Below are 61,840 nucleotides of genomic sequence, written 5' to 3'. Positions count from 1 at the left end.
GCAGGTGCTTCCTCTGGAGGGAGGGGTGTCTGAGTGAGGATGACAGCTCACACCTCTGGCTGGGCACCGCCTAAGTGCTGCATATTCTGCATTTGATTTAACTCCCACAAGGTCCCTGGGAAAAAGGAACTATTGCGCTTCCTCTTTCTATAGGTGAGGAGTCTGAGGCTGGGACAAGGACAGTGATGTGCCCACTGGCTACAGCTGGCAGCCAGGATCTGAGTGGAGGTCTGTTAAGAACCTGAGCTCTTAACCGCTGGGACTGACTGCCATGGGGGAGGGAGTGGGGGAGAGTGTGCCAGAGAGCACAAGCTAGACAGAAAGAGAAGCAAACTGAGAGAGAGAGTCTCTCTTCCAGCTCCAAGCTGCCTGTGGGTTTGAGGAGGGAAAACTTACTCTAGCTCTTAGAGGGGAGGTGGCTATGCCACTCCAGGTGGGGGACTTGGCCAGAGAAGGGGCTGAGGATTGACGGCCCTGGAATGGTGTGACGTGGCAGCCCAGGTGGGAGGGACTGCCCCCCAACGCCGGCCACCGTCAGAGCCGAGGGTGCCTGGGCGCCCCTGAGCCCCTGCTCACTGCCACCCCTCCCCCCCCACTGCAGGCTCCGCAGGCTCTCTGGCCTCTGTACGTTCATTTCACCCTACTGCTTCTCCACCTCCTAACTCCTCCTCATTCTTGGACATCCTGGACGCCTACTGGATGCCTTTCCCCGGGCTCCTCTGACACCTGCAGGTCTCCCTCACAGCTCTTGTTTCCCTCTTTGGCTCTTCTGCTCTCTCCCCGCCACGTTCCCCCAACTCCATGCCCAGCACAGGACTTGATGGCACACAGAGATGCTCCATGAATGTCTGATGAGCCCAATTTGCCGTCAGATTTAATGATCACACCAATAACTCACTCCAGGAAGCATCCAGGACTTCGCACAGACACATGTCACACGGCCCTGGGAGCCCCCTGCCTAGGCCAGATGGGCTTATCTGTGGGCTAGAATGGGAACAGGTGGGACATTCCCGTGGCCTCAGTCAAGGATCTTCAGCTAAGAACTGCCTGCGCAGGGAATAGAGGCACACAGGGAGGAACAGCTGTGATCCATTTGCTTCCTCCTGGTCTCCCCGTGAGGAATGGCGGCCAAGCAGGGGTGTCAGGGGTTGGTGGAGGGCCCTGAGGCTCAAGCCTGGCTCTGCTGGGTGACCTTGGGCAGTCCATCACCCTCTCTGGTGACCTCTTAGGAAGGAAGGCAGGAGCCAGGGCAGCTGGAAAGGGGCTGGGCTGGCAGGGGCAGGAGATGGGATGCAAAAAGAGACAGTAATTCAAGGGATGGAGCGGTGGCGGCAGTAGGGTAGACGCGGTGTTTGGACAGCTGCAAGTCCTTAGCGGGGATTTCCCCCCTTTTCAACAAATCCCCGTAAAACAGCATTTTGTCCAAGTCAGCGTTTTGTGGCAGCCTGGGCCTCCTCCAGGGGCGGCCGAGGAGGTTGGCTGGGAGCGGGTAGCGCTCCAGGGTCTTTCAGACCAATGGAGAGGGGAGGGGAATGGACCCCAGCAGGAAGAAGCAGCGCATGAAGACAGACCCCTCTCTCCCTGGACAGGGCTTTGGGAGGGGAAGGGGCATCAGCAGCAGTGACTCCTCCCCACCAGTCCCCTCTCAAAGGGTCCTGTCCCAGGGGGCGGCCAGCAGAGGGGGCCCAGGTGATCCCATGGAACTTAAGGGCCTGCCCACTCCCCATCCCATTTTACACGTGAGCTATCAGAGGTCCAGATAAAAAGGGGAGCCTGAGGGTGGGGCGCAGGCTCCCGACAGACCGTGCAGGGGTGTGGCTAGCGTGGCCCTGGCAGCACCCCCACCTCACCCCACCCCACCCCCGGTGGGTGGATGGAACGCGGCTCTGTGCAGGCTCCCGCTGCTCCAAGCCCCCAACCCCAGAAGGGCGGCTGCAGCTGAGGAAGCCTCGGGGAGCTGAGGCAGCCCGGGGCCTGGCCAAACCACAGGTATGTTATGAGACGCTTCCTGTTGTGGAGACATTTCTGCGGGATCGGCTGCCCCACTTGCTCCCCCGGTGCCTCCTGCCTCCCCACTCATCCAGCCTCGCTCTGTTCTGTCCCTGGGTCTCTGGCCCTGACTCATTTCTCTCTGTCTCTCTCTCTCCAACCCGGTCACTGCCACTTCAACAGGTGAGCAGCATTTCTTGCTCAGGCTCTCCCTATCAGGGATCCAGCCCTGGGGGCCCTAAGGCCCTCTAGGTCCCGGCAGCCCCTGAACTCCCATTTCAGCAAAGCTACCTACCGGCTGGGTGATCTTGGGCAAGTGACTTAACCTCTCTGAACCTCGGTGTCCTCATCTGTGAAAGGGTTAACTGAGATGGTCTAAGCCATCAGCCCCTCCATGCGGCTTTGTCCTGTTACCCCTGTGGCCAGAAAGTCCTCCCTTCAGTCTAACCTCAGTTCCTCCTGCTGCAAAGCAACATCTCCTCCAACCCTTGAAAACCTCAGGTGACTTGCTGCCAAAGGCCAGCACCTTGTGAATTTGCCTAAAGTCAAATTTCTGGCCTGCTAGGCCTTTTCCCTAACCAGCCCTGAGATGACACCGAGCAGGGGTCACACAGCCTGCTCAGGACAAGGATGGAGTTATGCATCTTGGAGAGGAGCAGAGGAACTGCCCTCCTCCCTCACTGGGCATGATGCCCACCCCCACTGCTGAGCAGGGTGGCTCCAGACTTCTCCAGGGTTCCTGAGCCTCCCAGCCCCCCCACCTCTCTCCCGGCTTGCAGAGATCAGAGAGCCCTTCCCCGTCCCCCTCTCCTGAGTCTCAGAGGAAGGGGGTCCTGTCTCCCACTCAAGGCCCCGGGCCCCTCCACACCTCTTCCTCTTCCTCGGGGACCTCTCACTCTCTGTGGATGCCTCCCCCAGCCTCCAGTCTCTCCATCCCACAGCTACACAGGCCTCACCCCCGCCCCTGGCCACCCTCATCTCTTTCCAGCCCTTCTCAGCCAAGCTTCTCAAAAGAACTGTCTCTACCCCTCACCCTCTCACCTCGTGTTTCCTTCTCGCCAGCACTGACTCCCGCCTTGTGACCCTGCTTTCCTCCTTCCTGGAAAGGCTCTTCCTCAGATTCTTCTCTGCTCCTTCCCTCTGCCCACTCTGCAGACCCAGGCTTGCCCCAAGGAGCTGGCTCAGGCCTCTTCTCTTCTCTCTGGATGTTTCTCCTGCAGTTTCCAGCTCTCCCCAGCTCCCACAGTTCCAATCCCATCACCAAGGACTCCCACATCTGTTTCCAGCTACCTCTCTCCTGAGCCCCAGACTCCTGGGTTTGACTATGAGCTGAGCATTGTCGCCTGGCTGTCCCTCATACACCTCCACCCAAACTGCTGTCACTACCTTCTCCCCTATTACTTGCTTCTCCCCCACTCCCTGTTGCCCAGGCCAGAAATCTGGACGTCACTTCTGACACTTCTGACCCTTCCTTCCTTACATGGAATCTCTCTAGCCTATACCATGCCTTAGCACAATTAGAAAAGGCTACCCCTCCTTCCAGCCAACTCAGGCCTTACTCATTGCCTTTCCCGAGTGCCCTTGAACAGTAACCAACCTGCACAGCTGTACATGACAGCCCTGTTCCTTTACCCTCAAACCCCCAATCCAGTCTTATGGACTCTGTCTTCTCTACTTCTGGGTATGTGACATGCCCACCTGTGTCCCTTCCTCTGTGTCTCTGTGTCGCTGAATCCAGGTCCTCACCTGCCTGTGTGTCTGAGGCATCTCCTGGTGTGTCTCTCTCCTCCTATCTCTGTGTCGCCATCCCATTTGTCTTCCCACCTCTGTGACCCTGTCTTTCTCTGTTGTCTCTCTCCGTCCTCTCTTGTTCCTTGTACATAGATCCTGTCAGAGTTCCAGGTTCTGAAATCTCTAGCTGTTGGTCACTTGATGGGAGCCTCTAGAAGGCCAGCACTTATGGCTTTAATGTTAATGTCAGGTCTGGGGCTGACCACCGTGGACGATCCACAAGCAGCCCCACAAGGTCTGGGTGGAGACTTGCGGGGCCCAGAGCCCATGAGCTGAGCTCACTGTCCTACAGGCCACTGGGACTCTGAACCCCTCAAATTTAAATGTGCAGGCATGAGGACTGCTCCAAAGCCAAAGGGCTGCCTGGAACCTGGGAGCTGGCGAGGTGGGGGGAGGTGATCGGGCTGGGACAAGGCTGCCTGGAGGACCCCTTATCATCCCGGTTGATGGCAGGACGGGAGTGCTGCCCTCTTCACACCTTGTCTACCCAACCAGGCTTCAAGAGTCCTAACATCCCTCACCTCTGCAGGTGAGGCTCCCAGACCACAGGGGACCTCCATTTGCAAAGCAGCATTGGAAGGAGGTTTGAAGGACAGAGGAGAGTTCAACATACTCATAGGCGCAAGTGATGGTGGAATATTCCAAACTGAGAGCAGAGCAAAAATCTCGTCAAGGAAGACTGAGGGGCTTCTGGGCTGGGCAGTATCTAAGAGGCAGAGAACCTGTGGTTCTGAACCTTGAGGGCGAGAGAGATTGCCTGGAGATAAAAATAGGGCTTCATCGGCAGGGTTGCTGCAGCCTGGGTGAGGGCCATGGACTCACCCTTAGGGAAATCACCCATGTTCAGGGAGTGAGAGGAGCCCACTGTACCCTGAGCCCCAGCGTCCTGAATCCAGACAACCCAAGCTTTTCGATGCTTCCCTGTACCCACCTGCCTGCCTTTGCCTGAATTGCTCTTTCTTTCTCCTCCAGGCAAACATGTTATTCCTCATTTAAGACCCAGCTCAAATGCCGCCTCCTCCAAGCAGCCTTCCGTGCCTCTCTCAGGCAGAACAGCTCCTCCTCCAGGGCATGTCTTCCCCCAACCCCACCCCATCCCCAGCTGGGGCTCAGCACACTGGCACTCGGAACAGTCTGCAGCCTGTGTGCTCCAGCTCCTGGCCTCTGACAACGCCACCTCCCACCTCCAGACAAGCCTGCAAGATGGCTTCTCATAGGGTCCCTTTTCCTTTGTGGCTCTTCCAGGGTCCTTCTCAGCTCTGGGCTGGAGGGGGCTTGTGGTGAACCTCCCTCCCTGCAGGTAACTAGGTTTACCTCCCAGACCCCCAGCCGCTGCCCATCTCTGAGGCTAGCCACCCCACTACCACCCTGGGTGGGAGCTTCTGGCGGGGCAACAAAGCATCCAGGGAGGTAGGGACAGCCAGGCGGGGGGAGATGAACCAGAAGAGGCCCAGCAGTGGACAGGACCCAGGGCAACAGTGTATCCTCAGGCAGGTGGCCAGGAGACCGGCCCTTCCTCGCCGGGGGGCTCAGGCCTCAGCTGGTGCCATTGCTCATTTCCTAGAAGAGGCCTTGAGCTTCTGATCGAGACCGGACACGGGTGGGCCACCGGACCCAGGCACCCCCAGGCTCCAGGCCGAGCCAGGCGGGGCCTTCTCAGCCGCCAGTCCCCCGCCTTCTGTTTCGCATTTGCAGCCTTTTCCGGAGCGCCACCCGCCGCCCGCCGCCCGCTGCCTCCCGACGCCTGCCAAGATTCCTGGGCCTTCGCGGCTTCCCCGCGCAGTGGCGGCAGCTTCGGCATCGGCAGGAGGGGCTGAGCTGGGCAGGGAGCGGGCCCGGCGGGAGCGCGGCCAGGCCACTGCACCCGGGCAGGCCAAGCAAACACGGCCACGCCAAGGAGCCGGGCGAAATAGTTCACAAATGAGAAAAAGCCGCTTCCAAGTTGGGCCGGAGGGAGCTGAGGTCACCTGCCCGCTAGGCCACCCCAAGCCTGGGAGGGGCATCTGCTGCAGCTGGAGGGAGCAAGGGTAGGTAGCGGCAGGCACAGCTCTCATCCAGCTGGGGATGTCAGAGAGCCCCGCCCCCAAATCTAGCTTACCTTTCAGGTCGGAGGGGCCTCTGAAGGTGCCAGCAGAGACAAGGCCTGAGCATGAAAGAGGGAGACGGTGAGGAAGATGCCAGGAGCTGGCGAAGCCTCCTGCGCTAACTCAGCCACCCCAGCGCCTGCCAAGGGTTTTTTACCAGGAGCCCCTGCTGGAACATTGGCCCCCAACCTCAGTCTCCTCTCAGGGAGCCAGGTCCCCCCCTCACCAACTCCATTCATTCCATGCACTTAGCAATGCCCATGGGGGACCTGGCCCTGGTTTGATGGAGTTCCTCCTGTCCTAGGGCCCAGGCTGAGGAAGCCCCTTCTGTGGGCCAGGGTCCATACTGGAGAAGTCCCTACACTCTGTCAGGCCCTAAGCTGGGGTGGCCCCTACTATAGACTAGGGTTCCTGCCTGGGGAAGCTCGTACTAGGTAGGGGACCTGAGGCTAGGCCTTGGGACAAAGAAATGGTTCAGCCCCATGCCCTGCCCTGAATTAGCTGGAGGCATCAGACACGTGGCCATCACACAATTGACTAAGGTCTCCAGGCCGTGGGAGTGCAGAGCAGGAAATACTGCCCTCCCTTGAATTTCCCTGGAAGACTTCATGAAGGAAAGGACATTAAGGCTGGATCCTGAAGGGTGAGTAGGAGTCTGACAGGCAGACACAGTAAGCAAAGGAATTTCAGGCAGTAGGAAGCTGCTTGGCAGATACAGGGACGGTCCAGAAGTGCTATGGGGCTGAGACGACAAGCATGAGCTGAGAAGCCTCGGGCGATTTAGTGGGGAGCCTTAAATGCTATGCTTGTGTATCTCTGGAAGGCAATGGGGAGCCATGGAGGGTTGTTGAGCAGGGGGAGATGATGTGGTCGCAGCCCTCGATGGCCAGGTCCCCATTTCTGGCTCAACCATGATGCCTGGCCATCATAAGCCCTAGTCCCGGTCACACAGCAGAGCTGGGGCCGTAGTCCAAGCCCAGATATGAATCCTGGGTGGATGGGGAGGGGACGCCTAGCCAGCCCACCTGGCAGGGAGGCCTGCCGGCTGCGTCACTCTCTCCCCCAGCTGCTTGCTTGCCTCTGCCCGCTCCCATGGAAACTCTGACATCCCAGCCCTCCCGCTGCACAAGCAGCCAGATGCCGAAGCCAGCGGCTCCTAAGCCTTCTCTCCAGCTCAGCTGAGCCCTGCCTCCGTCCACGCCCCTCTGACACCATGACCCCAGAGAGGGGTCATGAGGCTACTCTCTCTGAGGGCCCAGACTGGCTGATGGAGCTTGGGTGGGAGGTCCTCACTGGCCAACTTGACCCCAGCTTGTCTGGCCCCAGCCCACACCCTCACCATGAGGCTCAGGGAGGGGAACTGACTTATGTTGGATCTGGGCTTTTGAAAGATGAACGTGGATTTAACTGGGTGGTAGTGGGGAGAGGTGATCAGTCCAGGCTAAGGGAATACCATGTGTGAGGGTATGGAGATGTGAATGCCCTGAACATATTTAGAATAAATAAACGAACTAACTAATCATAGCTAACATTTATTGTATACCTACTATGTGCCAGGCACGGTTCTGGGCTCTTCTCATGAATTATTTCATTTAATCCTCATACCAACCCAGTGAAGTAGGTTCTTCGTCTTTCCTTTTTACAGAGTGGGAAACCAAGGGACAGAGAGGTTAAGTAACTGGCCAAAGGTCACACAGCTCACGAGGGGTAGAGCCTAGGCTGTTGGTGCCAAAGCTTGGGCTCTTAACCTCTCCAAACACAGATGGTTTGAGATGAGAAGGGCCAGCTGGGGTCAGCCTGAGAAATGCCTTAAATATCAGAATCAAAGATCTCCAGCACAGGGACTTCCCTGGTGGTGCAGTGGTTAAGAATCGGCCTGCCAGTGCAGGGGACATGGGTTCGATCCCTGGTCCGGGAAGATCCCACGTGCCGCAGAACAACTAAGCCCGTGCGCCACAACTACTGAGCCTGCACTCAAGAGCCCGCGAGCCACAACTACTGAGCCCGCGTGGCACAGCTACTGAAGCCCATGCACCTAGAGCCCATGCTCCGCAACAAGAGAAGCCACCGCAATGAGAAACCCGTGCACCACAACGAAAGTAGCCCCTGCTCGCTACAACTAGAGAAAGCCCGCGCGCAGCAACGAAGACCCAACATAGCCAAAAATAAAAATAAATTAAAAAAAAAAAGACCTCAAGCACAGCTTAAAGCTGGCTCCCCATCCCCTCCACCCGTTAGCCCTTAATAATAATGGTCGCTAAAAATCCCAAGTACATTTTCTGCACCAGACAAAGCACTAGGCATGCTCCAGGCATTATTTTTGATCATGCTCTCCCATAACTCTATAAGGCGGGAATTGCTGTCCCATTTTTCTGAGGAGGAGCATTGAGGCTCAGAGATGTGACATCCATTCTCCAAGGTGACAGGAAGCACTGGGGCTGGGCTCTGAACCTTGGGGCTTGCACAGCCCCTAAATGGCCAAACCCCTGTATACTTGGGCTTCCTGGAGACCGCAGCCACGGTTACTTCTCCCCACTTCTCCTCCACCCCCGCCTGTGCTGCCTCAACCCAGATGCCAGCACAGCTGGCGACAGAGTGAGCAGCTCCTATCACGGGCCTCAGGGGCCCACTCCAGTTGACCAAGGCTCCCACGGTCCTACAAAATAGAAGGTGGGGTGAGTGAGTGTGCCAGGGCAGTGCCTGAGCCGACTTCAATGGGACTCTGTTCTTAACCTCCGCACTCAGCTGCCTTTCCTAATCTCCTCCTGAGCCCCTCCCCTGGCGACATCTCCTCCTTGCACAGAGCCTGCCTCCAGCTAAATCCCAGGCCAGATGTGGGGGGGACAGTCTATACCCCCCTGGCCCCCACCAGCTTCGGCGAGCGCAGGTGCCCAAGGAGATTGGCCAGGACCCCAGGCCTGCTTCCCCATCCCAACTTTCCAACCTGACATGCTGATGGCCATGAGGTGAACAGCTGGCTCCTCCCAGCGGGGGGCTCATGGGAGAAGTCTCCATTTTCTGAGCCCCTACCATGGGCTGGCCCTCGGCTAAGAGTCTTGCCTAAAACATCATGACGGGTTAAGAACCACTCTGGAGCCCAGCCGCTCGCAGTCTTCTCCCAGCCCTGCTTCTTACCAGCAGTGACCTCAGTGGTCTGTGCCTCAGCTTCCTGGTCAATACCATGGGAGCAATTCTTACTTCGCAGAGCGCTGGAGAGGATTAGACGCGTTAATTTCATGTAGCCGACTTCAAGCAGTGCTTGACGTAAAGAACATTCAATATATGTTTCCTATTATCATTATCATCATCATCACCATGACGCCTCCCAAAAGCCCTGAGGTTAAATTACAAACCCTATTTTACAGATGAAGAAACAGAGGCTCAGAAAGAAGTCATTTGCCCAGGTTCACCAGCCAGCCGGTGGCGGACGATGTCAGTTTGGACTGAAGCTGAATGAGTTCCCAGATAATGAGGACAGCCTTGCAGCTCTCTGGAGCTGAGGCACAGAGAGAGAGAGAGAGAGAGAGAGAGAGAGAGAGAGAGAGAGTGTGTGTGAATGTGTGAGTGTGTGTGTGTGAGTGTGTGTGTGTGTGTGTGTGTGTGTGTCGGGTTGGGAGGGGTCCTCCACTCACCCCTGTCCTGCCTGACCTCCAGGGGCTCCCCTGCCCAAGCCCCTGCTGCCGCTGCAGGAGGGGGCTCTGCATTCCTGGCTAAGCAGCCGGATTTGCTGTGCTCCAGGAACTATGAAAAGAATGTTTGCCACGAGCTGAGCCTTGGTTGCCTGTCAGAGGCAGCATGGCCTGGAGGGCCCACACAGAGCTGTTTGGCGGCCAGGAGCCGCCACAGCGGGAGGGAAGGAGGCTAGACACAAGAGAGCTTCTGGTTAGCGAGTGCAGTGGATGCTGCATGGGGGTGGGGACCAGTCAACCTCCTGGGGTCTTCCAGGAGGGAGAAACGACCCCCACACACAATCTACATCGGTCCTCCCCACAGACTCCAAGGAGAGCCGGGCAGGCATTACCGGCCCATATCACGGATGGGACTATGGAGATCCAGGGAAAGCTCACAGCCAGTGGCAGAGTTGGGACCCGTGGCCGGGACCCCTTGCTCCCAGAGGTTGCCAACCCTCACGGGACCCACCAGGACCACAGCGCATTCTGAGATACTAGAAAACACCATGCCAGCCCTCACTGTCCTGGCCCCCCTCCGGGCCTGACCACCTCATGACTGCTACTCCCCATGTTCCCTGTCCCTCAAAAAAGTACCTTATGTATGAAAATTCCTGGCACACTGTGGACAGATGCTCAACTAAGTTTCCATTCCTTTCCCCGCCAAACCAAGCCCTGTAGAGGGCAGTGACCCGGGAGGTCGGTGGGAAGAACATGAGTTGTACATCCTCACAGACCTGGGAGTGAATCCCAGCTTGGCACTCAGCAAGGGGACGCTTGGCCAGTTTATGGGCCTCTCTGAGCCTCCACTTCTCCCTCTGTTAAATGGGCTACCGACCCTTGCCTTGCAGTAGTGTTACAAGGACTAAATGAGATACGCAAACACAGGCCCTGATACACAGTAGGTGCCCAATAAACTCTTATTGTTACCCTCCCCCAGGGGGACAGAAATAATTGAAATTAGAGAACCTCAGATGACAAGGTTCCCTCCGTGCCAGGTTCCTGATGGCCCCTGCTAGGGGAGGGCGGCCTCTGAGAGGAAGGGAAGCCTGAGCCCAGGGTCCTGTCCTCAGGACTCAGTTCTGCCACTGGCTGCTACGTGACCTGAGGCAACTTCGTCTCTGAGTCCCCATAATCCCATCCAGGAGATGAGCCAGCAGTGCTGGCATGGCTCTCTCCAGGAGGCAGTAACCCTCTGCCACCCACTTCTTCTGCCCTCCAAGAGCCAGAAATCTCAGCCTGCATGGGGACAGTCACTTCTCAATTCAGAACTTTCCAAGAATCTGAATAGAAGCAGGGCCAGGCCCTCCCCATTCCCTTCCCAGGATCCAACCAGAGAGGTGTAACAGACTCTGATCAGAAGTCTGGGGGAAAGTTCCTGGCGCTGCACCCTGATCATGTGTGACCTCAGACCACTCCTCACCTCTCTGCAGGCAAAAGGACCCTGGAGACAAGTATTAGCATTCCCATTTTATAGATGAGGACTCTGAGGCACAGAGATGGGAAGTCCCTTACCCAGAGTCACGCAGAAAGTAACCCCAGTCTGTCTGACTCCCAAGGTCAGGATCTGCTGTCTACACCCCGCCACCATAGAACAGAGCAGGCCTGGAATTCCCTTTCTGGGACCATAACTTCCTTAACTGATGTCTGGGCATACGTGTGCACACATATGGCCTCACACACCCTCTTTGGCTTCTAAACATACATACCCAGGTCTCCCAGACACTAAACTAGCCCCAAGACCCATGGCCACACTCGACACTCAGCCCCCTGCACCTAAGCATACCAGACCCTGGTGTTCAAACCGACATCTCCCCTTGACCTGACTTCTCTGGGGTCAGACCACGGTCACCCAGTACAAGGCTCCTGGCCTGCCCTCTCCTAGCCCCACAGCCAAGCATCACTGAGGCCTGTCCAATCTCTCTCCTTACTCCTCTCCATCTATACCTGCCTCCCATCCCCATGGCAACCACCCACCTCAGCCCCCATCACCTTCCTCCTCAAACTCTGCCCAGCCTCCTAAGTGGTGTCCTTGCCTGTAAGATCCCTCTTCATCCTTTCCCCCCAGAGCAACTAGAGTGATTCCCAGTTTGCACCACTCTGCAGCTCACACCCTTTCTCTGACAAGGCCCTAGGAAATCTGACCTCAAAGTAGTTGTCGTCCCTCCCCGTCGGTCTCTCACAGTGTAGTCACCGTCCCCAGAGAGAACTCTGCAGCATCCCACCTCCACACCTTCGCACACGCTGTGTCTTCTGACTGGAATGCCCTCATTCACCTTTACCGCGCCCTGCACCTGTCAAAGTTCTCCTTCTCCCTGAAAATCGCGGCCAGAGTCACCTCTTTGCTGCTTCCCCTGATGGCTCCTCCCACACACACTTTGGCTTGTAAGGTTCCTCCCCTTCATGTAGCTCCACGGGCGCCCTGAGAGACAGCTGCACCCCGTATGAGAGGCCACTGTGCCTCTGGTTCTTCCACCCCGGCTCTGTAAGTGCCTCAGGCCACCGATGGGACTGGCTCATCTGAGGCCCCACTTTCCTACAAGGGGAGCCCCATGTGTACCACTGGGGGGCCTGGAGTGGGCTGGGGTCCTAGCAGGGCAACCAACCTTTGGTCTGGCTCAGACCCGGAGCAGGGGGCGAGTTGGGGTGCTCAGGCTGACAGCCCTGTTTGATACCTTCACCTCTCTTTTTCTTTCCGCTTCCTCTGAGCCGAAGAGCGGAAACTCATTTTCACTGTGGTGGACAGAGTGAAACTGGAGAGAGAGACCCTGGTGTGAGTGTGTGTGTGTTGTCCTGTCTGAGTACGTCTGGCTGGGCCACGTAGGGCCTGCCATGTGTCTGTAGGAGTGTGTGTGTGTGTGTGTGTGTGTGTGTGTGTGTGTGTGTGCGCACGCGCGCACGCGCATGCGCATGCTGTCTGTTGTTTCAGCATCTGTGGTGGTATGTGTTTCAACAGAGCATGTTCTGGTGTATGACTGTGTATGACTGTCAGTGGGAGGGAGTGTAGCTATGCAGCTGTGCGTGACTCTGTGGTGTGTCCTCATTATCGTTTTGGGGTGATTGTGTGTCCAAGCGTCTATTGGTGTTCACCAGCCCAGCGAGAGGCCAGCGGGGACATCTATGCCCTGACTGAGACCACCAACTCCCAGTGCAAGGTTGCTGCCCCCCGCACGTCCTCTTCTGGGCTCTAGAATGGGCTCCCTGAGGGCTCCCCTTCTACTCAGGCCAGTGAGGGTCAGTCCCCAGAGAGGAACCCCAGACTGCCTGACCCTCCAGCCATCCCAGCTCCACAGCCCCCAGATCTTCCAAACACCCAAGGCAGCTCCCTAGGAGGTTGCCTTCGCTAAGGGCACTCCAAGGAGGGGATGGACCCTGCCACCAGACAAGGGCACAGGCCTTAGCAAGAGACGCTGAAGGTAGACAGGAGGAAGGACTTCTGGGTTGCCAGGGTCCCCTGAGGGAGGTCAGTGGTATTTCTGCGTCAAAAGGCTAGCATGTTCTCACACACGCTGAGAACCTCACACGAGCACACAGTGACTGATGCACACATTAATAACATACTGGCAGACACTCACTGTCCCCCCCACACCCCACAAATGCACACATTGACAGGCTCACACATGCATACACACAAGAAGCAAACTCAGAGGGTCTGCCCTTCCCCGGCGCGCAACTCATGGGCTCCTCTGGATGAACAGTGTCTCTCCGCCCGGGGACTAATGTGGCCACTATGCCTCCAGCCCCAGGACAGACACCCGGGGAGGCTGTTCTGGGGCCCTCAGACCCCGGCCCCTCTGAGCCGGGCAACAGTCCCCTCACCCCCGCAGGTCTCAGGCCTGAGCTGAGGCAAGGTGCTGAGCCTCCGGCAGGGACATTCCTCAGAACCCCACTCTCCAGTTTGGGGGTGCCGCCAGGACACCTAGAATAGGAGGAACTTGGGGGCAGAAGCAGAAAAAACGGGAAACCGGGAGGTCAGCAGCAAACTAGAATCGTGAGAGAGATGGCGAGAGGAGAGCTGAGGGGTTTCCCCCGCCTGGGGCTACAGGGGGGTCTAAGGCCGCTGCTCCCTCCTCCCTGCTCCACCATCCTGCGATGGAAGCTTTGTCATCCCCATCGTACAGGTGGGAAGGGAGACTCCCGGAGGTGAAGTGACTGCTCCGAGACACATGGTCAGGGATGCCACCCAGGACTGTCTGAAGCTGGAGCCCCCGCTTCTGGGAAGGAAGGGAGGAAGGCGCTTTATCTGGGATTCTGCCCCGGGAAGCAGGAAACGGGATGGGCGCCCGCATACCAGCGCCGACCCCCGGCCCAGTCCCCCATCCCGTCCTCACCTCGGAGTCCGAGGCGCAGGCCCAGCTGTCCCAGCTGTCCCGGACAGTTTTGGGGGAAGCCCAGGCCGGGTCCTGCCCTCGGAGCCCCCAAGCCCGGCAGCCGTGCCGCCTCCCCCCACCCCCCGCCCCGTTACCTGCAGGGGCGGCCGCCTGGCGCCACTCCCGGCCCTCGAGGGCGGCCCGGGGCGCGCGGGCTCCGGGCAGGGGCGTCGTCGGGGTCCGCGCCGGCGAGGCTCCGCGTCGCTCTGCCGGCCGCCCCTCGCGGCTGCCGGAGTGGGCGGGCGGCGCGGGGGGGCCAGGGAGGCGGGAGGGGCGCGGCGGGGCGGGGCCTCCACCCTCTTCTTTCCACTGGCACCGCCAAGGTCCGCGCCCAGCCCGGCCTCGACAGCCGCCTCCCTCCGGGGACCCACTCAGACAACCCCCACCCCACGCACATCCCGGGCAGCTCGGTCCCCACTCACCCTCACGCGCCCTGTGCCTGCGTCTGGAGCCCCCTGCTCTCTGGGATGACCCGTCTATGGGGACACAGACCCAGACCCTGTCGCCGAGAAGGGGGCCATGGTGTGCTCAGGGCAGGGAAGGGGCAGCACAGGGGTGATGGCCCATAATTGAAAAGTCCGCGAAGGCTTCCTGCCAGTGGTGACCTAGCTGAGAGGGACTGGGCTGGGGGTGGGGTGGGGTAGGGGGGAGACTTAGGGGGAAGCGGGAGGAGGGACGGTGGTGACCCGCACATTCTGGGTTTAGGGAGGTGAGCCTGTGTGCTCACAGGGGCGGGCAGTGGGATCTTGTAGGCCGTGCAGAAGCTGGTTAGACTTCACTTCAGGGAAATGGGGAGCCACCGAAGACTCTGGAGCAGTGCAGTGACGTGGCCAGAGTTGTGCTTTAGAAAGAGCCCTCTCTCCTTCACTTTGCTGTACAGTAGGAAGTAACACAACATTGTAAAACAACTATACGCCAATTAAAAAATAAATAAAAAGAGCCCCCTGACTTATACATGGAGGAAGACAGAGGCAGGGACACCGGAGGAGGCTGCTGGAATAATCCTGGCTGGTCCAGTGAGGCGGACAATGGGTGCTGGAAGGAAAGGTCAAATGTGAGAGTAAAGAAGGTGGGATAGGCAGGATTTGGCTGTGGGGGTGAAGGACCTAGAAAGAGGGAAGTATCGAGGACAGGGCCCAAGTTTCTGATTGGGCAGTGGGGAGGTGGTGATCCAGAAGGAGGATGGTCAGATGCACTGAGTTGCACACTGCTGTGGGCTTCCACATATCCAGCAGGCAAGTGAGAGTTCCGAGCTAGAGATTAGGGGCCCGTGGTGTACAGATGGTGACTGATGCCATGGGAGGGATGCTCAGGGAAGGAGTGCCCCGGCCACAACCGAGGACCGTTAACATTCAAATGCCCTGTAGAGGAAGAGAGGTCAGCAAAGGAGACCTAGAAGGTGGGGCTGGGAGGTGAGGGGAAACCAAGAGAGCAGTAACTCAGAAAAGAAAGACAGGGTGTTTCTAGAAGGCCAGGGAGGCCCCCAGGGTCAAGATGTCTCAGTCCTTTGGGACTGGCAATTAGGGGCTGGTGGTTGGGGTGCAGGGCAGGGGCAGGGGCAGGGGCAGGCTGCAGAGGCCAAAGGAGCAACCACAGGGGAGAGAGTGGAGGCAGCAAGTGCAGTAGGGGAGTTTGGAAGGGGTTTGGGGTGAGGGTGTGAGTGTGTGAGTGTGTGTGTGTGTGTGTGTGTGTGTGTGTGTCAGGTCTAAGTGGGAAAGACCCTCCACAGGCCCAGAAAAGGAGCAGGGAGGGCCCACGGCTGTCTGTCTTTGGGTCTGGGCCCACCTCCATGGCCCCTCACCCTCCTACCGCCTACCCTCCGAAGGCCTCCCACTTTGCTGTCCCCGGCCAAGGTACACACCAGCCCTGCCACTCCTCGATGGGGCCTCCCATCCTCACCCACCTCCAGAGTCTGGGCCCACTCCCACCCTAGCCCTCAGATCGGGGGGACTGCAACGGGTCTTTGGGTCTGGCCTCCTGGCCTGAGCCGCTCAGAGGGACAGCAGGGAAGCCAGGCTGGGGCACTGTCCGAGGAAGGGGAGGGGGCCTGGTTGGTGGGGTACCTAAGAGGACACTGGCTGGGGTGGAGAGCTGTGGCCCTCCCCCAGAGCTGGTGTGAAAACCAGGCCCTTGATGGGGATCAGATGGGGGTGAGTGTTCAGGGAGAGGGTGGGAGCAAAGCAGCAGGGACTCTGGAGTTAGGCTGCCTGGGTTCAAGTCCAAGAGCCACCACTCACCAGCGGCGTGTCTTGAGCAATTACCTAACCTCTGGAGCCTCGGTTTGCTCATCTGAAAAGCTCTCATAGGCCTGTTGTGAGGATTAAATCCATTAATCCACATCGAGCTCTTAGCTCTGAGTGTGAGCTGTTCTTGGGGGGGAGCTCAGTGAAGGGGGCGCTGGTGAAGCAAGCAGGCAAGTGAGGGGGTGCACTGTGCCCAGGAAGGGGCTCCCATGGGCTCCGCGCACACAGTTGCTGCAACACATACTCAGTCCCCGACGTGATCCCACCCCTGATTCTCCTGACTCACCCTTTAAACTTTCCTGAGGCCCCCCCTGCCTGGTTCTATGTGGCACACATGTCCCCAGCCCCTCTCTTCTCCCCCTGCTGAATGCCCTGCAGGGAGGGAGGGCTCCAGCTCCTCCTTTCAACCGGCCCTAGGAGGCCAAGTCTGGCCCTGTCCTGTTGTCCTGTGGCCCCTGGTGTTCACTGGACCCCCAAGGTGAGCCTCAGCTACCCATCCCCCAACAGAGGCTGAAACAGTCTTGCCATGACCTTGCCACAGCTGCCTCCTCTTCTCTTTGCACAGCAAACCTCAAGACAGGAAATGAGTGTCTGGGTGCCAGAGGTTGCAGGCTTTCCAGCCAAAGCTCACCTTTAGGCTAAGCCAGGCCAGACTCCCAGCCCGGTTCCCCATCCCACCTGCCAGGGCTTCCATCCTTGGTCTGTCTCTGGTAGTGCCTAGATATCAGTGGGTCGGCCCTGTCTGTGGTCGCCTGCTGTGCGGCCTTGGACAAGTTGCTGCCCCTCTCTGGGCTTTATTTTCCTCAGCCACAAGAATCAGAAGCTGGCCGGAGAAGATTCAAGGCCTGAGCAGGGGCATGAAATGGGGTGGCTGGTTAAACTGAACCAGACGAGGCATGTAAGCTGCTTAGCACAGCCCCTGGCAGAGGCGATGCTGGCACCTGCCTGGTGGTTCAGAGCACAGGCTGAGGAGTCAAGTCGACCTGGGTTTGGATCGCAGTTCTGCCTCTCTGTGACTGTGGGCAAGTGACCTCATTTCTCCAGACCTCGAATTCTTCCTCTTTAAAAGGGGGATAATGATAGTCCCTAATGGCAACAGCTAACCCTTGCAGGGCTCTTACTCCATGCCAGGCACTATTGTGAGCACTTCTCCTGGATTAGTTCATTTAATCCTCACACCAACCCTTTGAGATTGGTATGAGAATTGTCCCCACTTTGTAGATGGGAAAACTGAGGCACAGATGGGTTAACTGACTCACCCATGGTCACATAGCTAGGAAGTGGATGAGCTGGGAATCGACTCCAAGCAGGCTGGCTCCCCAGTCTTCCCCTTTCCCACCATGCTAGAGAGCCTCTTAGAAACAGTGACTATAAAGGGTTTAATACAAGCCTGGCACATAGTAATGACTCAGTAAATGTTAGCAATTGTTATTACTGTTACCATGATTCTCCCATTCCTTCTAAATTTCTCTCTTGATCTGTCCATGAGAAAACTCTGGGCTCCAACCACCCTAGGTTGGAGCCTGGGGAGGTCCTGGCTGGAACTTTCCTCTTGCCACCTCTTCCATCTGTCTGGCAAGCTGATGGGAGAGAGGGATGTTTGCACAGATGTGTGCCTAGGGTGTGCAAATAGTCTGGGGAGGGGGCATGGTGTTGGTGAACTGCTGCTCCACCAGGGCCTTGATGATTCTGCACACCCCCATGCCCACCCCTGACTTTCCATATCTGCTTGGGGACTATAGACTCTTGGTTCTATAATTCCTGGAAAGTCCTTCCCTCCGTCTAGCCCTCCTTCTTTCTTTTCAGTTGCCACAGGCCTCTCTTACAGAACTAGGGAAATGAAGACTCCTCCCGCAGGCCCCACCGTTCTTCTCACTTCTACCCCAGAGGATCTCTCAGGCCCATCCTCAAAAATCCCAGTAATGCTGTGGAAATTAAAGTTACCTTAAATATTCTAATCTTATAACAATTTTGCTTCAATCAATGTCTAAGTGTGACCACATGTTCCCAGACTACCCAGTGGCCTGCTTGGTGGTTTGCGGGGTGGGGTGGGGGGTGAGCTCCTAGAGGGATGGAGGGCAGAGGACTGCTTTCAGGCCTGGCCTGGCTCAGGAGGGGCTTCTTGGAGGAAAGGTCTGCAGGTCACTGAGTCCCTCCCTGGCCTGCTCACACTGAGCAATCCTTCGCCTTCCTCACCTTCCCTCAGACAGCCTGGGAAGCACGGCAGGCCTGGGTGGAGCCTCCTTAGACTCCCTCCCGAACAGCTGGGCTGGGGGAAGCTGGGGGCTGGTGATGCTCAAAGGCAAGGGGAGGCCGGGGCTGGCTTCATGGGCCTGTAGCTCGGAAGGGCTTCGTTTTATGCTCTCGTGGGTCAGCTTGAAATTCATAATAATTTTCAAATCAGGGGCTCTGCATTTTCATTTTGCACTGAGCCCGATAAAATATGTAGCTGGGGGAATTCCCTGGTGGCGCAGTGAATAAGACTCCATGCTCCCAATGCAGGGGGCCTAGGTTCGATCCCTGGTCAGGGAACTAGATCCCACGTGCATGCCGCAACTAAGAGTTCGTATGCCACAACTAAGGAGCCCTGGAGCCACAACTAAGGAGCCCGCCTTTCGCAACTAAGATCTGGTGCAACCAAATAAATAAATAAATACATATTAAAAAATATATATGTAGCTGGTCCCAGTGGAAGCCCACACTGCTCACTCAACCCTCTCTCTATGGGCGCGTCTCACTCCATTCTTACACTCAGCCAATAGTGAATAAAAATTTATTGAGCACCTGCTTTATGCTGAAAGTAGTACTAGACGCTTGGGGATATAGCAATGAACAATAGAGGCACGACCCTGATTTCGCAAAATTTCCATCTGCACACACTCAGACACTGACATATCCACGCACAGCAATTTTGCAAGACAATTCCCCTAATGTTCATCGTAATTGCCAGTTCATCGTAACTGCCAGTTAGGGAACACTCAGCCTATGACAGGAAATATACATGCTTCATTTTGTTTTATCTTCAAAACAGTCAGCAAAGTAGGCATTATTATCCCCATTTTCCAGATGAAAAAACTGAGGCTCAGAGTTCAAATTCTTTGCCCAGAGTCACGTAACTAATAAGTTATGTGCAGAGCTGGGACTTGCCCTTGACTCTTACTTTCAACCTCTCCTCTCCTCCCCACCACCACACATGGCTTCAGCTGCTTCCCCATAGATAGAAGCTCCCAGCGTCTCCATGTCCCCAGCCCCCAGCTCAGGGCTACATTTCCATTAACTGAAAGAATTCACATACAGACACACTCCCCAAGGAATACAAGGAAACAGTCACCCACTGAAATACACACACATACATATGCAACACAGAATGTACTGGATAAGAGCTTGGTGTCCAATACTGGACTATTTTGGTTCAAGTCCTACGTCTATTGATACTATGCATTAGCTGCGTATCTCAGTTTTCTTATCTGCAAAATAGGAACAGTGATAGGGTTGTTGTGAGTGCTAAACGAGAAATCCAGGTGAAGTGCTTAGATTCGCACTGGCAAATAGTCACTCTGCAATAAAGATTAGCTGTTGCTATGAATAACATTTGTCCGCACTCACTCACACATGCTGTCACGCTCATCACACCATCTTCCCAGCCCTCCTCTAGCCTGGCTCAGTCCTTGATGCCCTCATGGCTGACAGTCCAGGCCCTCAGAGCCCGGAGGGTGGGGGGGGTGAGGGTGCTGCCCCTTACCAGCTCTGGGTCCACCAGAGAATGCTTCCTGGAGGAGGTCTCTAGCCAAGCAGGTTAGGTGAGCCAGACTGAGTTAGGAGGGTGCTGCCCTGTGCCTCGGCTCCCTCCATTATTCGTACTACACCCAAGCCCTCAACTCTACTGCAGCGCCCTCCCCCCACCCCCTTCCCCACAGTAGAAACTTTCCTCTCCTGCCGCCAGAAGCGTAAATTGCCCCCAGGAATGCGCTGCATCCCACAGCTCCCCTGGCAGTGGCCAGCGGCCGTCCTGGGGTCAGGCCTGGCCCTACATCAAAGGCTGGGGATTGGTTAACAGCGAGGCTCCTCGCCTGCCGCCACCCTCCCCTCCCCTCCCACCGGCCCTCTGGCTTCCAGGGAACAGCACATGGTAGCAGTTAAGCTCCGGGAGGGAGAACGGGAGGATGCTTTTCCTGCACCCACCACCCCCAGCCATTCACAATGAACTGCTTGTTAGGAGACTGTTTTAACTTTACTTAGCGCAATTTCTGCTCCCGGGCCTCTCTTGCCACCTCCTTCTCAGACCTGGATGCCCAGTACAGACGTAGGGGCAGCCAATCCACCAGAGAAAGGTGTAACCTGAATATGGAAATGTCACTGGTGCGAGTCTGGGGCAGGAACAGGACTCTCTTACATCAGGGGAACAGGGCTGGTGCTCTGGTCTCGACTCAGGAAGTAAGTGGGGGTTGGTTAGGCGAGGGCTCAGAGCTAGCTCGTCCAACTCAGGAGGCCAGCATGAGAGTTTGGGGTGTGAATGGAAGCCAGTGATTTCTTAGCCAACGTGTTCTTTCCCGCGCCCTGGGTTCAGTAGGCAGGCCCTTAGCCAGGCAGCCATGTGAGCTTTGTTCTCAGGTCCCATGGTTGTGACTAAAGAAAAGGGGCACTTTCAGGCTCTGACCAGCCTCTGAGATTTACTCCATCAGGTGCATCTTCTGGCAAACTCTGAAAACCAGGGATCCAATTGTAACTCTCTGGGACAGTACAGTGGGGGTCTGGAGACCCCTGGTGGCCAAAGGCTGCAGAGCAAGGTCTTTCCTTATTGCTCTGCCCAAGCAGCGCCAAGTCCAAAGGCCACCAGCATGGACTACTCCAGCCACCCAAGCTCTTTGGGAAACCCCCGCCGCCCCCCGCCCCCCCCGGCTAATCAGGTCCTCCCATACAACCAGGCAAACCTGCCCCATCCTGCTGGCTGTGCCAGTATATCATGAATGCGGAATGGCCTAGCCTGGGGGTTGCGGGGTGTGGTGTCCCAGCCTCAGTCATAGTAAAGCAAAGGGATACGTAATCTACAGCTAATTAACTTCAGGGGTGGGGGACCAGCTGTTGGGTAGCTGGGCCTTGTATGTTTGGCTTATCTGGGGAGAGGATGAGGTGATGTTCCCAATAGCTCACAGCCCTCAGCCCTTTCCCTTCCCTTAGCCCCTGGGTGCACATCACACAATTGTGGGGTTGTAACCGCGAGAACTCACTAAGGGGGCTTTGTTTCCACAGCTTGCCGACCCTGTAACGTTGCCCAAGTTAAATTCTGGGAAAGGAAATATCCAAAACCTCACGCCATACAAACAGCTGCTGGGAAGTTGGTTGTGGTCTGGGAGGAGAGGAAGGGCAAGGGCCCCCCTAGAGAAGGAAAGGGTGGTGCAGCTCACTTTTCTTGGCAGGGTCCAGGCACCACTCAAACGTTTTCCACATCTGGGGCCCAGCCTTCGTTCCCTTAATCTCTCCTTCATTCATTCAAACTCTGGTGTGACTGGATCCAGCATTGATGGGCGCTGAGGATACAGCTGACCAAAATGGGGTGCATGCCCTGGGGCCCCCAATTGTACTTGGAGGGGGAGGTAAAGAGGCTCAGAGAAGGATGGGATCCCTATACTCAGGGACACAAAAGTGATCTTTCCTCTCCTCAGCGGCTCAACCCAGCTGGAGGAGGCAGGCCGTGTGCTCTGGTGCCCCAGGACCCTTGTCCTAACCTTTATGACCAAGACACACTTCAAGCACAATGCTCCCCTCATCTCAGGCCTGCCTACTAACCTCAGGGAAGGCCTGGGGCTCTGTTTCACCCCAACAGCCTGAGACCTCAAGGCCCTAGGCCATCCCCAAGAACAGTGCTACCAAATATGGCCTGACGACCTCTGATCGCTCCCTTCAAAAGCCATCCTAAGCTCTGTGACACTGAGAGGGAGCCGCAGGCCTGCTCCCCCACCCTCCCACCGTGTGAGCCAGGCATCGCGGTTAAGAACACGGGCTTTGGAGTCTGGCTGGGGCTTTGAACCCTAGCTTTTCCACTTACTAGCTGTATGACCTTGGGCAACCTGGGCCCTCCTCCTAAAAATGGAATTATTGTGAATTAGATGATACGTACAAAGTGCTCGGTACAGTGATGACACATGGTAAGCACTCAGTCAATGGCACCCCAATACCAAGGTTTACATGGTCTTTCTAGCCAAATCCTCCAACTTGGTGGCCAAGGGCCCAGGACAGTCCATTTTAGGCACGTCTGGGATAATGGTCTGCTTCTAGATTTTGCTACAGACAGTAGACTCAAAAATGACTCTGAAGGGCCTCATTTGCTCCCAGGTTTCCCAGACTCTCTGGTCCATGGGAAGAAGCCATTCCTAGACCAGATGAAATCAAGGTAGGGCACAGGAACTTTTAGCAGGTCTCCTCACCCCACTGTACCCAGGGCTGAGCAGAGAAAAAACATGACATGATTGGGATTTCACTCAAGAATGTGTCTTTATTGAAGAACTTGTAAGAAAAAGAGATGGACCCTCTGTAAAAAGAGGAGATCTTGCCTCCAAACAGCAGGAAGGAAAGAGAGGCCTGGGTGGCCTCCCAGAAGTCAACGTTTCTGGCATGACTGGTTCCCCTTTCCTGGCAAGCACTACAGTGTGTCACACTACAGCTAGCAAATCCGACCCACCCCTCCCAGCTTCTCCTCCTCTGTCCCAGTGAATCCTGGATTCCCTACGGCCATTCACCAATGACTTTCTGAAGACCCAGGGACAAATGTGCTAGGCTTGCCTCTTAATGGGGTCAAAGTGGGTCCTACTTTGGAAAATTCAAACAGGAATGTAAACTGGTTTGAGCTCTTTCTAGTCCAACCAAGGATGACTACATCCAGCCCCTCTGAAGGGAAAGGGAGCAAAGAATTTCCCTCCTGAATGTGCACACTTGTAGGGTAGATGGACTATATCACAGTCTGCTCTTTATTAACATGGAGAAGGGAAACAAGGTTAGAAGAATATATAACATCCGTGTTAAACAGTCACTGAGTTAATTCTAGAGGGCAGAGGGAGCACTGAGGCTTCCTGACTCCAACAAGGCTCCTGCCAGCTACGCTGAAGTCCTGGGGACGGTCATTCCTCTCCAGCTGGGAGGTTGTCCTCAATCCGCCTGATGAACCTCATCCGGATTTCTGTCACACCGTCTCCTTTCAGGGTGTCCTGGACAAATTTGGCCTCCACAGCCATCTGGACCTGGGGGACAGTGCAGAAATGAAGGGGCGGCTGCCTAGCCGCAGCCTCTGGGAAACCACCAGGGATGGGGCTATAACTGACTCATCCACAGTAGCCTAAACAAGGAAGCTGGTTTCCACATGGACAAGATTGCCAGTTCCTGTGCAGAAGGCAGTGGTCCCCACCCAATAAGGGAGACTTAGCAAAGAACACTCACAAATCAAACTGTCACCAAATAAGCCAATCTGGGAACAGATGTTCCTGGGCTCTGAGGGCTGAGCACACCACCTCCCAGCCTAGCAGGGAGCACCAACACCATGTGGAGATTTCCAGCTTGGATCCTACACTTGGCAGCATCACCACCTCAGGCAGCGAAGCACTGGGGTGAGCTAAAAGCCCTTCTTTTCACTCTCCCATTCATTCGTTCAAACATTTATTAAGACCTTACTACATTTCAGGTGTCTCAGAAGGTAAAGAGCTGCACTCACCATCTCCAAGGCTCCTCGCAACACCCCACACAAGAGATTGGAATAAATAAGGGACGAGTGGTTATCAGGAAGTTCCACAAAGTCCACCAAGGGATTATTTTCCAAAATGAGGGAGAATTCGTCACCAGCTGGGCTCCAATTGGTGATGCTTGGAGTGATGCCCAAGTACATCTTGAACGCCACCTGTCAAAAAACACACAATGGCACTATGAGGAAGAGTAGTAGGGGCTGTACGACAGGGAAGGTGATGTGATGGGACCAGCAAGGGGAACTAAATGGTTCAGGAAAAAAATTGTGGCCTCTGCAAGACACTGAAGCTTCAGGTATTCAAGGCAAAAAGGAAAAGCAACTGTGCACAATTCCACACCCTTCTCCTTCAAGGCATCATACAATTAGGTGACAACTTGCTGATTACCTGCACTTCTCAGTGGAAAGGAGCACTGATCTTCTGACAGGGGTGGCTGCCCTGAACCAGCATCTAACCACAGAGCAGTCCCAACACACTTTCCTGTCCTCTCTCTCTGCTATCTGAACCCTTCTTCTAACACCACAAAGCTATAGGTGTTGTATCATTTATTATTAACCCTATAATATGTAACACTAATATTATTAATAGCAAACACTTTCTATATACATGCTGCAGTAAGGGCATTCATTTTACCTGAACGCTCATGTTCATTTTTTCATTTACTCCTTACAGAAACCCTATGAGGTAGCTCTTATTTTCTTCATTTTAAAGACGAGGTAACTGGTAATTAAAGAAGTTAAAAATAACTTACCTAAGAACTACTAAGTATTGGAGCCAGAATTTGAAGCCAGGTTTGTCTGTATTCTTTTTTTTTTTTTCCCTAAGATTTTTTTTTTTTTTTTGGATGTGGACCATACTTCCCCGGCAGTCCAGTGGTTAAGACTTCACCTTCCAACGAAGGGGGCACAGGTTTGATCCCTGGTCAGGGAGCTAAGATCCCACATGCCTCACGGCCAGGTTTGTCTATATTCTTAACCCCCATGCTACTCTGCTACATCTGCACAGTTGAAGAGATCTGGCTTTGATTTTAGTGGGTCTTTAATCCACAAGGATGATCCCAACCATTCTTCCCTTTCTCATAATCTGTGTTATTCCTAAACCACCAGGAAGGCTTCTTTGGTCCAAACAGCTGCCTAGCTATTCTTCTGGAATAATAAGGGCCTTTCTAAGGGAGCGAGTGGTAAGCAGTGCCTTCCAATGACAATCCTTCGGTATGGCCAGGTGGCCCAGGATAATGACCTTGGCAATGACATCTGCAGTTTCCCGGAAGTCATGGCACCTCCCGACATTTGACCGTGCCAAGAAATCTTCAATCAGTCGGACTCCAATGTTATAGCCCCTGGGAAAGAAATGAGAGAACAGACTATATTATGCGGTCTGAATGTCTTATGTCTGAACATAAGGCTGTTGGTGGTAAAGGGAAAACTAGGACAATCCCAAAACACCCCAATAAATAAGCAGTGGAAACTGTACCCAAAGTGTTGGTAACGAGAGTGAACCCTGTTCTGGGCCCTAAGGGACCACGTAGATTCGGTGTACTCAGGAGTCCCGTTACTGACTCTCCCACAGAGGAGCTCACTCACATTTTGTCCAGCTGTTTATTCACATCTTCATCATTTTCATAGTCCTTGCACAGCTGGGTGACTAGAGCCCCATAGGTCAGGGTGAAGAGCTCAGAGCTCTAAAAGAGATTCAAAAGGCAGTCAGGACCAAGCCACACAAAAAAGCAAGTTTGGTGAGAGTCTGGATGGGCCTCAATGCAACTGTCAGAATTCAAAGGAAGGTTACTCGTGTCTGGTGGGAAAGACCATCACCCCCTGTGGAGTAGCCAAAGAATTTAGCTCCCTAGGGTCAACGTGTCAGGGCTGAAACTAGACCCACTAAAAAACAGGCTGTGAAAGGTACCTCACGCACTGAGCAGTCACCCTTCCAACGCACCAAGGTGGACTTCTGCTGACCCAGGGTCCCACCACAGCTGCCAAGCCTGACTGCACTCCCAAGGCCCCATCCAGGAGCAGCAGGGGTCCCAGGGGGAAGGAAGGAAGTACCAGATGAAGTCCGCTGCACTAATGATAACCCTCTAAGTCACCAACATGGGAAAACCTAATGTTTCTCTTGACACATAGCTAAAGTGTTTGCGGGAAAGGGATAACTCTGAAAGGAACACAATCTTTTGTGTACCTGGAACACAATACTGACCTGGACTGGTTTCTATTACAACCACAGTTGAAAGCACAGAAACCTCCCAGATAAAGAATCCTGTCACCTACTTACCAAAAAACAGAGACATGTGGAAGGTGAAAGGAACAGCAAATACCAAGACTACAGAATAAAAGCAGCAGGTTGGGGGAAAGGTATTATCGGAGTTAAAGTGAGAAACGTGTTAGCAGCACATTTGGATCAATGTACTCATACAGAAACATGGCTGAAAAATCAAGATTGCTACCCAACCAGTCCTTTCTTTTTTTTTTTTTTTTTTTTTTGCGGTACGCGGGCCTCTCACTGTTGTGGCCTCTCCCATTGCGGAGCACAGGCTCCGGACGCGCAGGCTCAGTGGCCATGGCTCACAGGTTCAGCCGCTCCGTGGCATGTGGGATCTTCCCGGATTGGGGCACGAACCCGTTTCCCCTGCATCGGCAGGCGGACTCTCAACCACTGCGCCACCAGGGAAGCCCCAACCAGTCCTTTCTGAATGGAGGCTTGTCAGACTTGGAGCAGAGCACCTCTCTGTCTGCAAGTCTTCGGGGGAAGAAAGTACAACTAACATTAAGGCTCAGGCTCCCACGGCCCAATGCTCCTCACCTCATCCCCATGGCCTGGTGATGAGGTCACTGCAAGAATAATAATGTGAGGGACTTCCCTGGTGGCACAGTGGTTAAGAATCCGCTTGCCAATGCAGGGGTCACAGGTTTGAGCCTGGTCTGGGGAAGATCCCACATGCCGCGGAGCAACTAAGCCCATACACCGTAACTACCGAGCCTGTGCTCTAGAGCCCACAAGCCACAACTACTGAACCCACATGCCACAACTACTGAAGCCTGTGCACCTAGAGCCTGTGCTCCACAACAAGAGAAGCCACTGCAATGAGAAGCCCACGCGCCACAATGAAGAGTAGCCCCCGCTCGCCACAACTAGAGAAAGCCCGCGTGCAGCAATGAAGCCCCAACGCAGCCAAAAATAAATAAAATTTTTTAAAAAAGAATAATAATGTGAATGCCTTTTGCTTACATACATTCTATTTTTCATTATCTCATTTTTCACCCCACAATAATTCTGTAAAGCAGAAAGAGCAGAAACTAATCTCATTTTAGAGATGAGGAAACTGAGCCTCAGAATGGTTCAGTAATTTGACCAAGGACAGATAATTATTATTTTTATTTTTTAAATATTTATTTATTTATTTTTGGCTGCGTCACGTGGGATGTTTCATTGTGGCAGACAGGCTTCTCTCTACTTGTGGTGCTCAGGCTCAGTAGTTGCAGCATGTGGGCTTAGCTGTCCCACAGCGTGTAGGATCGTAATTCCCCAACCAGGGATTGAACCCATGTTCCCTGCATTGGAAGGCGGATTCTTAACCACTGGGAAGGCGGATTCAGACCACCAGGGAAGTCCCCAAGAGACAGCTAACTATTGACAAAAGTAACTTGCGGGGATAAAAACCAGGAGTTTCTAAGCCAAAGTTCATTCTGTCCACTGTTCCCCACAACTGCAATATTAATAACCTTCCCTAAAAAACAAACAAATAAAAGGTACTGTACCAGGGAGTCAAAGAGAATCAGTTTCAGAATAAGTAAGCTCTTTGAATTCAACTAAAACAGATCAGGATGTCTCCAAGAGACCATATACCAAATATGGCAATTAAAGGGAAGCTATGAAGGAGGAGAATAATTTTTAGTAAAGTTAAGGGTTTGGCACTAGAATGGCTTAGGCATGAATGGATGGAGACAATCCAGCAGTAACCAGTCCACAGAGTTGGCACCACGGCATTAAATCAGGAGATCTTTCCTTCCATTATTAATGAGTCCTTGGACGGAGACTCCAAGAGCCTCAGCCCACCATGATGCCAAGTAACAAGCATATCACGATGTTACCAAGCATTTTATACATGCAGCAGCCCCCAGGTTACCAATAAGAAAAATCAAGGTCCTAAATAGATCTGTCGGTGGTCACAGAATCAATATGCCTGGGATCTGGGAATAGGGTCCCTGATGTAGGTTCTCCACACCCTCTCTTAATTTGTAAGTCTATCTCCATCTTCAGTTATGAACCAAGCCTATTTGGAATAGTGCATGACATAAATACACAACTTAAAGGTCTTCAGACTTTAAAAATAGGAATGAGCTGTGGTATAGAAAAAATCATTCATTCAAAGTTTACTATGTACCAGGAACTACCTAACAGGAGGGAAAGAGGTAATAAACTGAATAAATAAAATAAATGGTTTGCCAGATGGTGAAAAGTGCTATGGAGGAAAATAAGCACAAAAGGAGATTTATGTTTACCTGTATGTATGTGTGTGGGGGGGGTTCAGTTTTAGATAGGGTAGTCAGAGAAGGCCTCGTTAAGATGATATTTGTGCAAAGAACTGAAGGTAGTAAGGGTATCTGGGTGAAAAAATTTGAGGCAGTAAGTGTAAGGCCCTGAGGTGGGAGTATGTCTGACATGAGTGAGAAACAGCTAGGAGACCAGTGTGATTAGACAGTAGTAAACACAAGAAAGAACAGAAGAGGAAGTCAGAAAAGTAACAAGTGGTTGCAGAGTCTGAAGACCCTTCTAACTTAAGGTTCCATGGGACCTTAAAGGTCAACCAATTCAATCAGTCCCATTTCTTCACTGAACATAAGCACATTCTTCCAACAGAAACATGAATCTCTTCTGCAAAACTTCTACTTTCAGACTGCTTTAATTATGTTTAATAATAATGATCACTAACATTTATAAAACTTTCGGAGTGTCTTCACAGATACTTATTGAGCTTTATAACAACCATGAGAGGTTAGCAAAACAAACATTATTTATCCCCATTTTACAGGAGATAGGTTAAGTAACTGAGACTCAGTCTTCTTAGAGTTGAGCACTGTCCTGTAAGTTATTATGTCCAAAAAAAAAGGTATGTCATCCTAAGCCACTGCTTAATCTCCCTGAACATCAGCTTTTCCCATCTGCACAATGGCGATAGTATTATCTGCCCTTCAGGGTTATCAATGAGATAATATGTGTAGAGTACCTGCTGCGCAGTACCTACTCAAGAAACAGATATTGTGGGACTTCCCTGACTTCCCTGGAGTGGTTAAGACTCCGCGCTTCCAAGGCAGGGGGCACGGGTTCGATCCCACATACTGCTCGCCAAAAAAATAAATAAAAGTAGATATTGTTATTTTTGTCCTTAAACTGGTTCTCTGTGGTGTGGTGCCAGAAAGCACCCTGAACTAGGTTCAAAGAGGGAGATTCTGAATCGCTATAAAGAACCTTAAAACAATTAGTAAGGCATACAGAAGGATGCTCGGTTTATAGTCAGAAGACCTGCTTCTGAGTATGGACTTGTCACTAGTTGTGAGACTTTACCTAAGTCACTTCACTTTGCTAAACTTCAATCTTCTCCAACAAAAACAGTAACAGTGAAATATGTCATGCCAATCACAGGGTTGGGAGGAGGGTCTGATGAGATCCTGGAATTAAGGATGCTTTACAGACCAAGAAACCACAAGAGTGGTTTCACACTGGCAAAGCCAAGTGCTTCAGGCACAACCTGAGCAGTAGGTAAGCTAAGCCCTACACTCAGGTAAGCTACCGCACGGTTTTCAGGCAGCTTGCAGTCAGCGCCCCAAACAAAACATCACAACTCCTTAAGGGGCTGATCTTTTGAGCTAATGCTCCAAGATACTTATTAACAGTCATACTTACTATTTTTGTCAACACAAATAATCCAGTGTGACTGCTCCCCAGCAGCTGGGGAAGGAAGGTCAGTAACAGGACTCAGTCCATCCCTCTTTTGTCACTCTCCAGCCTCCTGCCATGGAGATTCTGAGTGCTGCTACTCAAGTAGTAACTCACCTGAGCTCTGGAGAATAGAGCCACAACACAAAAGAAGGGCAGGCCTAAACACACAAAGGTTAATATCTTTACTAATAAGGATGCTTGTATGGTGACCATTTTGCAGTGTACAGTAATATCGAATCACTATGTTGGGCACGTGGAACTAACATAGTGTTGTAGATAAACTATACTTCAATTAAAACAAAAAGGATGCTGCGAATTCCCTGGCGGTCCAGTGGTTAGGACTCTGTGCTTGCACTGCAGGGGGCACAGGTTCGGTCCCTGGTTGGAGAACCAGGATCTGACAAGCACGGCAGAAAAGAGAAAAGGCTTGCTAGCTGACATTTACTGAGTGTCAACTGTGTTCTCAGGTGCTCTATCACACTGGTAGCTTTACATGCGATACCTCAGTTAATCCTCAGAACAACCTTATTATACTATTATTACCTTTTTAGTGGGAGTTTCCTAGTGGCCTAACAGTTGGGATTCCAGGCTTTCACTGCCATGGCCCAGGTTCAATCCCTGGTCAGGGAACTGAGATCCCGCAAGCTGCTTGGTGTGGCCGAAAATAAAGAAAGAAAGATGGTGAAACTGATGCTTAAAACAATGAAGAGGGCTTCCCTGGTGGCACAGTGGTTGAGAGTCCGCCTGCCGAGGCAGGGGACACGGGTTCGTGCCCCGGTCCGGGAAGATCCCACATGCCGCGGAGCAGCTGGGCCCGTGAGCCATGGCCGCTGAGCCTGCGCGTTCGGAGCCTGTGCTCCACAATGGGAGAGGCCACAACAGTGAGAGGCCCGCACACCGCAAAAAAAACAAAACAATGAAGACACTTGGTCAAGGCCACATAAGTAAGCAGTGAAGCCAGGACTCAATCCCAGGCAGCACCATACTGCTGTGTTGTGTATTCTTCCACCTCTCTCATAGAGTATGTGCTTCTCAAGGTTAGGGACTAGGACTTCATCTCTGCATTTCCCACAATGCTTTGCAGAGCTGGGACTCAGGAAAAGTTTGCTAGACAAATGGGCTGTTTCTGTTTACACAGACAAAAAGCAGAGATCTAATTACTTGGGCATATTAACCATTTAAGTTTTTGAAGGCTTACCTGGGAACGCAGCACTTAGCAGAAGGTTGGGCTGATTGGGAAGTGGGCTGCTAGAGGGGGAGACTCCAAAGGCAGAGAGGAAAGGGGAGCATGTCAGAACCAGGTGGCTACAAGGAGGATCATGTGACAAGCCTCGAGTGGGTACCAATAGGAACTGAATGACAGGATGCACCAAACCTTCATGTCATTCATTCAATATAGATTGCCTAGTGCCAAGCATCATTCTAGGTGCTGGGAATGGAGGAGTGAACAAACCAACCCCTGCCCTCATGGAGTTTACATTCTCATGGGGGAGACTGAAAATAAACACGTAAGTATAGAATCTACAATGAAATATTTTAAATGAAATAGACAGTGCTTGAAGAGAAACAGAGTAGAGTAAGAGGATAGAGAACTAGTCAGGTGGTCAGGGAAGCCCTCTTTGAGAAGATGATATCTGAGTAACTGAATGGGGTGAGGAGTAGCTAGCTAGTCTCTGGGGAAAGAAGTTCCAAGCAGAGACTACAGCAGTAGCAAAAGCTTTGAGGCCCGAATGCACTGCTGCCCCTCCCTAATTCCCTCACTTCACCAAAACTGAGTGAATACTGAGGGCTGGGGGGGGAGGGGTGTGTGTGGAGACTGAAGGTTCCTCCGAAAATGGTATTAAAAGTTTCAATATTGGTTTCAGGTTTTAAAAAAAAAGGTACAAAATAGAGCTGGATATGAAAACTAAACAGGAAGACTTCTCATATCCATTCATATCATAGGAAAAGGAGGGGAAAGCAAACATTTACCATGCCCCATGCATTTTACACTACCTCACTTAATCCTAGGGAGGTATTATTGTCCCCATTTCACAGATAAGGAAATTGAGGACCAATGAGAATTCCAACCGATATCTATGCTTTTTCCCCTACATGACATTGTTGCCTAGCAAAATATTCTCTCCTTTTTCTTTTTAACTCAGTATTTCCTCCAAAACAGGAATTCACAGAGTATCTTCGCAGGCCCACAAATCCTCCCCAAATGTAAGTAAATGTCTCTGTATATGTTTGTCTATTTACTATTTCTGCGAGAAGATCCACAGCTCTCATCAACTTCTCAAAAGGGATCTGAGAGAAAAGTACAGTACTACTCTGGAGTAATAGGGCCTCCTGCTGCCCATTTTTGGTGGCTGTTCCTGGTATAAGATGCAAAGGTGTGAGGGAAGTTTAGTCATCCCCTCTAGAGCTGAGTGTCAACAAAAGGCCCCTGGTCTGCCCTGCATGCAACCTTCAATAACTCAGTCTGTAAACTGGAAAACAAAGACAAACGGGCAATTCTGGAGGAAATAAGAATATGCCAAAGAAAAGGAACACCTGTCAAGAAGTCCCCTCAGTTTGGATAAAAACATCATCCACGTTACTTTCCAGGCCCAGCCCGCATCTGCAGCCAAACTTCATAGGACTAGATGGTGTCCCACTATTCCCAGGACAAGGAGGGAGCCTGCCCGCCATTCGCCAGAGGGAGAGCACTTACTCCCTACTCTGGCCCACCCCTTACACTTGCTTTCTGGCAAAACCAGTAACTGAGTGTGAGAGACATTATGGTCTAGTAGTCTGAAGCATTAGCTTTGGAGTCAGAGAGACATGGGTTCATCAGATCCTAACTCTTCCTAGCTGTAAATGTGGGCCAGTATGCAACCTCTCTGAGCTTTAAAATGGCGATAACATTATCCACCTGAGAGTTATTTTGCGGATTAAATGATAACGGATGTAAAATGCCAGGCCCAGTACCTAACACACAGTAAGAGAGCAACAGTGGGAGTTACTGTTATTGCCGCCGTCGTTGTTGGTCTTGCACCCAACTGCACTCGGGGGAGGGGTCTCCGAGCTACTCCAGGGGCCCTCCAACCTGCCTCACACCCGGGACAACCCCGGAGCGATTCTACGCTCTCGACCCACCAAGGAGCCTCCTCCTTCCTTCCAGCGGAACCACCCCCTCCCAGCGCTAGCAGAAGGAGCTTTCCCAGTTGCGACTCGCGCCCCGCGCCGGGCCCCTTCCCCAGAACACCTCCATTCCGCCCCGCCCGCCGAGGTCACACGCTCCGGTTACCATTTTCTTGCTCTCGGTGCCACGGTTCGCCTGCCTCGACATGGTGCTGGCCGCCTTACCCCACCACAACACAGACCCACTCGGTGACCCCTTCTAACACCGCTGGACCCAGTTAGCGGCCCCACAGCATTCGGGATTGACCGGCACCGACTCACCGCGCCTGCGCGGCCTGCCGCGGGGCACCACGGGACTCGTGGTCCGGCCAACGAGGGTAATTCCCGCCCAGGAAACGTCGGACTACAACACCCAACAGCCCCACTGGCAGCACCTTAGTGTAGCAGGACTACAACTCCCAGAGTGCTCCGCGCACAGCGGACTCTTGGAGCCTGGCTTCCCTATGGGCTGCGTTATGGCCGCTGGGTGGCGTCCGCAGCTTGCTGTAATCCTGTATCATCCACACACTTCCCTTTCCTCCCCACCACCCCAACCCCTCCACTCCCCCATCTCCACTCAGTGATGCTCCGCAAATTCCTCTCTCGCCCGGGATGGTCTTGGAAAGTCCCTCTTTCAAACTAGCTTCTTGCGCTGTTGCTTTAATTCAGAGCCAGAACCTCCCAGGATGTCCCAGAAAACTGGCCGTGGCTCATACACAGATCTGGCTTCTTCTTTACAAAAATATTCAATGACCACCTACTATGTGCCACGCATTTCATCAGTGGCTTTCTCTTCAAACTGTCATCTGCCTCTAAACCCCAAACGCAGCCAGCGCCTGCATCCTACCACTGTGGCCTCCTGATGAAATATCCAGGCTGATAAAGTTCAGGTCACTTTCTCCCTCTCCCTCCCCTAGAACAAGTACACAGCCTGGTTCCCAGAAAAGAAAGATCACCGGTGTTTGTAGCAGTCAGTCTTGGATTTCAATCCCAGCTTTGCCATTTTAGGCAAATTGCTGGATCTCTCCCAGTTGTTGTGAAGATTGGTGAGATATGTATGCAGGCACTTGGCACAAAGTAAATGTGCATTCCCTTTCTTCCAGCCACTCTCTAAAAACTCAGCCCAGCAAACAGGCCCCAGAAATACCAGGGGAATGTGCTGGCCGCACCCTCACCCATCACCAAGGGGAAGTCCTACAGTCAGTCCCTGGCTATAGCTCTTTGGTTGCAGCCCCAGCCATCCTCCCTGGCTGTTCAATCCTGAGGGGGCTTGGCTGGGAGTCCCTGAGCACCCTCTCCTCACTTAGGAGAGCCTGACTCTGCGGCAGCTCCATTCTAGCCCCTAGCCTTCACCATGACAACCAGCTTGCCCAGACGTGAGCCATCCTGGCTATCCTGGCTGGGGGAGTGGGGTGTTGGGCAGCAGGCTGCTCAGTCTGAAAGCCAGCCCCCAAGATTCCCCCAGTCTGTCCCTCCCGTGCAGGACCAATCATTATTATACTCTTCTCCCTGTGGCACAGACATTCTGGGGCCTTCCTAGAGGCAGTGACCTTTGACTCTCCCTCCTGTGTCAGTGCCTTGGCTGAGGGTTCTGGGAAGGAAGATGAGGGTCGGCTGGGGGTGAGGATGAGGAAGCAGGGGTGGGCTAGCCCTTGGAGGCCAGCAAAGCTAGAGAAGAACCTCCTGCATTTCCAGGAGAAAGGACAGCTGAGGTGAAAGCTGCAGTTGGCTGGCCTGTCTGTTGGTCTGGGCTCCTCCCTGCCGGCTGCCCTTGGCTGCCCACAGAAACCTGAGTCACAGTCACAGCCAGCGCTCCACCCCACCCAGCCTGCTGTCAGGCAGGGTGGGTCTGGAGAGACTGAAGGCGGAGCCTCTCCCCGCCCATCTTATAACCTCTGAGATTCTTCCTCTCTCTGCCTGTGATTCCTCCTTTTGGAATTCCTCTTTCTCTTTGGGACTCCTCCTTGGAAAGTCACCAGTACTGAATTGAGGGTGGGGGTGGAGTCCACCTCAGGCTAATCTAGAGGGTCTCCTCCTGGCTCCTTAGCGACTTCTTCAAGGGCTCTCATTCCCAGCTCTCATTCCCAGCTCCCAGCTCCCGTCACCCCTGGGGCCAGGACATTTAAGAACACCAGGCACCCCCTCCCCACCCTCATCTCCTTCTCCCAGGAAAAGAATGCAGCAGGGACAGCTTCCCATCCCTAGCAGGGACTCTAGCCGCCCCTTCTCAAGAACCCAAAAGATTGAACCTCTTTAGTCCTGGATCTGAGCTCCTCCCCCTCCAATCCCTCTCTGTTACTTCCCCTCTGCAAGAGCTGAAGGGAGGGAGGCCTTTTTGCAGCTGGTGTCAACTTTGTCCTTGAGGACATTCCCCACCCCCAACCCCAGAGGGTGGGCCCTGAAGGATACAGCTTCCCAGCAGAGTGGTCTGTGTTAGAGACCCCTTCTTGCTGCAGCGCCTTGGGTGTAGGGTGGGAGTCAGAATCTGATATCTGTTCTCTCAAGCCGCCCCCACCATGAGGCCCCTCCTACTTCCTACTTGTGTGGGAGTGGAGACAGCCTCCAGGGCTTTGGTCAAATCTACCAGTGATTTCCTTCACCTCTCCATCAGGTTCATCTTGGATCCTGCCCCACCAAACCTAGGAGGTTGTAAATGCTCGTGCTCCTGCTCTGCCCCTAGGGGGATCAGGAAGAGAACATGTATCTGATTTCCATCCAGTGTCCTGTCTCCTAGCCCCAGCCCAGCCTCATGGTGAAACTAACAGCTCATTCAAGCCTGTTTCCGTGGAGTGGGGAGGGGACTGCCCTGGGCCGTAGGGGAGGAACAAGGGAGGTCACAGAGTTCCCAGCCCCTCACTGAAGAGGGCGAGACATTCTCAGACCCCTGTGATGTTGCAAGTGCCCTGCTTGCTCCTTCTCTGCGATACGTGGAGGGCTACATGGAGCACTTTCACTCAGCCCCAAACTCACAGACACCCACTCTAAACCCCATCAGTTGCCGGGGCCTGGGATCCACCAAGGATCCTGGTCAATTAGCGGGCAAACGAAGAGGAGCCCAGTCCATATGCCTACTCCGACTGCATCAAGCACAGGACATCGGTGCTCTCCTGGCTCCCCTCAGTCACCTTCCCAGGACTCGCTGTGCAGGAAGCCTCCTGGGGCTGGCCAGGAGAACTGCCCATCAAGCTGTCTAACTCCCAGATGTCCCCACCACCAGCATTTTGCGAGGAGGTAGGTGCAGGTGTCTCCACCCTCAGTCTAGGGAAGGGCTCCTCAATCTTGGCAGCATTGACATTTTGGGCTGGATGATTCTTTGTTCAGGAGGTGGTCTTGTGCGTTGCAAGATGTTAAACAACATTCCTGGTGTCTAAGTACTAGATGCCAGTAACATCCCTAGTTGTGACTACCACAGAAGCCTCTAAACATTGCCAAATATCCCCTGGGGAGCAAGATTGCCTCTGTTGAGAACCACCGAGTAGGCTAATACCATATGCTGTCTCTTTGCAGGGGGCTCCTCAAAGTCAATCCTAGATCATTAGACATGATGGAGGATTTCCAGTTCTAAAGCACTGCTCACTCTTCTCCTTCTGAAGAACCTTCAACAGCTCCCTAATATCTATATAGTGTAGATCATGATGCCAACTGGCATTCAAATCCTCCTATATAGGCCATCCCTGGCCTATCTCTTCATCTTCAGCTCCCACTTCCCCCTCTACTATTTTTTTTCTATTTATTTAGTTAGTTAGTTAGTTAGTTTTGGCTGTGTTGGGTCTTTGTTGCTGTGCGTGGGCTTTGTCTAGTTGTGGTGAGTGGGGGCTACTCTTCGTTGCGGTGCATGGGCTTCTCATTGCAGTGGCTTCTCTTGTGGAGCACAGGCTCTAGGCACGTGGGCTTCAGTAGTTGTGGCACGCAGGCTCAGTAGTTGTAGCTCATGGGCTCTAGAGCGCAGGCTCAATAGTTGTAGCGCATGGGCTTAGTTGCTCCGTGGCATGTTCCCCCTCTACTATTCTTGAGCTCTAGCTATAGAGGGTATCTCACTATTCCCACCAATATATGTCTTTGTCCCTACTGTATCCTCAAGATTGTGCATGGGGGTGGGGAAGAACCATCCCAGATGGCTCTCCCCTACTGGGTTCTGTTCATGAATTCTGAGTCTAGTCACTACCTGGCTCAGTGTGGGCCTGGTCAGCTCTGGAAGATGCAGGACCTGAGGTCTCTGACCTCACAAAGGACAGTGCTGGACTCTACCATCCACATGGCCCCCTCACCCTGCAGATGGGATGGCTGACAACAAAGATGGGGGATCTGATCCTCATCCTAATCTTTTACTTTTTTTGGGGGGGTAGGAGTTTATTAATTTATTTATTTTTGCTGTGTTGGGTCGTTTCTGTGAGAGGGCTTTCTCTAGTTGTGGCAAGCGGGGGCCACTCTTCATCGTGGTGCGCGGGCCTCTCACTATCGCGGCCTCTCATTGCGGAGCACAGGCTCCAGACGCGCAGGCTCAGTAGTTGTGGCTCACGGGCCTAGTTGCTACGCGGCATGCGGGATCCTCCCAGACCAGGGCTCGAACCCATGTCCCCTGCATTAGCAGGCAGACTCTCAACCACTGCGCCACCAGGGAAGGCCCTGCATTTACTTTTGAATGCCCATCATCATCATCATATTTGTTAAGCACTTCCTATATGCCAGGCTCTGTGTTAAGCACTTCATCTGTCTTGCCTTATTTAACCTTTACAGCGACCCCATGATACCTCATGGTATTATTATTTTCCTGATTTTATAAGTGAGTTAACTGGGTTTCAGAAAAGTTAAGACAGTAGCTTAAGGTTACCAGCTCCAGTTGCAGACCTTCTAGCATCATCCTTTTCTAATGTTTTTGGACTGGGCAAGGTAGTATTCCCTCCCTGGCCCTCGAAGAGGGTTCAGTCCCCCATCTACTCACTCCTCCCAGGACAGTCTGCTCCCAGGTTGCCTGAGATCCAGAACCTTTTGTTCCCAACCCTCCCCCTTGAAATGACTGCTCTCTGGAGCTGCTCAAAGGAAGGAGACACTGGCAGGAAAGGGGGGCAGGAGGACAACATATCGCTGGGCCTAATCTCTGGGCAATGGAGAACTAGACAACTGACCTTCTGGAGGTCAGGACAAAGGGCAGGGATTGGGTGCGCAGGGCCCAGCTGCATCTGCTCCTTCCACCCCTCAGTCAGTCCCCGCAGCAAGCGCCGTCATCGATCCACCTTCCCAGCAAGCTTCCGCCTCTCTGCCCAGGCTGGGCCCGACTTGGCATGAGGCCCCACCTCAGCTGGCACTAAAAAGGGGATTCGGGGATCCACTCCCCCGTGCTGGGAAGCAGGACTTCTTGGGGAAGGGGAATCAGAAGGGACTCACTCACTCTTTCGACAGGACACAGGGGAGAAAATCCTTCCGGGGAGCTGGAAGGGGTCGTCTGAAGGGGCTGGGGAAGGTTCAGGGTCAGGACCACCCAGTTTGGAGCCGGGAGAGACCCAGCAGATTAGAGACTTGGGTAAAGCGGTGGTGCAGGCCTGTAATTACCCCAGAGGAGCAGGGAAGACACCAACCGTAGGATGATGGAGGAAGGGCGGCAGCAAGGCTCCCGGGCCGGGCCTCTCGCCACCCCAGCCATCACCAGGGGAGAGAAAGCATAGCCCTTTTAGGGGTCTCCTTGCGACCCTCCTTCAGGTCTCCCGACGTCCCCCGGGAGGATTTTGTTTGAGGTGGGTTTGGGAGAGAATGAGGACTTGAAGCTGCCGCCAAGGCCCCAGAGCCGGAGCTTCCAGGCTCCAGGGTGGGATTGGGGGCTTCCAACCCGGCTCCCCCCTGCTCCCCCCAGTCCTAGCGGCGGGTGAGTCACCAGAGCGCTCCCTACATAGTCGCCTCGCGCAGCGGCGCGTACCAACGCGCCGCCGCAGGGGGAGACAGCTCGACGGGCGTCCTCCGGGAGCCGTGGCGTCCTCTCCGTGGCGGCCGCGTCCCCAGGCTCGAGGCCCCGCGCCCCCAGGGCGGGGGCGGGGCGGGTGGGGCGGGCTCGCGGCCGCTAGGTCCCGGGCACTGCGGGGGTGGCCCTCCCTGCGTCCAACTTGGTACGCGCCAGCGGCGAGGCCAGGCCCAGCCCGGGCGGTACAATAGGGTTGGGCCGCGGCGGGGACTGGGCCGGCGCTGGGCGAGGAGCAGGATCGCGGCCGGAGCCGACAGACACTGGGCGGCCGGCGACTCCGAACCCGCAGGCCACCAGCCGAGCCAGCCTCGACCTACCCCGGAGCTCCCCCCCGCCCTTCGAATCGTTGCCCGCCGGGCCGGGCCGGGCGTGATGCACCGCGGGACCCCTATCCTGGCCGCTGGCCGCCGCCGCCGTCGCCGCTGCTGAAATCCCGAAGACTCCCCAGTGACGCCGCAGCCATGGAGAGAGGCTCACGTTCGGAGCCCGGTGCCGGCGCAGCCCCAGGTATGCCAGAGGCGAGATGAGAGAGGGGGATCGTGGGGCCTCGGACAGGCCGAGGATGAGGCCGGCCCGGTCGGCGGGGACCCCTCTCCTGCCGAGCCCTCTGACCACTTGGAAGTTCAAAAATAAAGGTTGCAGCGGCGTCGGCGGCTCTGGGCCACCGACGCATCTTCTGACAGCTGCCCCCTCCCCCATCCCGGGCGCTGGGACGTCCTGGGCGCCAGGATCCGCGAGGAACCCAATGTGGAGTTGTTGGTGACCCTTCCGCCCCAGCCCAGTGCCACCTCGGCTTCCCTGCCCTTACCCTTCTTCCTGATCCACCCCAGGCCCTGAAGATCCTCTTCTCCTGAGCTGGGGCGTCTGTCCCCTCCCCATCCCCGGTGGGCACGTGTGACCCCAACCTGAACGTGTGTGTCGGGGGTCCACATTCTCAGGCCTGAAGCCTTGCATACCGAAGCCTAGGCCCTGGCGCCCCCCCCCCACTCCCAGGCCCTGGCCCAGACCTCGCCCCCACCCCATCCCTCCAGCTGCCGCGCAAAGGGCCTGTTGCTGCTGCGGGCTGGCCGGGAGGGGAGTAGAGGGGAGGGGAGGTCTCTAGCGGCGGCTGCCAAGTAACCCGCCGGATAAAGGCGAGGGGGAGGGGGAGGCGGCATTGTTTGGGGCGAGGGCGGGAGCTGGGGAGTGGGCCGATTCCCCTGCAGCCTGGCCTACTCTGGAGCCCACCCAGGCCGATTTGGGGAGGAAGGGGATAGAAGTAAATCTGTCTACCCTGGTGCCCTCCTTCCCAGCCTCTCCTGTCCTGAGTCTTTCCCTGGAGAATGAGGTGAAGGCTTGAGGCCGGCACTCCAGGGACCTGCCACATCATTCCTCAGGCTGAGGCTTCTGATACCTACCCCCCTTACACACACACACACACACACACACACACACACACACACTCTCTCTCTCTCTCTCTCTCTCTCTCTCTCTCTCTCTCTCTCTCTCTCTCTCTCTCTCTCTCTCCCCCTCCCTCTCTCTCTCTCCCCCTCCCTCTCTCTCTCTCTCTCCCCCTCCCTCTTTCTCTTTCTCTTTCTCTCCAGGCCCCAGACCATCAAAGCTCTCTCCCCTCCCCTCACCCCACCAACCACCAGTGCCCAAGACTTCTGCAAATCCCTTTCGGATCTGGGAGCAGCTGATGAGGGGGTGGGGACAGGTTTCTGGTTGGGCCTGGGGTTGGAGGGAGGGATTTCTCCTTCTCTTTCTTCCTGGAAAGGGAGGGAAGAGCTTGATTTCTGAGGACCTAAGTCCTGTTCCCACTGACTCAGGGGGGAGGTGGCCCCAACCCCACACCTCCATAGAGTCCTAGAGCCTAATCCCTGTCACCTCCCTGCCCCCTGGGGCATGGGCCCAGGATGAAACAGTGTCTGTGGGTGCGGAGAGCGCAGGACAAGGAGGAGCCGCTTGGCTGTGGGTGGGATCCTCCCCATGCCAGTATGGGTGCTCGGAGGGGATCCTGTGGGTGTGGGAGCTGGAGGACGCAAAGGGGAGACTGTCAGACTGGTGTGGTTCGGGAGGTTTGTAGGCTGTGCTGGAACAATGGCACTTTGGTCCGTCTTGGCTCTGCTGAGCTTGAGAGGGGACCCAGGGAGGCCTAGGCTGGGTCACTTCCATCTGCTTACTGGCCCTCTGCAGCTGAGGGTCTCTGGCACTGGTGTGTACATCGGGGCCTGAATGGCGGTGATTACTGGGCCAGAGATGAGGGCTGGAGTGAGTAGCTGGTTTATAAGCAGGGCACTGGAGTGGGATGTCTGGACTGAACGTGAGGGCATGGGCGGGATGCTTGGCTGTATTGGGGGGCGCCTGAATGGGTCCTGCATACAGGGTCCCGGATTGGGAAGACTTCTACACATAGGGACCTAGATGGAGTTACATGAGAACCTGGGTCGGGATGGTGGCTGGTCCCTACACAGAGAAGCTGAAGGTGACAAGGGCCCTTGTGAGTCAAGAGCTTCCAGGGAGTAAAGGAATTGTCCACTACACGTGCCCTTGTGAGAGTCTGAGGCATGGGTCTGAGACACCGAGTGCGTATGACGTGATTCCTGCCCTCTTTGAGTTCCCTTTGCACACTGAGCATTAACAGGAGGCAGCGTGCAGCAGGGGTCAAGTTTGGACTGGAGCAAGTGACTTAACCTCCTCTGGCCAGTTTATGCCCCTGGAAAATGGAGGTAGTATTATCAACCTTGTGGGGTTAATGTGAGGGTCAGAAGTGATGGACCTAAAGGAACCTGGCACACAGACACCTGCAATACAGTGTTATTGCCATTACTGTCGTTATGCTTATCGGAACTGGTGCCAGCAGGGAGGCACGAAATATGGAGGAAGTGAGGGCAGGAATTGGGAGTCAGTTTGCTTAAGAGTGTAGACTCTGGAATCAAACAGTTTAAGTCTCCCCTTCGTAACTTACTACTGTGTGACCTTAGGTAATTTGCTTAAGTCTTAAATTTTCCCATTGATAAAATGACAATAATGCTGGACATTATCTCATAGAGACATTGGGATCATTAAGTTAGAGAAACGCATAAAACACTTAGGAGAGGCCCTGATACGTAGTCAATGCTCAATAAACGCTATTTATTTTTGTTGTTATTATTTTTAATTCCTTCAGAGGCCTGAGGTGGAGGTGTCATTAATTAGAACTTCAGGAGGTAAATGTAGGCCAGAGAGCAAGGGGGAGGTGCGTTCTAGACAGACATGAGCTAGGCTGTATCTGGGGAACAGAGGGCCCCGTACTTGAAGTGGGGCAGTTGGGAGTAGGAGAGAGACCCAGGAGATGGGTGCAGCCACCCAGCGCAGCCATACTGTTGCCCGCCATGTGCCAGCTTGCTGCTGGCTGTACAGATGGCAGAGAAGTGAATCAGAGTCACTACCCTCAGGGAGCTCCTGGCCCAGTGGGGGAAACCGATGTGTTCACTGCTGGGAAGTCCAGGTGTAACAGTGATACAGTGGTTGGTGGAATCTGTTTGTGGAAGACTTCACAGAGGAGGCATTTGAGGTGGACATGAATGGATGAGAAGATGGACTGCCTCTCTACATACAGCAGCCAGCCTGGCTGGCAGCTCCCACTGACAGTTTCTGTCCCTCCCTGGGTTGGTGGGCCCAATAATGAGGCCTCTAATGAGCCCCTAATGTGCAGTCATGCATATGCAAATAAGGAGGCAGGGGCACCAGGCCAGTTCACTCCCCCAGCTCCTCCTCCTCAGGGATGGGCATCAGCTGGTGGTGGGGAAGGGCTGAGGGAGCAGGGAAGGAGCCGAAAGCAGGGCCCAGGCTGGGGTGGTGGCACTTGAGGGTGGTCAGGGCAGGTCTCAGGTCTGATCAATGTTGGGATTTTGGCCTCAAGCAGCTGGGGACCATGTCCTTGGGTCCCCACTGGGCCTTGGGGCCGGTAAGGCAGCCAACGAGCCAGCCCAGATAATGCAGCTTTGTTGGAGGTGGCAGCTCTGCCTGGCACCCCAGGGCACAGCCTTCAGCATCTCCATCATCACCTCTCAGCTGCAGCTCTGCCCCGAGGGGAGCAGAGAGCATGGTAGGGGGTAGACAACCTGGTATCTGGTGCTCCTCCCCAGTTATACGAGGAGATATGGGCCAAGATAGACCCTCCTGGTGATCCTACTTATCTCCCACAGGTCTTTATTAAGGACCTTCTCTGTGCCACACATAGCACTTAGTACGTCCCGTGCATTGTCTCATTTGATTCTCAGAACTATCCTGGTAGGGACTAGTATTAGCCTCATTTTATTATTTATTTATTTATTCAAATTTTCTTTTTCGTTTTTGGCTATGCCACGCAGCATGTGGGATCTTAGTTCCCTGACCGGGAATCGAACCCGCACCCCCTGCAGCGGAAGCACGGATTCTTACCCACTGGACCACCAGGGAAGTCCCATATCCTCATTTTATAGATGAGGCTCAGAGAGGGAAGTAATTTGCTTAAAGTCACACAGCTAGGTACTGGCAGAAGCAAGGTTTGAACCCAGGTCCATCCGACTCTAAAGCCTGTGCACCAAACCTCTATGCTGAATTAGCATGGCCAGGCCAGCTGGTGATAGAGTCTGGCCCGCTGTCCTTGCATGACTGGTCTTCTATGGGCATCTTGGTTTTAGGGACCCTGTGAGCTTTTCTCTGGCAGGCAGAGGTAGAATCAGCAGAGCCCTGGGTCCTCTGTGCCTCCTGCTGGGTTGGAATCCGAGCAAGTGGGACCAGAAAGAGGCCCTGGACTCAGGCAGTGGTGACAGTTCAGCCAGTAGGCCATCCTCAGGCCTTGGCCTGAGTCTGGGCTTCTGTCCTCAGCTTCTAGGCCCCAGCGTGGGCAGCCCTGCTGGGGCTGAGGGAGGGCCCAAGCTGTGGGATGGGGTCATTTCCTGCCGCCTAAAATAACAGGAAGTGGGTGCTCCTGATTGGAGGCTGGGAACAATGGCCGCCACCCCGGCCAGAGAGCTCTTCAGATCTGCAGTCTCAGGTGGGATCCCAGCTCTATCACCACAGAGGCCCACAGCTTGGCCCCAGTGCCCTGCTGCGAAGGGCCTGTGGCCCAGGTTCGGAGGACCACTGGAGCAGGCTGTCCCTCTCCTAGTTCACTCCCTTTCAGAGCTGGCTCAGCTCTGTCCCGGCTGGGAGAAATGCTGCCCCCTAAGCCTCCCCTCCGTCCCAGCCCCATGATCAGGCATCTCCCAGGGTTTGTCCTTCCTGCCCACCCCATCCTCCCAGCCCAGATCTCTCCAGGAGAGGAAACCCAGGAGGCTGCCCCCTTTGGGTAGCAGAGTGAAGGTACAGACTGTCACCCTGATTTGGGACCCAAACCCAGCTTTGCTACTCACCAGCAAGTCTCTTAATCTCTCTGAATCGATTTCATTTGTCAAATGGGGTAATAATGTCGACCTCATAGGATTGTGGTGAAGATGAAAAGGACTGAAGCTTTAAGGTGTTTAGCTGTGCCTGACACAGCATTAGCTGTTGCTGCAGTTACCTGGACTTTCCCTGGGCCCAGGTAAAGGAGTGCCCAGAGGGGCAGGGCCGAAGCGACCTGGATGAGGCTGTGTAAATATACTGGGACATCACGTCCCCGAGTGCTGTATGAACCTCTGAGGTTTCTGTCTATGGCTCGGAGGGGGTGCCTGACTGTGTGTGTGTGTGTGTGTGTGTGTGTGTGTGTGTGTGTGTGTGTGTGCACAGATTTCTGAATCCCAGTAGGTCTGTTTTCTGTATGTAACAGGAGAGAGAAAAGAAACACGTCTTGTCTCTCGCCATTATGCAGACTCTGTCCACATTGTCTGGGTCTCTCTCTTTGCAGTGTGTACCCTCTGTCTGCATGTGTGTCTTTGCCCCTCTGTCGGCCTCCCTGACTTCGTTTGTCTGGTCCGATGCTGCCGCCTAAGGAGCTGCTACGAGAGCCAGGAAGGCTCTGGGTAGGGGTCAGCTAGATGCTGACCTCTGCTGTCTGTGCAGCCCCTCCCCTGGGCACTCCCTTGCTCAGCCTCCTGGAGGAGGGCCACTCGCCCTCACACCTGCTCAGGTGCCCCACTTCTTGGCTCCTGGTGGCCAGCCTGGGCAGGAGCCTGCCTTCCCTGCATTCCTGCCCTCTGAGCTCAGTGCCTGCCTGCCCCACCTGCACCCTTCATCTTCATGGGGGAAACCTCCCCAGGGGAACCACTGAATCACTTCCTTCTTCAGGGAACAGGCAGGAGCCTTAGGGAGGGGTGATGTGACACCCACCAGAAACAGTGTGACATAAGGGTTTTGTCATCAGACAGCCTTGGGCCCTGTCCTACCTCCGACACTGACGTGAGCAGTTCACTTAACCTGTCTAAGTGTTCGCACCTGGGGAACGGGGGCCCCTATAGCACTTTCCCTTTGGGGCTGTAATAAGAACTAGATGAGATAAGGGAAGGTGCCTGGTGTACTGCAGAGCTTCAGCTGTGTTTCCCTTCCTGGGCTGAGGAGCTGGCAGGGCACATACAAGGCTCTGATATGGTGAAGACATTTAGGGGTAGAGAGGCTAGACTTTGGAGCAGCTTGGAGTTTTACTATGTTATCCACAGTGTATCCATCCATCCATCCGTTCATTAAACAGACACAGAATTCCTACTCTGTGCTGGGTAGGTCCTGTATAAAGCTCTGGGCTGCAAAAAGGATTCTCGCCACCAACTCTCGCAGGGGCAGCAGGCAGACAAAAAGGGCAGACTGAGTTATCGGTATTGTGAGAGGAGTTTTGGCCCAGGAGCAGTTGTTGGGGAGGGATGAGAGGAAAGGCCTGCCAGTGCCCAGAGGGTGGAGATGGGAGTAAGCACCCTGAGACATGTGACAGGCCCTCCGAGAGACTCGGCCCTGATCTTTCTGCAGTCCTTCTTGGGTTTTCTGAGACTAGACTTACTGACCCTGCAACCAGCTCCTGCACCTTTGCCCTGCTAATGCTCTTTGTGCCAAGAAATGAATACAAACTATCTGTCACTTATCCAGTTCTTAACAAATACTTCTGGTAGATATCAGCACAGCAAAATAAAACCTCACAATTCGACACACACAAAAATACAATAAAAGGAGGTGGCTGAAGGATCACACTTGATGATTGAAAATGGAAATATCAGATATTGGTTTAACCACACCACACCATAGAGATAACTAACCAAGGAATTAATTTCGCTAACATAATTTGTTCCGAATAACACTGTCCCAATGATATTTCATCAGGGTTGGCATAATTCTGAGGAAAATATTTGGATTCGGGGTCAATAGTCCTCCAGGTCAGAAGAAGAATTCCAAACGTGCTATCTGCCTCTCGGGAAGTTTTTCCTGTTGAGCTGCTGGGGTCCACACTCATTATTACTTTTATTAACTTCTCCCTGACTACCTTAGTCCAAGAAGCTGCCCAAACTCAACTGAGGGGGAGTTGTTTTGCTTCCCTTCAAGTGCTTATCCCTTTGCAAGAAATTGCAATATGGGTTTGCTCGTTATTAGAGTAAAAATCTCCTTCTCTGTGCACCTGCTTTAGGCAAGGGTGGCTTCCTGGTACAGTGCTTTATTCTCATTCGGCAGCATTTCGTGACGGTCTCCACATACTGGGCACCACAGCAGCTGCTGTTGAAGCAGTGGCGAGCAGAGCAGATGCGGCCCAGCCCTTAGGGGGAGGCTGACAATAACAAAAGGACCAAACAAGGAAGTATAAAACCGTAACAGTCACAGTGCTCCAAACAAGAGGCACATGAAGCCATGACTATATATAATGAAGGAATTTACCCTGTTCGGAGAGGCCAGGGAAGGCTTCCCTGAGGAAATGATGCCTAAGCGAAGATCTGAAGGGTGAATGGGAGTTAAATAAGAAAAGACGGAGGGAAAAGAGCATGTGCAAAGGCCCCGTGGCAGAGGGAGCGTGCAAGGCTATCAGAATTAAAAGGTCAGTGTGGCTGGAGTGTAGAGAGCAAGTGGGGAGCAGGGGAGCAGAGGTGGGGACTCGAGGTGTAGGGAGGGAGACAGGGGCTTCAGGCTGCCAGACTTGCAGCCTGGGTTCAAGAATTTTGTCTTTCTCTTCAGAACAAGAAGTCACTGTGACGCTTCCAGTGGGGAAGAGTACCACGGCCAGATTTGCGTTTGGAAACAATTACTTTGGCTGCTCAGTGAAGAGCAGAGTGGGAAAGGGTGCAGGTAGGACAGTGGGGGGAGTTTGCAGTCATCCAGGGAAGAGAGGTGCTGATGGTATCTGCCAGGGTGGAGTTCATTGATACATTCATTCAACAAATAGCTGTGGAGCACCTGTGTGCCAGGCTCTGTTGGCCTTAGAAATAGAAGAGCTAAACAAAGTAGACAAAAGTGTGTGCCCTTGTGGAGATTACCTTCTGGGGGTGGGAGACAGTGTTAAAGTGCTACTGATGCTTACTGGGGAAATAGAGTTGGAAGGAAAAAGAATACAGTTGGAAAGGGGAGGGAGACTTCAACTGCAGTTTGTAGGTTTAAGGAGGGAAGGCTCGAATGAGAAGTCGCATACGGGTAAAGATCTGAAGGAGGTGAGGGAGTGAGACATGCAGGATCTGGGGGCAGAGAATTGTGGAAGAGGGAACAGCGAGGGCAAAGCCCCGAGGCAGAAGCATGCCTGTCACAAATAAGGAACAGTGGCCAGAAGAGACGGAGCAGGGGGAGAAGGGGGAGAGGAGAGGAGGCCAAGAGGTAATGGGCTGGAGAGTGAGGATCCCCAAGGGCCTTGGAGGCCATTGTGATGCCTTTGTTTTTTCCTCCCTTGAGGTGGGGCGTCTTTGGAGGATTTTGTCAGTTCCCCAAGCAGGGATTGAACGTGGGCCACGGTAGTGAAAGCCCACAGTCCTAACCACTAGGCCACCAGGGAACTCCTGATCTGACTTATTCTTGAAAAGAATCATTCTGCTGCCGTGGTGAGAGAAGACCAAAGGGGAACAAAGAATGGCAGCAGGGAGGCTTTTATGAGAGATGACAGTGGCTGGACCACGATGATAGAAGTGGAGATAGAAGTGACTGGATTCAGAGTATACTTGGCATGTGGAGCCAAAAGGATTTACTGAGACATTAGATGTGAGTTGTGAGACAAGAAAAGATTCTAAAATGACTCCAAGATTTTTGGCCTGAGAAACTGGAAGGACTGGGTTGCCATTGACCGAGATGGGGAAAACTGGAGGAGGAGCAGGGTTTGGGGGAGAAAGATTGGGAGCTCGGTTTTGGATGTTAAATTTGGGGCGTCACAGACATAGAGAATGGACTTGAGGACACGGGGAGGGGGAAGGGTAAGCTGGGATGAAGTGAGAGAGTGGCATGGACATATATACGCTACCAAATGTAAAACAGATAGCTAGTGGGAAGCAGCCACATAGCACAGGGAGATCAGCTCGGTGCTTTGTGACCCCCTAGAGGGGTGGGATAGGGAGGGTGGGAGGGAGATGCAAGAGGGAGGAGACGTGGGGATATACGTATATGTATAGCTGATTTACTTTGTTATACAGCAGAAACTAACACACCATTGTAAAGCAATTACACTCCAATAAAGATGTTAAAAAAAAAATTGTCAGTAAGACATCCAGGGGTGTCAAGTAGGGAGTTGCATGAGCTAAACTGGCACTCAAGGGAGACATCTGGGCTGGAGGTAAAAATTTGGTTGTCATCAGCAGAGCAATGGCATTTAAAGCCGTGAGTCTGGATGAGATCACCAAGAGAGTACGTGTAGACCAAAAAGAGATGAGGTCTTCACCGGAGCCCTGGGGCACTCCGGTACTAAGAGGTTAGGAAGTTAAGGAGGGACCAGCAAAGAAGCCTGAGAACTCACAGCCAGCAAGTTGAAGGAAATCGGGAGAGCTTGTCGTCTTCAGAGCCAGTTGAAGAAAAGCGTTCAAAAAGCACCAAGGGATCAACCGTGTCAAATGCGGCTGATAGGTCAGCAGGACGAGGGCCAGGAAGTGGCTGCTGACTTAGCAATGCGGAGGTCACTGGTGACCTTGAGAAGAGCAGTGTCATGGAGCAGTGGGCGTGAAGGCCTGACCCACGTGGGCGCTTGTGGCAGAGATGGGAAAAAGCAGACCAATTCTTCCAGCAAGGCTGCTTACTGAGCCCCTGTCAGGTGCCAGAGGTGGTGTACCTGCTCACCATAGGTCCCAACACCATAGGCCCCAGCCTGAGGAAACGGGGGCTCAGACAGGTTCAGGGCCTGTCCAAGGTCCCACAGCAGAGCTGGAATTCCCTACTCAGGCCTGTCTGACTCTGAAGCCTAAGACCTTTCCACCTCGCTGCATCTGATGCCCAGGTGCAGGCCCTTCCAGGCCTCATCCCTCTACTTCTTCCGAGACTCCCTTCACAGGGCTAGTCAGAAGCTAGTTGGAAATTCACTGTCTTGCTTGGTGGGTGTGATTTGCCTAGGTGTAGACAAACAGCCGCCTACCAGCTTTCATTGCAACACAGGTAGCAGGCACAGGTGCTGGGAGGATGGCAATAAGCAGGCCTCAACCTCAGCCTTCAAGCTTTGTATTGATACTTACATACCTAGGCCCTCTGGCCCCAGACAGTCCCGGGTTCAGTCCTGCCTCTGCCATATACTAGTTCTATGACCCTGGACAGATCACTTAGTGGGGTAAGTTTTGATCATCTCATCTGTCAAATGGGGATAAGATTCTCAGAGCTCATATGAAGATGCAGGATGGGGATACAAAGGGCCCAGCTCAGCTCTCGGTATGTAGTAAGCACTCACTAAATGGTTGCCACTAGTTTTTTTGCCCACTGGAATTGGAAAGGAGTTTGCGGGTGGCTGGGAAGTCAACTAGCAGTGACCAGGCAGCCTTTTGGAGCTGGTCTGGTGAGAGCTGTCATGAGCCTAGGGGCTGGCAGAGTTGGAGGGACCGTTGGGGGAAAAGGGCCTTAGCTGGGGCTCTTGCCTGGAGACCAGGAAGCTGGAAGGGAAGGAATGAGGGGCAAATAGTGTGAGCCTCAGATAATTTCATTGTGTAACATGTGTTACCCCATACTGCCTGACACAGGCAGGAGGGTGTGGGGCTAAGAGCGTGGGCTGTGGTGACAAACACTGGGTTCAAGTCCAGGCTCCTTCACTTCCCAGCTGAGTGACCCCAAACTACTTTACTTAACCTCTTTTTGCTTTACTTTCCTCCTCTGTGTGAAAGAGATATTTATAGTGCCTTCCTCAGAAGTATTGTCATAAGGATTAAAACTAATACGTGGGGGCTTCCCTGGTGGCGCAGTGGTTGAGAGTCCGCCTGCCGAGGCAGGGGACACGGGTTCGTGCCCCGGTCTGGGAAGATCCCACATGCCGCGGAGCAGCTGGGCCTGTGAGCCATGGCCGCTGAGCCTGCGCGTCCGGAGCCTGTGCTCCGCAACGGGAGAGGCCACAACAATGAGAGGTCCGCGTACCACAAAAAAAAAAAAAAAAAAAAAAAACTAGTACGTGTAAAATGCTCTCAACATAGGAAGCTCTCGAGAAATATACACATGTTAGTGGTCATTGTTGTCACTAACACTCATCACAGTCCTACTGTCTGCATTTTACAGAGGAGGAGCTGTGGCACAGAGAGGGTCTGTAACTAGCCCAAGGTCACACAGTTAGCGGGGAGGCCACATATTCAAACAGCCTGTCTTCCTCAGAGCCCACTGGACACCCGTCTCCCTGAAAAGGGTCCCCAGAGTTCCAAAGCTGACTCCTGGGGAGTGTCCTCTCCCTGCATCCACATTGTCACCCACAGGGGTGGGGAGTTTGTCACCTCCTGAGAGGGCCACCATTCCTAGAGCAGAGGACCCGGCATGGTGGAGGCACCTGGCGAGAGCGGAAAATGCTTCCTTAGATTGACCTTTCCATGGACCCTGGCCCTGATCCCTACGCCCAGGCAGTGGCTGTGTCCCCACCAATCCCCTCAGTGCCCAGAGGGCAGCAGTAGATGGTACCAGGGCTCAACACGCAGAGGCTTCCTTTGGCAGCTTCATGAGACCCACAGGAAAAGAGAGGGAAGTATTGTTTGCTGGCACATGAATTGTTCCAGGCACTTCACTGACACGCCTATCAGCTTGGGCTTACAGTCCCCATTTTACAGATACGAAAACTGAGGCTTAGAGCGGTTGAGTGGCTTCCCCAAGGTTATCAGGCCCTCTCTTCCTGTCTTGGGGTGGTGAAGTCGGAATCAGGCCCTCATCAGGCTGACTCCCAAGCCAGTCCTTCTGTTGCGCTATAGTGTACTTGTGCTCACGTGTGTGCATGAACACGTATACACCAAGTCATGTGTTTTCCTTACTTGGCACTTTGGTGTCTTTTACAGGGACCCTGAAATATCAGTGTCTTAAAAGAAGAAATCTGAGGGTGGTTGGGAAAGAAAAAAAGATGACAAAGGGGATGTCGCTGGCTGCCTACCCTTTCGGGGATTCCACACGGGCATCCCACTGTGCCCAGCACTGGCAGCCCCTGAGCACCAGGCCTTGGGATGGGCACTGTGACCCCAAGGTAAAGCAGGAAGGCGAGGGAGGCAGACATGGAAACCAATCATTACCATTTGGTGCACTAACAACTACTACAAACTTCTCAGCTTTTCCGATACACCCTGCTCCCTTCTGCCCCTTTGCAAATGCTCTTCTCTTAGCCAGAACCCTCTCTTCCTTGGTTTGCCAACTCCAGCTCATCCTGGACCTCAGCTTGGCTATAATTTCTGCAGGAAGCCTCTCCAATATAGGTTAACAACCATCTCTGCTTTGCTACCCCAGACATAGTACTTATTCTATACTGTAATCGCCTAGCTATCTATCTGTCTGCCCTGCTAGAGTGTGGGCTCCACAGAGGTAGGGACTGTGGCCATTTTCTCACCGTTATATCATTAGTATCTGGAAGAGGGCCTGGCACATGGAAGGAACTCGATAAACATGTATGAATGAATGAATATAAGCTGGACAAGGGAGAGAGCTACATGTTGAACTGATGGCACAGATGTTCTATCTGACTTTCTCTCCTCTCTTGTGTTGTTCTTCCAGATGTGGCAGCCAGGACCCCTCCAGAGCCAAGACCTTCTCCAGAAGGTGACCCTTCCCCGCCGCCGCCGCCACCACCGATGTCAGCCCTGGTGCCCGACACTCCCCCAGACACCCCTCCCGCCATGAAGAACACCACTGGCCCTAAGCAGCTCCCACTGGAACCAGAAAGCCCCCCAGAGCTGGTAGGGCCTAGGCCAGCCCCGAAGCAGGAAGAGTCCCCTTTCTCAGAAGTGAAGATCAGGGGACCCACCCCACCAGCCACAGGCCCACGGGATGCCAGGCCTCCTCGAAGAAGCAGCCAGCCATCCCCAACAGCAGGGTCAGCTGCCGACAGCCCTCCCACGAAGCAAGGTATGTGTGATGTCCCTAGTCCTGGGCCCAGTCCCAGCCCTGGATGATGCCAGCCAGGGGAGTCTCTACCTGGAGGAGATAAGAAAAGGCATGGGATGAGGCCTTGGGGAGGGCCCTGAGGCTGACTCCCCTCTTGGGGGAGGCTCTTGACCTAAGCCTCTTCTTGTTCCCTCTATTAAGATGCAAAGAAGGCAGGAGAGAGACACAAGCTGGCGAAGGAGCGGCGGGAAGAGCGGGCCAAGTACCTGGGTAAGTGTGTGGGAAGCAGTGGCATCTTCTTCAGCGTCACCACCATCGACATCCTATTGGTAACACTAACACTTCTGGAGCATTTATTATGTGCACTGTGCTAAGAGCGGTACGCTTATCCCACTTAACCCTCTACCCATTCTGAGGATGGGGAAACAGAGGCTCAGAAAGATGAAATCCTTTGCCTGAGCCACACAGCTAGTGGCGTGGCTGAGATTCAGACCCAGAAGCCTCATCTCACCCCAAATCTCACGCTCCTAATCACAGTACATGAGTATCGATACAGCAGACCCCAAAGTCAGACGGGGATCTGGCACGAAAGAGCTTGTTTCTCCCTCGGTGCCCAGAGACCATGAGGCCAATGGGGGAGAAACAGGCCTCCCGCTGGGGAAGCCCTCATTCTGAGGTCTCAACCCATCTTCAGGATGCCCTTCAATTTGAGGGGGGGAGTCTGAGAGCAGAGGCAACTCCCACCAGGCAGGCAGGGGGAAGACCCCCCCAGGGTCGGAGGAACAGGCAAGGCCACTTGGAGGAGACGCTTGCTGGGCCGGGCGCTGCAGGACTGCTCACGCCCCCCGGGGCTCCTTTCTCCACAGCGGCCAAGAAGGCGGTGTGGCTGGAGAAGGAGGAGAAGGCCAAGGTGCTGCGGGAGAAGCAGCTCCAGGAGCGCCGGCGGCGTCTGGAGGAGCAGCGGCTCAAAGCCGAGCAACGCCGAGCAGCCCTGGAGGAGCGGCAGCGGCAGAAACTGGAGAAAAACAAGGTGCGTTTATGCTGAATTCTGACCAGGTGCACGTGGATCTGTGTGCATGTGTGTGCACACATCTGCACCCTGGCTTAGTGTGTATGCACATCTGTGTTCATGTGTCTGCAGTTGTGTGCCGTGGGTACTACCTCTGGGCATCTGTGCAGATGTGTTTGGTTCTGTACACGCCAGGGTGAGCACTTGTAACCCTGTGCTATCAGTACACGTATGTGTGTGTGTGTATAGGTGTGCAGAGATGTGTCTGTCTGAGTGCGCTGAGTGAGCTCCTAGTTAGGAGAACCCTGGCTTGAGCACCATGAAGATATGAAGAAAAAGGCAGCCTGGCCCTACCCCGGGTCCTCAGGCTAAAAGCAAACACAGCTCCAGGGGTCAGGACCCTCGTGCCAGTGGCCCACCTGGGAGTCCCAGGCACGGAGAGTCCCGCTCCATCCTCAGAGAAACAGCTCATACACTCAGATAATGAGTCAAGAACAGTGAAAAGCTCCCCAAGAACAAGTTGAAAGGGATCTGTTGCAAACTGTCTTCAATCATAGGGGGAGGCATTGTCCCAGGAGAGAGACGGCCTTTCTCCCAGGTAGGAGGAATGATTCTGAGCCCAGACCCTTCCCCTCTGCCCCCTCCTCACCAGGAGCGATATGAAGCAGCCATCCAGCGGTCAGTGAAGAAGACGTGGGCTGAAATCCGGCAGCAGCGCTGGTCCTGGGCAGGGGCCCTGCACCACAGCTCCCCAGGACGGAAGCCCAGTGAGTGCGCAGGAGGGGCCGCAGGGTGGGCGGGGGAGGTTGGGGCCTGAGAGGTGGGGGAAGGGAGCGGCTTCAGTGCAAGGAGCTGGCAGCTCCCTGCAGCAGGTATGCCTTGTTTCGTGTGACTTGTGCCTTCTGGAATGATCTGTAAACCCAAGTCTGTAAACTCAAGTCCTTTACAAGGACTTCCACTAGCAAGTCAGAGGTCGAGTCACTTCATTTGGTTCGCTCCTCAAACCTCTGTCATTTTAGATTAGCCTTCTTTGCTCCTGTCAATTGCTATTAGTTGCTGATACATAGAAGAGCACTTTAATACCCTGCAGACACTGGATGTTTAAAGAAAACCGTCACCCCCTTATGTATCTGTCTTGGAAGGTAGATTTTTGTCTCTGAGTTTTCTTCACGTAGGGCCATCGCGGATTTTGGTCTTTTTGCTGGCATGTATGTACCGCTGTGTTTGGATGTCTATGTAATGGCAAGACTCAGTATTTCTCATTGTGCGTCTTTTGGTGTATGTGCTCATGGATCTGTGCGTTGTGTGTCTTAATATGTGTTTGCCTTGGTGTGTTTGTGGCCTTGTGTACCTCAGTGTGGGTTCCCAAGTCAGATGGAATTGGGTCAGGATCCCAGCTCTGGCACGTGTGGTGTGACCTCTGACTTCTTGCTGTCTCACTTTCTTCATCTGTAAAATGGGGATAACAGTACTACTTGCCTCCGAGGTTGTAGGTAGATGTTGGGGAGGATCAAGTGTGGTAACATGTGTGTGGTGCCCAGCACAGTGCCTGGTACACGGTAAGCATCCAACAAATGCTAGCTGTTACAGATATGATTAAGCTGCTTCGATGTATTTGTGCCTGTGTGCATCTGGGTCTGACCCTCTTTCCGTTGGTGTTTTTGTTTCTGTATCTGTGCATGTCTGCACACACGCATGCATGTGGAAGTACCTATCACTCTATATGCCCGGGCCTGCACGTCTTTGTCTTTGTGTGTCCCTATGACTATGTGGATTTGTGTGAGTGACTTTGACCATGGGTTCTTCTGTTTAGGAACGTCTCTGCATTTGTCCCAGTACCGTGGGTGTTGTAGCCATAGAGCCTTGGCTGGGCAGTGCCAGCAAGTGCCGACGCTGGGTGGTTATGGGGGAGGGGTTGCAGCACCCAGCCGTAGGGAGCGACTTCCTGGCCAGGAAGGCTGTAGTTTCTCTAGTTTTACTCCATCTCCTTCCTCTGTTCCTTTTCCGTCGGCTCCCCCAATCCAGGCTGTCTCTGGTCACCTAACCACCCCCTCGCCCCCCCCCCCCGCCCCATCCTCTCAGAGCCAAGTCTGCCTCCTCCTCCCCTTCCTAGCCTGCCCACTCCTCCCTGTTCCCTCCTGCCCGCGGAGCATCCTGCATGGAAGGCCTCAGTGCCCCCCCTGGCTCCCGTCCGGCCCGGCCCTAATGCCGTGTGTTTTCCCCTCCAGGTGGGAGCAGGTGCTCCGTGTCGGCAGTAAACCTGCCCAAACACGTGGACTCTATAATCAACAAGCGGCTCTCAAAGTCCTCTGCCACGCTCTGGAACTCCCCCAGTAGAAGTAAGAGAAGGCCCAGCCCTCCTCCCTCCAGAGCTCCTGTAGACCCCACCAAGCCTCCTCCAGAGCTCAGCAAGAACCCCAGGTCCCAGGAGCCCTCACATACCCCAGGTCTCCATCCCCGCTCGACCCCACTCGGGGCTCTGCACCCCTCGGGGGAGCCGGCATTTGGGTCTGGGCCCTGAGAAGAGAGGTGTGCCCCACAGGGGAGAACAGAGACAAAGGGCAGTGACCCAGCAGGCAGAGAGCCTGGCTGGGGCCTCAAGAGCAGGTGGGTTGGGGGTGGGACTGGCGGTGGAGGGTGGGAATGGGCAGGCAGCCTCGTCTCCAACCACAGCCAGCTGGCCTAGGCCAGCCTGAGGCAGGTGGCCTTGCCCCCAAGTACCCGACGAGCCTGGGCGCCGTGTGTGGAGGAGCCCTCTTGTTCTGACTCCACCCTGGAGGGCCCATGCAACCCTGCCTTCTCTGCTTTCAGAGCCCCAGCCGTGGCCTTGGCTGGCTCCAGAGCCTTGGCCAAGGAGGGTAGCACAGCCCCTGTGTTCGCACCATGCCCTGGTGCTCACATGTGAAGGGGCCATGGTAGGAGTTATTTATAAGTTTCTCCAGCTTTTATTTTGTTGCTTTGTTGCCTAGCAACCAAATCAGCTGCTGTTACCAACCCCACCTGACTGAAGCTTAAAAATAACCCAGCAGCTGAGGGGACAGAGCAGGGTGGCCCAGGGCAGCCAGACCCCCTTAGCAGCCTCTCCCTGGCATGGACGCACAAAAGCTGGGCCTCTCTTCAGTCAGAGGAGCACAAGGAACCCCACTGTCCCAGATCCATGGGGGCATGCCTCCCCAGGCCAGCCCTCTGAGAGCAGGAAGTGGGACATGGAAGTGGGCAGCTGGGTCTGCCACCAACCTTGGGTGGCTCCTCTCTATACTCACAGTGCAGAACCCTTTCACCTGGGGAGAGTGGTAGGAGGGGACCCTCTAGCCCTGCAGGACATTGCCATGGGAAGTGTCTTGTTGCTTGGGTCTGCAGTGGAGGTCAGACCCCAGGACGGACCTGTGTAACCCCCCATGACTGGGGGGAGAGGCCTCCTGGGGGAGGAGACTCCTTGAGCTCGGCATGGGGGTGGTACCTGGCGGTCTCCGGATGCCTCTGCCTGCTCTGGCCCTGCGGTAACCCGCTTCTCCCGGCATCTCCCCCTAGATCGCAGCCTGCAGCTGAGCCCATGGGAGAGCAGCATTGTGGACCGTCTGATGACGCCCACCCTCTCCTTCCTGGCACGGAGTCGCAGTGCAGTCACCCTGCCCCGAAACGGCCGGGACCAGGGTAGGGGCCACGGTCCTGGGAGAGCCCCCTCGAGAGGCGGGACAGGGGCCAGCCTCGTGAGTAGGCCACGCCCCGACCGCACTCATCCCTCCGCAGCCGTGCCCGTGTGCCCTCGCTCGGCCTCCGCCAGCCCCCTGACGCCGTGCAGCGCCCCCCGAAGCGGGCACCGCTGCGCCCCCGCCGGGGAGCGCCGCAAGGCCAGCGCCGGGGGCAGCCCTGCCCCGGCACGCCTCCGGCCCGAGGCTTCGCTGGTGAGTGGCGGGGACAGGGATCCCATCCAGGGCAGCGCGGGCGCCTCTGACCTCTGCTCCCCCTCTCTACGCTCTCCTTAACCCTCCTCCCCAGGTGCAGAAAAAGGAGAAGAAGGACAAGGAGCGGGAAAACGAGAAGGAGAAGAGTGCCCTGGCCCGGGAGCGCAGCCTCAAGAAGCGCCAGTCGCTGCCGGCCTCTCCGCGCGCGCGCCTCTCCACTGGCAACGCGGAGTTCAGGTGGGCCGGGCAGTGGGACGCACCGCCTGCCTATACCAGCCAGCCAGGCAGCCATTCGTTCGTAAATATGTGTTAGGCACCCACCTCTGGAAGGAAAGCTCCTTGAGGGAGGATTTTTTTGGGGGGTGGGGGGAGTGTTTTGATCACCGAAGTACCCTAGCACCTAGAACAGTGCCTGGCATCTGGTAAGCACTCAACAAATACCTGCTGGATGCATGAATGGTCCTTGCCAGGTACTGTTCTGGGTGCTGAGGGCGTTTCCGTGACCCAAACCAGACCTAGTTCTTTTTTTTTAATGTTTATTTATATGGTTGCCCTGGGTCTTAGTTGCAGCACGTGGGCTTCTTAGTTGCAGCGGGCAGGCTCCTTAGTTGCGAAAGGTGAACTCTTAGTTGCGGCATGCATGTAGGACCTAGTTCCCTGATCAGGGATTGAACCCAGGCCCCCTGCATTGGGAGCGCAGAGTCTTAACCACTGCGCCACGAGGGAAGTCCCTAGGCCTAGTTCTTGCTCTTATTAGTCTTACTGGCTATTGGGGAAACAGACAATAATCAAAGAATCACAAATGAATATGTAATTACAAACTGGGATGTATGCTCTAAAAGGAAATTTTATGTTTCTGTGAGAGCACATAAGGTGGGGTGCTGACCCAAGCCTGGGGCGGACACTTCCCTGAGAAAGTGACATGCTGAAAATGTGTACATGTGTGCGTGGACACTCTGTGCCCTCAAGGTCTAACTCTTCTTTCTTTCTCCCAGTCCCAAATCCAAGGCCCGGCCATCCTCTCCCTCCACATCCTGGCACAGGCCTGCCTCTCCCTGCCTCAGCCCAGGGCCAGGTCATGCTCTGCCCCCAAAACCACCGTCCCCCCGAGGTACCACTGCATCACCCAAGGGGCGGGTTCGGAGGAAGGATGAGGCAAAGGAGACCCTCAGTGTGGCGGGGCCTGAGGACAAGAACCAGAGCAAGGGCAAGGCCCTTGACGAGAAGGAGCCTGCAGCCCCAGCCTCACCCGCACCCTCGCCTGTGCCCTCACCCACCCCAGCCCAGCCCCAGGAGGAGCAGCCCACAGAGATCCCTGCAGGTGGGCAAGGAGAGAAGAGGCCAAAAGGTGGGCAGGGCAGAGAAGCCAGCTTTGCCTGTGAGGGGCAGGCGGTCAGAGGTGTGGGCTGCCAGAGATGCCTGGGGACTGGGTATTGGCGAAAGGAGGCTCCTGCCAGAGAGGAGGACCTCACTGTTCTGAGTTGGTGGCAGGAGTTGGGCGGGTGGGCCGCCTGGATCGCCCTGTGGTCCAGGAGGCAGGGGGGCATGCAGGGGTGATGGAGGTGCCTGTGCTGGTGTGTGCTGATTCCTGGTCCTGGATCCCACTCCAGATACAGCAGTCTTGACCTCACCCCCAGCCCCTGCTCCCCTGGTGACCCCTAGCAAACCGATGGCTGGCACGACGGACCGAGAAGAGGCCACTAGGCTCCTGGCTGAGAAGCGGCGCCAGGCCCGGGAGCAGCGGGAGCGCGAGGAACAGGAGCGGAGGCTGCAGGCAGAAAGGGACAAGTGAGCACGCCCTCGGGGACTGAGGAGGCCTTTACAGGGGCTGGGGAAGAAGCTGGGGATAAGCCTGCGTCTCCTCTGTCCCCCAGGCGAATGCGAGAGGAGCAGCTGGCTCGGGAGGCCGAGGCCCGGGCAGAGCGGGAGGCGGAGGCCAGGAGGCGGGAGGAGCAGGAGGCCCGGGAGAAGGCTCAGGCGGAGCAGGAGGAACTGGAGCGGCTGCAGAAGCAGGTGCCCCCGCGGGGCGGGGCGCGGGCGCCTCCTCGTGGCGGGCCTGGGGCCGACCGGGAGGGACAGCTGGAGGCCGGCTGCCTAAAGCTCACGGGGTTCTCTGGCAGAAAGAGGAGGCCGAAGCTCGATCCCGAGAAGAAGCGGAGCGGCAGCGTCTGGAGCGGGAAAAGCACTTCCAGCGCGAGGAGCAGGAGCGGCAGGAGCGCAAAAAGGTGTACAGAGCGGCGAGCCGGGAGTTCTGTGGGCGGGGTTTGGTCCTAGTGGGCGGGGCCAGCTCCTGGGCTCAGTCCCCACTCCGTTGGAGGGGCTGGTGGGGCTGGGAAGTGGGCCCTGCCTTGGACTTGTAGAGGGTAGGATAAGAAGGAGTTGGGGTGAGGTCGGCTTTCTGGCCTGGGAAGAATTGATACGAGCTGGAAGGGCCTTGAAACTCCAGGACCAGGACTAGCTGGTGGGAGATTGAGGGTTAGGGCGGGTCTTGGGCCTAACTGGTGTGGGGCTTCCCAACAGCGCCTGGAGGAAATCATGAAGAGGACTCGGAAGTCAGAAGCTGCTGAAACCAAGGTCAGGATGCCCCCAAGAGCGGTGTTGGGAGTGGAGGTCCGGTGAGGAAGGGAGGTTGGGGAAAGGCATCCAGGGTGGAGGAGGGAGGCCATCTGGGAGGCTGCTCAGGGTCTGGGCTGGGGAGAGAAGAATTCAGCAGCTCAGTGGGATGGGGCCAGATATCCCCTTGAGCCTGACTGCTCTTCCTCTTCAAAGCAGAAGCAGGACAGAAAGGAGGCAAAGGCCAACAATTCCAGCCCAGGTAAAGGCCTGTTCCCCTCGTTTCCATCCCGATCCTCAGACCTCATCCTTTCACCAGCCCCTAACTGGTGGCCATTCCTTCCCAGGGATAGACCCTGTGAAAGCCATGGAGGCTCGGTCTTCTGGGCTGCAGAAGGAGGCTGTGCAGAAAGAGGAGCTGGCCCCCCAGGAGCCTCAGTGGAGGTACCAGCTCCCAACCCCAGGGGCCGTGAGAAGGGAGGCAAGGTCAAGCTGGCGCTGTGGGGTACCTGGGCTGTCCTACGATGGGAGGTGCCTAAGCGTTGGCCTCTGCATCCACAGCCTGCCAAACAAGGAGTCGCCGGGGTCCCTGGTGAATGGCCTGCAGCCTCTCCCAGCGCACCAGGAGAATGGCTTCTCCCCTAAGGGACCCTCTGGGGACAAGAGTCTGGGCCGAACTCCAGAGGCACTCCTGCCCTTCGCAGAGGCAGAAGCCTTCCTCAAGAAAGCTGTGGTGCAGGCCCCGCAGGTCACAGGTAGGTTTCCCTGTCTCCCGGACCTATATCTATACCTCCCAGCAGCCTTCCCTGGCCTCCTCAGCCATGCCCTCTCTTCTCCTAGCTCTGCCAGAGGCCCTCTCAAGCTCTACCCTGAAGACCCCCAGCCATCTGAGCTTGGAGCCTGGTTTCCCCTGACTGTTTCCTTTCCTGCTTTTTTCCCAGAAGTCCTTTAAGGGGTTGCCTTGGATCCAGGCACAACTATGAGGGCTCCTTTGCATCGTCTACCAGGATGTCTGCAAGAGAAAGAGACAGAACAAAGCTGGAAGTGGCCTGGGCCCCTGAGGGTTGGGTCCTCTCTGTTATTTTTAACCTGCACCTTATAGACTGAGTCTCTTTGGCTGGAGCCCCTCAGTGCATTCGTGTGCTCACACGCGCGGACACCCCCCCACACACACACACACATACACTCACAGCCTCTCTGGCCTCCTCCCATGGGGAAGCGCTACCTGTAGTATTTGCCTTGGTTTGGTGGGGTACAGTGGATGTGAATACTGTAAATAGCTTGTGCTCAGACTCCTCTGCGTGGAGGGGTGGGTGCAAGAGGCAGACCCTCCCAAGACTCCCTGGGGAGATCTTCCTCCCTCTATTTAACTGTGACTGAGGGGGAACCCAGGTCTGGGGATGGGGGGCACCTTGGGCCACAGGATACTGGTTGCTTTAGGAGTACCCATGCCCCCTGCCCTCGCCTGGAATCAGTGTTATTGCATCTGATCAAATTTCTCCAGAAATAAAATGAGAATAAGTCTGCCAGTGCTGTCTCTTCTTGGGGCTGGCAGTGGGGCTGGGAGCATGTGGCCTCCTGAGTTCTAAGAAGAACTTGAGGAGCCAGGGGCCTGCAGATATCCATCCCTACCTGGTATCAGTCCTAGACATCCTGCCTGTGGCCTTCCTTTTTGTCATTTATTCATTTAACAAAAATGGTTACATCTACCCTGTACCAGGCAGTGGGCTTCTGTGCCGGGGATGCAGTAGTAGGAAAAGACTTGGCCTCTGCTCTCACGGAGTTGACAGTCCAGCAGGTGAGCGTCAGAGGCAGAGTCGTCCACTCAACATCCATTCCCATCGCCCCTTCCTCATTCCAGACAGAATCCTGATTTTGTTCAGGTGGCTGTCTTCCTCCTGGATCCCACCCTGCGCTTCAGCAGAGAAGCATATATATATGAGATATATCACTTTGCTGTACACCAGAAGCTAATACAACATTGTAAATCAACTATATTTCAATTTAAAAATTTTAAAAAAAAGAAAGGTCCGTTGAGGAGGTGGAGCTTGGCGCAAGGTAAGGCAGACCATGCAAGGCCTTGTTAGGCTGTGTCAGGAGTTTGGATTTTATTCCAAGGA

General features: G+C 54.6%; 2 protein-coding genes across 7 annotated transcripts; one reads left to right on the top strand and one right to left on the bottom strand.

Annotated features, from left to right (window-relative positions):
- Positions 1-22,628: 22,628 nt before the first annotated feature.
- Positions 22,629-33,231, bottom strand: TRAPPC3 (trafficking protein particle complex subunit 3). Its single transcript, XM_082834826.1, has 5 exons — positions 33,087-33,231; positions 25,459-25,556; positions 25,115-25,214; positions 23,848-24,030; positions 22,629-23,380 (listed from the first exon to the last, which is right to left on the bottom strand). Exons 1-5 carry the CDS (start codon positions 33,126-33,128, stop codon positions 23,261-23,263), a joined length of 543 nt encoding a protein of 180 aa, XP_082690952.1. The 5' UTR covers positions 33,129-33,231; the 3' UTR covers positions 22,629-23,260.
- A 5,894-nt stretch (positions 33,232-39,125) lies between these two features.
- On the top strand, positions 39,126-61,233 carry MAP7D1 (MAP7 domain containing 1). Of its 6 annotated transcripts, none has more exons than XM_082832531.1 (18): positions 39,126-39,419; positions 51,924-52,274; positions 52,455-52,523; positions 53,120-53,283; positions 53,915-54,029; positions 55,491-55,601; positions 56,794-56,916; positions 57,013-57,167; positions 57,262-57,404; positions 58,163-58,488; positions 58,778-58,955; positions 59,042-59,180; positions 59,288-59,392; positions 59,688-59,741; positions 59,940-59,982; positions 60,068-60,164; positions 60,282-60,475; positions 60,662-61,233. In XM_082832531.1, exons 1-18 carry the CDS (start codon positions 39,374-39,376, stop codon positions 60,670-60,672), a joined length of 2,424 nt encoding a protein of 807 aa, XP_082688657.1. In that variant the 5' UTR covers positions 39,126-39,373; the 3' UTR covers positions 60,673-61,233. The 6 variants fall into 6 exon arrangements, with proteins under 6 accessions (XP_082688657.1, XP_082688656.1, XP_082688659.1 ...); XM_082832530.1 differs by having other exon boundaries at positions 59,937-59,982; XM_082832533.1 differs by lacking the exon at positions 55,491-55,601.
- The last annotated feature ends 607 nt before the right edge of the window (positions 61,234-61,840 follow it).

The sequence above is a fragment of the Leucopleurus acutus genome (assembly GCF_964270905.1).
Source record: "Leucopleurus acutus genome assembly, chromosome: 2".
In the NCBI taxonomy this organism is placed as follows: domain Eukaryota; kingdom Metazoa; phylum Chordata; class Mammalia; order Artiodactyla; family Delphinidae; genus Leucopleurus; species Leucopleurus acutus.
The sequence above is the reverse complement of the archived record's forward strand: the minus strand, read 5'-3'. Positions and strand labels throughout refer to the sequence as shown.

Bases quoted from the DNA above. Each gene is read 5' to 3' on its own strand.
- MAP7D1 (XM_082832528.1), top strand. From the start codon at position 39,374: ATGGAGAGAGGCTCACGTTCGGAGCCCGGTGCCGGCGCAGCCCCAG. The intron at 55,602-56,793 runs GTAAGAGAAGGC...ATCTCCCCCTAG, and splicing joins CTGGAACTCCCCCAGTAGAA to ATCGCAGCCTGCAGCTGAGC. The intron at 60,165-60,281 runs GTACCAGCTCCC...CTGCATCCACAG, and splicing joins CCCCAGGAGCCTCAGTGGAG to CCTGCCAAACAAGGAGTCGC.
- TRAPPC3 (XM_082834826.1), bottom strand. From the start codon at position 33,128: ATGTCGAGGCAGGCGAACCGTGGCACCGAGAGCAAGAAAATG. The intron at 25,557-33,086 runs GTAACCGGAGCG...AATCTCTTTTAG, and splicing joins GCACCGAGAGCAAGAAAATG to AGCTCTGAGCTCTTCACCCT. The intron at 24,031-25,114 runs GTCATTATCCTG...GTTTTTTGACAG, and splicing joins CTGCAGATGTCATTGCCAAG to GTGGCGTTCAAGATGTACTT.